The 71,647-nt window shown below is 46.7% G+C and overlaps 2 protein-coding genes across 3 annotated transcripts; one reads left to right on the top strand and one right to left on the bottom strand.

The window, feature by feature from the left end:
- Positions 1–20,605: 20,605 nt before the first annotated feature.
- On the top strand, positions 20,606–27,479 carry Mettl5 (Methyltransferase like 5). The gene is made up of 5 exons (XM_075680037.1): positions 20,606–20,914; positions 21,130–21,241; positions 21,859–22,040; positions 24,783–24,865; positions 26,329–27,479. Exons 1-5 carry the CDS (start codon positions 20,815–20,817, stop codon positions 26,488–26,490), a joined length of 639 nt encoding a protein of 212 aa, XP_075536152.1. The 5' UTR covers positions 20,606–20,814; the 3' UTR covers positions 26,491–27,479.
- LOC142571567 (bone morphogenetic protein 4-like) lies at positions 26,554–68,173 on the bottom strand. Of its 2 annotated transcripts, none has more exons than XM_075680036.1 (8): positions 67,497–68,173; positions 44,484–44,701; positions 41,636–41,899; positions 37,739–37,939; positions 36,891–37,086; positions 36,261–36,370; positions 35,176–35,300; positions 26,554–29,712 (listed from the first exon to the last, which is right to left on the bottom strand). In XM_075680036.1, the coding sequence occupies exons 1-8, from the start codon at positions 67,784–67,786 to the stop codon at positions 29,587–29,589; spliced, it is 1,530 nt and encodes a 509-aa protein (XP_075536151.1). In that variant the 5' UTR covers positions 67,787–68,173; the 3' UTR covers positions 26,554–29,586. The 2 variants fall into 2 exon arrangements, with proteins under 2 accessions (XP_075536151.1, XP_075536150.1); XM_075680035.1 differs by having other exon boundaries at positions 44,484–44,704; positions 67,497–68,172.
- Positions 68,174–71,647: the final 3,474 nt, after the last annotated feature.

The raw sequence follows: 71,647 nt of genomic DNA, 5'->3' as shown, positions 1-71,647 counted from the left end.
ATAACGCTTCCTTCATCGTGTTTACTTTTACGCCGCCAATCGCTGCACTGTACCACAGATCCACTCATATTTCCCCAAACGTCATTGGAATTCGAGGCTTTGGTAAAGCTGACAACATCCACATGATAGGCTTCTGGACGGATGCTGCCACGTCCCAGGAAAATATGCACAACTGTTCCCGGACGATTTCCACAAACATTGTCCGGATCACCGTGATCGGCAGATTTTCTTCTAGAGGCCCGCATTCGCGCACAGCCTTACTTTTTCGAAGGGCATATTTCTTTTCGGATTTAATTTTCTTGCTTTATCTTAGATTTGAGTAGTAGGCTTTCTCTTCACCGCGCCATGCCCACTATACCCGGTTATAATATTTAAGTTCTACATATTTTTTTCAAAATAACCTGCGGCAGATAAAATAATTCCATTCCTTGAGCTGTAATATACAGAGAGGCGGACATTAGTCACATAATAAATCAACACTTGTATTCAGCTAAATGATGGAAATTCACTAATTAACTTACAAGTAATTACTTTATGGAACATATTGCAATTTACGAATTGTAGCCGGTGAGCTTACAAGACGCATCCACTTGAAATGAATTTGCAGAATGACACCAGTTCTAAGATATTTCCCAAAGTGTGGGACGAATTACATGGCCGTTCCAGATACTTTCGTGCTTCAATGCATAAGTTACTTCTGTGCTTCAAAAGCGTTTTGTTAAAAAAAAACCAGTCGAATAACAGTGCATTTTTACTGCGAGTGTGATGGCACACAGCTCGAAACCCGTGCCATCCTCAATTACTTCCTAATGGATATGCCTTGCACACTAACCGGCTACAATTCGTAAATTTCCACGTGTGCCATACAGTAATTAATTAAGGAATTAATTAGTGAATTTCCATCAATTCGTTGATCACGCGTTTTGATTTCTTTAGTGCTAGCAATGTCCTCATCTTTGAATATTCCAGCTCAAGGACTGGAATTATGCTATCTGCCACAAGTGATTTTCAAAAATTCTGTAAAGTTTAAAAATTATCTCACCATATACTCTTGCAGGCGCCCGAAGGCGCACCTGCAACCTCGGGCGCCTCAATGCGCTCCCCCTAGTGGTGGAGCGGGAATGCACTTAGTCATCCTACTGATGGTGATGATGATTATTGTGATGATGATGATTTAATGGCAACCCTTTTGGAACGGGGCGGTGACAAATAGTCACCCCAGCCTGGCTGATCTAATCAGTTATTCTATACGTTTCCCCCCCCCCTCTAGCATTCGTGTATACATCTCCTTAATCTTTTTTCCCCTTCAAATTATACCTTGTGCCGGCACCTTGTGCCGCTACCTGTAAGAGATCCGGTCGTATCAATCTATTCCCTGCTTTTTTTTCCACCAATACTCTAAACGTGTCCTGCTTATCGCGACTGCTGACCGGTCGATGATTCCGTCCACTTTAAACCCAAGCGCTTCTGGAAGGTGTACGCTACCTACTGTTTTCTCTGGGTGAATCCCTTCGCATGTGCTGAGTGGTCTCCGGTTTTTTGCTGCAGCGCACACATGCCTCACCTAGTTCCGAATATTTGCTCCGGTATGTTTTTGTCCTTAGGCAACCGGCTCGAGCCTCAAATGGCAATGCCTTTGTGTTATCGCACAGATTCTCCCTTCTAATTTCTTTCTTCTCATTCTTGTAAACCTCCATGGTCCCTTCTGTTTCTATTTTTTGCACCCAATTCACTGCCTCGGTTTCTCGCTTTCTTTCTGATGACTCCTGCGTGTCTATCTACAGTTTCAATTATCATGTACTTGGTTGCCAACTTCTTGACCTCTTCGTCTTTTCTGTGTCCACGCATTTCAGGTACAGGTACATTTCAGGTTATCTTAAAACAGTTGCACCCTTTCGGGTGTATATTTGTCCTACAACAATAATCATCGTTTGTCTTGCTTCCCTTTCCTTTCTTGAAGACTCAGTGCTCGCTACTTCCCTGTTCAGAATGCTGTGTCTCGCTGATAAAGCCGTTCGTGACCCTGAGGCACCGGGCTCGCAGCGTTAAAGAAAGGAAATACAGATGGTGATTATTGTTGTGGGACGAGATAAGCCCCAAAGGGTGTAAATTTGTTAAAGAGTGTAGCCATCCATTTATTTTGATGTATGTTCCCGAGTCTTTCTTCAAAACTAATTTTCCTCTGTGCTTCTCTAAGTTCAAAAAAGAAAAAAGCGCAACCCATGTCTCCCTGCACTGCCTCAGTTGTAGTTTTACCGTGGGCTCCCAAAGCTAACCGTCCAGCGATAGTTGGTTAATTTACAACCCCGACAAGATATCCGATTTTAAGCGTAGGGTTGCATTTGCGAACGTTAGGGCTGGAACCATTACTGCTGTCCAGATTCCATGCACCACGTCATATTTATTGTGGCTCCACAGTGCTATGTGTTTAATTATTGCTGCATGCCGCTTCCCCTTCATTTTCAGATTATCTTGGTGGGTGCTCGAGTAAGTCTTTCCTTCGTGTATGTGTACGCCGAGATATTTATATTGCTTAACTATAGATATGACTTGCTATTAAAGTGACGCCACGTAATTACTCGCCTCTACGGCAACCCGCGCCGCAGCGTCCCCTTCCTTCGCGAACCTGTTGCTTGGGGCACCACCTTTGACATCTGCGAAATACCTCTGAGGGCACAGTAAGAACGACCTCGTTGACGCGTACTGGCAAGCATTTCCTCTTGATCCTCGTCGATGGTTCGCGGTCCGGGGCACCGGAAGGAGAATCTCTGTGGAGGCAGCGCTTCGTCGAACAACAGCGTGTAGTTGAGGTCCCCGGGAGCGTTCATCTCCCCGCCGCTGGCCTCTTCGATGCCGTCAAAAAGCACCACCACGTCTGCGCCCAGAGTACCGGACTCAGCATTCTCCAAGACGTGACGCCTATTCTCGAAGCCCTCCAACTCTGTGAGCAAGAAAGCAACAATGCCGCGCTGATTATTAGTGCTGCTGTTGGTTTCACATTGCTCAAGCAGTTCTACTCTCAAGCTTTGGGTCATTCATTCATTACTTTAACATTACTGCCCCCTGGAAGACCAAGTAGATGGGTTGAGTGCGGGATACGGCAAAGGGGGGGTCATGTGCTTATGATTTATGCAAGCTACCAGTGCTACAAAAAGACAATACGTTAAAGAAAATAAAATTGGCTCGTCATCTCGGCCTTGCGAAAGTTTTCAATAGGTGAAGCGCCAATAGTGACGGCACACAAGAAGAAATACAGACAGGACAAGGCGCCTTGTCCTGTCTGTATTTCTTCTTGTGTGCCGTCACTATTGGCGCTTCACCTATTGAAAGCTATGCACCACCTAGCCCCACAACGTGTTTTACTTGCGAAAGTGGATGTCCAGCGCACCCTGTTGCAAAACCACCGCTACAACTGCAGAGTGGGGTATGCAATGCTTTATTGAGGGTTCAGATGCTTGTTTAGAGCTTGTTCTTTATTGAAACGTATGCTGTTCTGTGTTTTGTATGGGTGATTTCAATTAAAGTATGCGCTGTTCGCTTCACTTTGCTGTGCGTTCTGTCTTACGGGGGTATGAGCCGTTGAATTTATGCTTGCTCACGCGGGTATGATCCATTGCTGATGATGATAGATGCTTGCTTTGAGCTTGTTCTTTATTAAAACGTACGCTGTTGTGTACGCTGTATGTGTAAGTTGTATGCGTGATTCCAATTAATGTATTCACTGTTCGTCTCACTTTGCCGAGTACTTGTAGCCTCTGCATTAATAGCAGAATGAGTCATTGCATTTTTCTTGTTTAGGGGGGTATGAGCCATTGCTCATGATGATTCTTGTTCAAAGACGGACACAAAAAATGCCGACCAAAGAGAGGCTACCAGCTTCGCTGTAAAAGATACTTTAATGCGAGATTAGTCTGAAAATTGCACAGTGCTGAAAGGCAAAATGCAAGATGCCAACTATCACAGCAAATGAGAAACATAGGTTTAACATATCTGAACTTCTCTCACTGCTAGTTAAAATACGCTTGCACAATCAAACTTCCGCTGGCAGGAGGGGAATTCATTAAATTCCTGGGTCGTGCAGAATGAGGCAGAAAATTATGATCACGACAATAATGACACACCAATGGCAGCGAAGAAAAGGGTAATGTATGCACGCACATAAAGCTTTACAGACTTTGTGCAAGGTAAATACTGTAACTATATCTTCTTAAACTCCAAGCGGGTACGTGTTGATGAATGCATTCTTTCTTCTCATCTTTCTCACACAGATTTCACACAGTTCACTCGAGATTTCGTTTGAAAGCTTGAAGCTGTAGCTGTCCTTCATGACCACTTTGTGCTGTCTAAATGAAGGGCTCTTGGATTTTGTTGACATGTGGCGCCAGTGGCTTAGCCAGGAAATTTTTTCGTAGGAGACGGAGAGAGAGGGGGGGGGGGGGGTGCTCACATTTGACTGGGGTAGGGGTCAGGTGGGTGTTGTGTACGTCATTTTATTGTGAGGTAGCCTGGTACACAGAAATTTCGGGAGGGAGTGGTGGGGGTGAGAGGGGATAGCACGTTTACGGTCTCGTATAGTCTTTTTGCGTTTAGCAATCTATGCGTCGCCTTTCTGGGGCGGAAGTCATGGTTTGCATGCACCTTCGTGGGACGTGCGACTGGTAACGATAAGGTTCTATTGCGTCTCATTCTTGGCCGACTTCCTGTGCTCCCACCCCGAAGAATTGCGAAGAGGGCCGTTACTGAGCGTCTGCTCTGGCATGTGTTGCAGCGCCAAGACTTCCGTGGTTCACTCAAACGAGCACTGGTGTCCGGACCTTTGGCTTTTGGTTGCTATCAAGGTGCATGCAGTATCATATTATGAAAACCACTGACCGACCACCTTCACTAATCATATGTCCGACACAACGATTAGCTGATACCTGCCTTTACAAACAGCTCTATCGTATGAACATTTTTTTATGAATACGGGTCTTTGTTCTATGCGGAAATAAATGTTGTTGAAAAGAAGAACATTTATGGGGAATAATAGCGTGGCATAAACAAATTAATTGATACGAGCGAAGGAAGCTTGAAAGGGAGAAGCTATTTTGTCTTAATGTAGAAATGGCTTCGTGTACTGTCCACCTTTGCACAACAATTTTTAAATGCTTCCTCAAGGTGAGAACGACATCGTGTGTTCCTCGCGCGCGCACATTGTACTTGAAGGCAACTTTTTCTGCGATAGTTATTATTGGCTCATTCCCCCAGTCGTTTCGATGTCCACCGCTGGTGCCGGTGCGGCAACTTAGGGAACCCAGAGTGCCTCGCAAGCGTATAAAGAAATTAAGAAGAAAATGTGCCGTACAACGAGTGAACTGGAACCTTAGTTGGTCTCACAAAATAGCAGTCGGAGTTTTTACCGCTCCGCAATTCAGCTCTTCTTTCGCCGATGCCAGACAAGTGAAAAATACTGCGCCTGGAGAGTGCAGTCACTCTGCTAGCTGCTATACTGGGTTGACGCCGCACTCTTCAGTTCACCTGTATAAACCAGCACGGGGGTGAAAAATGAAGCTCGCGCAAAAAATGCGAAGGGTGTGATAGGAAAAGGAAGAAAAAAAAAACAGGACGTGTCCCTCCAGTTCAACACTAGGAAGCGCCGTCCCCAGAATGAATACGGAAGAGTTCTCTGCATGCACCTGCGAATGGGCACTTCAACCGATGCTGCACAAAACTGCAAGATTTTCTGCGCACAATACTGTGATTCTGCCAATTCTACCACACAAGATAATAACGCGCCTTGAGAGCAGGGACTGACTGACGCCATGCTTGCGGCAGATCTAGAAACAAGCACTGAGTTGAAAGAAATTAAACGAACGCAATGGCAAAAAAAAAAGCGATAAGAAGGATAGGAAAGAGAAGGAAGAAGATTAGTCTCTCCTCTCGATGATGATGATTTATTGACATCCCCTTTGAACATACATCCCCTTTTTGTGTACATCTCCTTGAATTCTTTTCTCTTCTTCAAAACTTCTCTATCTAAACCTTGTACCGCTATCTGTACTTGTAACGGATCCGGTCGTATCAATTTCTTCCCTGCTTTTCGCAGGGGAGTGCCACCTATAGGCGTGTACAAAGAAGAGGAGGGGGTGGGCACTTGCTTTTCTACTATCAGAAGTGTGTGTGCGGGGGGGGGGGGGGAGTGGACGTGCACGTGGGCCATTCATGTCAGCGGGGCAAGATAAGCATTCGTCAACAAAGAAGGGCTAAGAAAGCTTTTATTGCGCAGAAACGACCGAAATGCGGAATACAGTAAAATCCGTGACGTGAAATCGACGTCATTACCGGCACGGTTAGGGCACGCAACTCAATAATAAAATTTTGGCGCACTGTATTTCTTTTTTCTTTTTTACAGCAAACGTCATTTTTCAGCCACAGAAATGAGAGTAGAGTTTCGTTCGAATACGTTGTCAGTCTCGAATCACGTATATAGTATTTCTTTCCTGCTGTTCTGTCGACGAACGCAAAAGCGCCTTGCGCGCCCTCACCCTTGGTTGCCGCCAGCTCCGGGAACGCCCTGAGCAGCAGCTCCCGAGCGTAAGGACTGGTCTTCGGCGCGAAGGCGAGCCTGCGTCCCTTGTACGCCGTGTCGCACGGATCTCGGCGCGGCCCAGCTGCGCTGGCGTCCAGCCGCACCCGGCCGGTGTCCGGGTGCGCAGCCGACGTGCACCAGAACAGCGCCAGGAGAAGCACCGGCGCGCTCAGCTCCAGCAGACTGAGCAGCAGCCACCGGCGCACGCGGTAAACCACCAGATCCTTCCATACTACCAGGCTCACCTGTACAACCTGTGCAGGATGCATGCGTATCGGGAGCCACTGTAGAGTCTCTGTCTCCACATGTTTGCATTATAGTCACTGAGCCAGGTGACAAGTCAGGAGTGCAGGAGAAGTTTCTTACACCACCCCACTCCCCCTCCTAAAAAAGCACGATGCGCTCGCTCCTCAATCCCTCAGTGCTTCAAAAAATAGACTAGAAACCCTTTAATTTTGGCGCCCTAAATGTACGCATATTTCACGACTAGAAAACGTCGAGAAATTCTAGCCATGCAAAATTTTCTGAGACGAAATATTACCGTTGGCAGACGCGACCGTAAGCTGTTTGGTGTACCTCCGTCCATACGCGACTCGTGAATTCCCGGTAAGCGCTGAAAGTTTTTTCTTTTTCTCATTCTTTTTTTATTTTTTCCACACTATCTTCAAATGCTGTTCAAACTCGCCGAAAATCTATCGTGTGTCTAGCCGCGTTAATGCATGGCCGCACGCGTATACGGGAGGCTCCGAAACCGCGATGTTAAAACCATTCAGAAATACTAGGTTGTGTCACCTGCCGCGATCAGCAAAACCCGTATATCACGGATAATTCAAGTATGTTTTCAGGCATTTGAGATATGCGAAGTGGGCTTAGACTGACTCTACTGACATACCTTGCGCTGACTTTCTAGTGAGAACACGCCCCCTCCCCCCCTCCCCCACACACACACAGAAAGAAAAAAAAATATTGTCGCGCTAAAGGAAGGCAGAAAAATTATGAGACGGTTTGGAGTATCACGCAAACATTAAGGGAAAAAAAATAACGTAGCGACAGCAGTAATAAAGTTCACATACAGGTTTTCATCACGTCAAAAAAGGTCGTAGTTTGCGTCCATTTATGCTTTATACATTTGCACTTATATTCCTTTCCGCGTGTTTCTGTTTGTGCTCCCGTTGATCACGAGCGTGTATTCGCAAGTGCTAAACTGCAAGTATCGCAAGTGCGGCGGGAAAAGGGACGCCACTAGCATTCCCGCGCGAAATGCACAAACAATGTCTAACTGATCGCAGACGTATTCGCTGTAGCTTAAAGGAGGCATCGTATAAGCGCTTTCCAAGCATAGAACAAGGCCGCTTCCAAGGTCGCCTATATTACGCGCGGCTGACAACCATATTGTTCTGGCGGCCCGTCTCGCCGCTTAGGATTTGCCGTTTGAACAAAAGTCTCTGCCAATACATCCTCCACACACTCGACGTATCCGTGTCTCGCGGATAATCCAAGCATATTTTCAGGCACGTAGGATCCTCTAGGCTGGAATTCTCCGACATAAGGTGGCCTGACAGCCCGCAGGGTTATCTGACTGAGCTAGCTTGGATGCCCGGTTGTCATAGTCAGAAGTTCGAATCCTTGCGTTTTTCTGTTTTTGAAGGTGGGAAACTGGAATTCACCTCCCCCAGTACACTACATCTCCAGGCTTGGAGTGACGCCTGACACCGGCAAAAACGCGGAGGGCAAGTGGGGCTGTACTAATCCAGATACAACAAAATTAGGAAGACCCGCTAAACTTCAACAAGACACTCTCTCACCAGAACAGGAATTGACCTTCCTGGCGCAGTATTCGGCCACTCCCTCCCAAATGACTCACTCAAATTACCCAATGGCCCTCAGTCTCCGGCAGCTGCGGAGCACCTGACCAAGGCGGCGGTCAGACTTGTAACGCAGCAGAGGGTGCTAGGAATTTCTGGGACCGGACAGGCCGCCAAGGGAAACTGACCCTTGCAACGTTTAACACCCAAACCCTCTCGAGTGAGGCTACCTTAGCAGGACTCTTTGAGGAACTGTCAGGAATTGTTTGGGTATCATTGGCCTTAGGGAGGTTAGAAGAACTGGTGAGGCTTATACAGTGCTGATAAATGGCCACGTCCTCTGCTATAGAGGACTACCAGATAAGAAGCAGTTCGGAGTACGATTCCTAATTCATAAGGACATGGTGGCCAACAATGACAAATTGTACACCATTAATGAGAGGGTTGCAGTAGTCGTAATAAAGCTGAATAGGAGGTATAGAATAAAGGCAGTACAAACCTTCGCTCCAACCTCCAGTCACGATGATGAAGACACAGAACAGTTTTATGAAGATGTTGAATTAGCGATGCGAAAAGGCAAACTCAATATACTGTAGTCATGGGCGACTTCAATGCTAAAGTGGGGGAAAAGCAGGCTGTTGAACAAGCGACTGGCAACTACAGCGTGGATTCTAGGAACACTCGTGGAGAGATGTTAGTAGAATTTGCGGGAAAGAATAAGCTGCGAATAACGAACACCTTCTTCAGGAAGCGTTGGAACAAAAAGTGGACCTGGAAAAGCCCTAATGGTGAAACAAGAAATGAAATTGATTTCATACTTTCTGCCGATCCCAGCATAGTGTAGGATGTAGAAGTGTTAAGTAGGGTAAAGTGCAGTGATCATAGGTTAGTCAGGGCTAGCATTCACCTCAATTTGAAGAGAGAAAGAGTAAAACTGGTCAAGAAGAAGCAGGCCAACCTAGACTCAGTGAGGGCAAAAGGCCAATTCAGGTTGACACTCGCAAACAAATATGCAGCCTTAGAACGGAGAGATGAAGATGACATAGAAGTAATGAATGAAACCATAAGGAGGCTGGCTTCAGAAGCAGCAATTGGTAGGCGGTAAGGCACCAAGGCAACCAGTAGGTAAGCTCTCCCAAGTAACAGAGGACCTAATAAAGAAACGACAAAGAATGAAATGTCCAATTGAAGAGATCAGATAGAATTCGCGGAACTGTCAAAGCTAATCAACAAGGAGAAAATAAGGGATATTCGAAATTGTATTGTGAGAAAGACTGAGGAAAAAGTAAAAAAAGGACGCAGCCTGAAATCAGTGAGAAGAAAACTTGGCATCGGACAAACCAAGATGTATGTACTGAAAGATAAGCAGGGTAATATCATCAGCAAACTCGAAGCAGCGGAAGAATTCTATAGTGACCTGTACAGTACCAAAAGCAGCCACGATACCTCCATTCGAAGTAGTAATGAACAGGTTACAGAGGCTCCTTCTATAACTAGCGATGAAGTTAGAGGAGCCTTGCAAGACATGAAACGGAGAAAAGCGGCAGGAGAAGATGGACTACCGGTCGGTAGTCCAAGAAGGAGGAGACACAAGTCCAAGAAGGAGGAGACACAATGCTTGAAAAACTAGCGGCCTTTTATACCAACTGTCTATAGACTTCAAGGGTCGCGGAGAAAGGGAAGAATGCTAACATTATACTAATCCACAAAAAGGGAGACGTTAAAGAATTGAAAAATTATAGGCCCATTAGCTTACTCCCTGTGTTCTATAAAATATTTACCAAGATAATCTCCAATAGATTAAGGGCGACACTGGACTTTAGTCAACCGAGGGAACAGGCAGGTTTCAGGAAGGGATACTCTACAATGAATCACATCCATGTCATCAGTCAGGTAATCGAGAAATCTGCAGAGTACAACCAGCCTCTCTATTTGGGTTTCATGGATTACGAAAATGCATTTGATTCAGTAGAGCTACCAGCAGCCATAAAGGCATTACGTAATCAAGGAGTACAGAACGCTTACGTAAATACCTTGGAAAATATCTACAGAGGTTCTACAGCTACCTTAATTCTACACAAGAAAAGTAGAAAGATACATATAAAGAAAGGGGTCAGGCAGGGAGAGACAATCTCTCCAATGCTATTGACTATACACCTGTGAGAAGTTTTGAAGTTATTAAACTGGGAAAGCTTAAGAATGAGGATCAACGGCGACTATCTCAGCAACCTTCTGTTCGCAGATGACATTGTCCTGTTCAGCAACACTGGGGACGAGTAACAACAAATGATTGAGGACCTTAACAGACAGAGTGTAAGATTGGGGTTGAAGCTTAATATGCAAAAGACAAAGAGAATGTTCGATAGCCCGGCAAGGAAACAAGAGTTCAGGATCGCCAGTCAGCTTCTAGGAGTCTGTGAAGGAGTACGTTTACCTAGGTTACTTACTGACAGGGAACCTTGATCATGAGAAGTAAATTTACAGAATAATAAAAATGGGTTGGAGCGCATTCGGCAGGCATTGTCAGATCCCGACTGTAAGCTTACCATTATAATTAAAGAGAAATGTGTACAATCAATGCATTCTACCCGTGCTGACATATGGAGCAGAAACTTGGAGACTGACAAAAAAGCTCCAAGTTAAAGGCCGCGCAAATAGCGATGGAACGAAGAATGTTAGGCGTAACGTTAAGAGACAGGAAGAGAGCGGTGTGGATCAGAGAGCGAACAGGGATAGCCGATATTGTAATCGGCATTAAGAGAAAGAAATAGAGCTGGGCAGGTCATGTAATGCGTAAGTTAGATAACCGGTGGACCACTAGGGTTACAGAATTGGCACCAAAAGAAGGGAAGTGCAGTTGAGGACGGCATAAGACTAGGCGGGTGATGAAATTAAGATATTCGCAGGCGCTATCTGGAATGGTTGGCGCAGGACAGGGGTAATTGGAGATCGCAGGAAGAGGCCTTCGTCCTGCAGCGGACATAAAATAGGCTGATGATGATGATGAGAAGGAGGAGGAGGACAACAATTTCTTTTGCCGGTCAGTTCTGCTGGCTGTACTGACTATAAGACGTGTGACATTTAATTTACTTGGCTGCGCAAGCATGCGCTATGCCAGACCTCTCAAACGGGAAATATCCGGCCTCGAATAGAGGAAGGGCCGTACTTCGATGAGACAGATGGCGTGTAGACGGCTTCATGAGTGAGACCGTTAGAATACCGTCGTCTTATATTTGCCCTGCTTCAGTAGCGTCGCGAATGTCTCAGCGTACCAATTTACAGACATTGTAAGAAAATAAAGTGCGAGGAAGCAGGCTGAGAGACCGGGCTAGTTGATATTCCTTGTAACCAGCGCAAGTGGGGACACAAAACACAAGAAAGGCGACGAGGACAAGCGCTGACTTCCAACTGACGTTCATTACAAAAAGGCATGAATATATCAGCTCGCGCACTTGATCAAAACCAGATATAATTGTGCAAGTTAACATGAACACCCCTAATAAAGAGCGCGTCAAGGCCTAAGGCAGCCCCCGCGTACAGAACCATAGTAAGCAAATTCTTTATCAGTGAAAACACTGTGGACGGTTTAGTAACGCAGTTGCCTCCTGCAATAGCCGCTGCCTCAATGGTAAGTCTTGTGTTTTCATGCGCATTTCTTGCTGGTATTTCTGTTTTGTCAAAGAGTGGACGACACTGATATTAAGAACAATGTATTCCGAGGAAGCTATAGCTCTCTCTCCCTTTTTTCGCTTTCTGATTATGCTCCTGCAACCTCACATTTAGGCACTATCCCGTCTGTCCCACGTGACGCTGGCCGCAGGAAAGATGTGTGCTACACACTACTCCTCTTGAGCAGTCAACGAAACACTTTCTGCGCGCAATGTTACATGATATTTATTGTCCGCTGACAGGGCTGGTTCTAACGCGTAACTGAGATAATTTGGGGGGCGCAGAATAAACGATAGAAACTCCCGCCCTTTGGCTTATCTTCTTGAGTTTGTGCGAGATGGCGCGTATGTACGGGATGACCGCTGTATTCCTACACGCGCTACCGTTCGCTGTCAGGCTGTCAAGTAGTGGTGAGGGTGTTGCCTCTTGTGGGCCTGTCAACAGTCGGTGTCCACGCTGCGTTGATGTCTGGGTAGGCGCTGATGGATGCGTGGGGGTTTGCCTCGTGGCGAACGTCTAATTAACTGCGAATCCAAGGTCGCCGTCGTTGTTCGGTAGCATTTGATGTTACCCCCCCCTCCTCATTAGTTCCGGCTGTCATGTAGTGGTGGGGGTGTTGCCTCTTGTGCACCCGTCAACAGTCGGCGTCTACGCTGCGTTGACGTGTGGGTAGGCGCTGATCGAAGGGTGGGGGTTTGCCTCGCGGCGCACGTCTAATTAACTGCGAATCCAAGGTCGCCGTCAATGTTCGGTTGAGACGTAACAGAACATATTGTATAAAGCTCTTCGTCTCCTCTTCGTCTGCTCCAAGAGTCCGTCTCTCGTCCTCGACCCTGAATCGGTTTTCGCTTAGTCTCGGGCCGCTTCGACGACAGAGTATTACGGATAACCTTATGGAGCTCCCTGCTTCCATTGCGCTGCCTCTCGCATTTTCCGAACGCACACACAAAGCTTGGCGAACAGATAGAATCACTTAGGTGCATTGTGTACGCGAAATTCAAAGCATAGTGCAATAGTGTCCCGCACGTAAACTACGCTATCACGCTGTACTATAAGTCGCTTTCTGGAAAGTTCGTTTGCGGAATGATAACGGTATTTCCTTTAACCCTGTTATTACGCTAACGTTAAACTAAAACTGTTTAATAAAAAGTCAACAGGCTGCACGAGCGCCCTAGCAGAACAAGAACCTGCCCTACGGTATGCTGTAGTGAAACATATTTTAAAGGAAACGTACTAAAAAGAGGGCGATTTCTCTAACAGCCTAGAAACATGTCAATTTGTACCAATACTTCAAGCACATTGAGGAAGAAGAAAAGTGAACAGGAAAAGTGAGTTTCGATTCCATTTTGGAACTCCCATGTTAGCCCACGCGACACCATCCATTGTGGCAGAAATGAATTTGGAGTCCATTGTGGCATAAATTTGTTTGGAAGCGGGACGTTTAGAGGAGGACTTCAGGCTGAAAGGCAGTTCGACGCTAAAATATTTCTGCCTTCCGTACCCCGCACCTTTCATTTACAAGACATCATCATACAATCAACGTACATAACACAATTATTGTTTTTAAATTCCATACCTTTCATTTACCCCCTTCACAATCCTAGTGCCACAGCACCAGCGAACAGATTCTGGCTCGGTTTCTACCCTTTGAGGGGATGAGATGGTGATGTTGCTTTACCTTAGTAGTTATTGGAAAATTTATAGTAAATCGTTACAGCAGCGCAATAAACGCATAATTGAATGACTAGGACGGCGGTATGCGGACCACAGCGCAACATAGTGATGCCTGAATATAATATTGCCACTTACGAAAGGATGCGGCATTCTCCGGACGCTCCCCAGAGCTCCACCTCGTCTTTATTGCGCTTTACGCGCGTGTGCGCGATAAACGAAGCAGCACGGGAAAAGGAACGTAAAAAGATATAATAAAGATCAAATGAGGGCGTTTTGTTTATGCCATTGTTTACAGAACTAATTTTCGATAGACCTTGGCTTATGCTATATATACGATTAATTTTGTTTGGAATGCAGCTTGCCGCGTTTATCCTTCCGTTTAATTTGCTCAGGACGAGAGAAGCCTACAAGGATGTAAATGTAAATTCTTTAATTTCTCTTTAAGTGAACCATATTCTGTCCTTTCTTCTTTCCTTTACCTTTGCACGTAAAATGCTGCTGATTCTTTTTACAGCCAGAAACTTTCCTTTTCAAGTAATGTAGTACTTGCAGTAATAATTTATGGCGAATTCGGCAAATAAAGCCCCGGCGCGCACTGGTGCGATTTGCCGAATTCATTACTTTTCGCATGCAAAAGGTAGTGTCCAAATCCAACCCCTAGCCTCGAACCCCTCAGATACAAATGCAGATTTCGAAGGCCATGCTTTTGCGTACTGCACGCGGCGGAAGCGATTGCGAGAGCCAAAAATACGTAGTGGACATCAGGTTTTGGACAAATCGGCTGTGTCGAAAGCATGGCAGCCATAACGTGTTTCGGCTCCTGCAGTATCTTATCGCGCATGCAATCATCAAAAGAAGAGCATTAGAGATAATATTTTGCTGCTACGAAGAAACTGTTCAAAATGTGACGCTTATGACTTTTACAGCTTTTGCAATAGGTAGTGTCCAAAACCCGACGCCTATGAGTGTATCGTCTTCTAATATCGCTTCCGCCTTTTCCAACCAGAAAAAGCATAGCCTTTTAGATCCGCAATTAACCGCTAGAGGACGCCTTCCTATGAGCATGGATTTATATGATATGTATGGATTGCTATGAGCATTGAAAAAACGGAGACGTACAAAAGCACAGTTCGCAATATGTGATCGGAAAATATGGTTGTAAGAGTTCATAGTGTTTTTTTTTTTCGTTGTTGTTGTTGATTAACCTTAGGACATTAGGCAGTATATAGCAAGACCTTAGTGGCGCAAACCACCCTCCTGTTCTAAAGGAGACGCTCATAACATCCATCCATCCGGATTAGCCACCCTATCCGGATTTTGACACCACTATGGTAACGCCATTATGGTCAGCTGGGCAGAACGGCGCTTTCTCGCTGAGGCGCCACGTGTGGAAACACTTTGCGAGGGCGCTGCGAGCGAAGTGGACAGCGCTGGAGACGCGCTTCGCGACATATTCAACGTAATTTCGCTGCGGGCCCTGAGACCAATTGCGTGCGTGCACTCTTATAACAGTGCTTTATTTTCACTGCAAATTTTTTGTACCACCTTTTTGCTACGCATACATGTTTCAGGCATGCGTCATACAACACGACATGTTCATTTTGCTGTCGTTGTCAAGTGCGTCGTCTGCTAGCGAGCGCGCGTTCGTCACGCGGTCGCTGGCGGATGCCGAGTTTTTCTTGCAAAAAAATCTGTGCAGTAAAATTTTTGATGGTTTTACTTGCATTGGTGCGCCCTCGACTTTTATCGGCCGGTACCAATCGTAGCTTTAGCCTGGTGAACTGCTGTTTTTAACATTGTTTTCTAAATGTAACACGTAATTTTTGCCACAGAGGCAGTCTGACACATGAAGCTACGTAAGAAAACGTTATTGGTATCGTCATTTGACGCGGGTTTCTTGTTGGTGGAACGTTGATCAGGGACAACGATCGTAGAAAACAATATTATAGTGAAATAAACTAGGTTCGTTAACTGCGCGGCGCGAAGAGATGCAAATGGCCAATGTACTTCTAGGTAAATCTAAGGATACATAGACATATATCTCCACGACATGTATGCAGGAGAAAAATGATAAAATATTCTAAATACACTGATTGAAAAAGTGAGAACTCCCATCCGGAATAAGCATGTTCATTTTAAAAGCTGCACCAGCCCTAGGTGAATTAATTCACTTTCGGAGAAAAGGAATCAAGGCAATTATTGGACGGTAGTATTAACAACAGTGTTAGGGAAATATATTGCACATGTACCCAGACTGAACCGGGGAGACCGGGAAGTCTTTACCAAAGTAATCTCCGTGGCTTGTCTGGTGATCTCCTTCAAAGTTCCAGCAGGCGAAATGAAGTAGAAACATATAGTCTAATCGAATGGTATTTGCTATACAGATCGTATTCGACTTCAGAATGCACTATTAAAAAGTATTGAATAGCCGTTTACGTTTGAACGTAACGAATAACAGCACTTTTGAAGTCTCGAAGGTGAGGGGCCGATACAAGAGAGGAATCTTGTTCCGAATTATTGTGCTGCTGGAGAGTTGTGACTGTACAGAGGCACACTAGTTCCTGAGAGAATTAAAGCATGGGTGCTAATCGGTTCTGCTGAACAAGTTCCTAGCTGTCATTCAATATAAACGCCCCGTTTTGGGACAGCCTGTAAATCTGCTAACTTGATTCAGGCAAGGAAAACATTCTTCTTTTTTTTTGACAGTCATGTCTGCAACCCATTAAAATTGGGTGCCCAATGTGGTACCACACTTACGTTTTTCAACGAATACAGCAGATCTACAAATATATTTACGTGTATGTGAGCCATGCGTTTCCTTTGCTTGCTTTATTATTGTTCTTATGATAGCGCACCGGATAACTGATAGAAGCCGTTTATAATACAGAAGCTGCTTAGTTGAGCGGACCTAGAGTTGGGAATGACATTAAATTTACTAATGAAATATAATACAAGCGTAACATGTTTTTCTCAGAAATCAGACTCGAGAATAGTTTCATTCGTATACACCCTATAGAAGAAAGCCGAAGAACGCAGCTACTTTCCTTTTTTTTTTTAATTAAACAAATTCTAGCGTTTTACGTCTGGCGATACGGTTATGAGGCACCCTGTTCAGTTCTCACCTTCTCACCACTGGGGTTCTTTAACGTGCCCCTATACAGAAGTACACGAGTGTTTTTTTCCATTTCGTTCCCATCGAATTCCGAGATATGGTTTGAACCCGTGAGCTCGAGCTTAGCAGCGCAACGCCGTACCTTCTATGCAGCCACTAATTAGGCTACCAGGACCCTTCTTTGTTTTTGTTTTCATTGTTGTTGTTAAGCATGGACTGGAGAAAAAATTTCACATGGCTTACGGGCCAAAGATTATCATGCATGTATAATGGCTACCTACAACTGTTTTCGGCGCCTGAGGTACGGCTGCAATAAAAGGAACCGTGCCAATTACTCCGCATTGTATTACGCTAGGAACACGGAAACATGAATGGGATGTTGCACTGCCGTTTTCTTTTTTTGTTTTTCTATAAGAATACTGCCCGTAAATCTGAGTGCAGGGCGCCGGATAGGGCAAACATCTTTTGTTTGAAGCGGCGAGTAGGAAGCAGATATGTTTTTCCGTCTGCGTTTCGCGAGACCTACTGATGAAAAACTATTGAGCAAAAATACACGTGAGAGATACATGCTGCTTGAAGAACAAGAAAAATATTTGTTCTCCAAAGGGAACCCTGAAATAACGTAGTAGAAGGAAAATCGGCACTGGAGCCGCCATGCACGCGCAATCACCGAGCGGCATTAAAAAATATACATAAAATGAAATAAAGAAGAGAAAGAAAGGAATCTATTGCTAGGGCATAAATACATGTTATATCCTAATATAAACGCCGTTTGAGTGGTCTGAACGCGTATACTTGCGCGTGAAGTAGTACGAATGACCCTTTTTAGAAGTATCGCTAGCAGTTTCGAATGGCGCTACCTCGCTGCGGCTATAGTGCCTAGAATATACTGGCTAGTGTACCGTCCGCGGCCTCCCGAGTGGCACCGGACATGGAGTTTCCTACAAAAATTTTTGTAGGAAACTCTATGGCACCGGATGCAATGAATGCCGGCGGCTGCCGCTAGGAGCGCTGCAGTACAGGTGGGTGCCGCGGCATGAGCGGTATCATCCGATCTTCTTAGCCCGCCGTGTTTCCACACCATCGGCAAGCGGACTGCTGCGCTTTCTGTTTTTATTAAGCCGTAGCACCAGCACAGTTCAAATGTGGGCAGCTGATTACTGATTAGGGTTTGTTTTGATTACAACAGGCTTCTTTAGCGCTTGTCGCTTGCGTGAAAAGCTTGTGCTAGCTCAGCTCGGCTTCGAGCGGGGAACCTCGTGTTTCTATGCTGGCGAAGAGAAAACGTAATTTTTAAGGCAAAAGCTTTAGATCTCTATGTTTCAAAGTCGTGTTGTGAGGTACAGAACATATCACACGATCCAAGGAAGGCCAGAAGCGAACCAAAGCATGTCCAGCCGTGTATAAGAGATGATTAATGATTAGCAAATTTAATGATTGATTAGTGATTGGATTAAGGTGAATTAAGGTGGATTAGAGCGCATGAAGGAGAATTAGGGTGGATTACAGTAGGCTTTGCAAGGCGTTCGTCTTCGTGTCTTTTAGGCGATAGGTATAAGGACACGTTTTTTATTCTAGCGATGATGGCAGCGTAATTTTTTTAAGCGTAAGCTTTAGATTGCATTTTTTATTCTAATAAAGTAAAATAATTTTAAGGTTGCGTTACTGTTCTATTAATGTTATATTAATGCATAACCATTCAAGGTCGTTGTAACCGATCATCTTTTGAAATGGCTCGAATTTCGCTGTTCTTTCTTTTTATTTTATTTGCTGCTGTTTCTGCCTATTTATCTTACTGTTGTCCTCATAGGTTTTAATGTTTTTGATTGTTTGTAAATCATGTACCCATCCCCTCATAATGCCCATTGGGCCCCGAGGGTATGATAATGAGTAAATAAATTAGCCTGTAAAATGAACTGTGGTGTTCTGGTTACTATCCATTTTTTATACTAGGTAAATACGTGCAGATTTCTTTTTAGTTCTGATATACGTGAGCAAAAATAATAAACAGATCTTTTATTTGAGCGTAACAAATATTTTATTCAAGCGTAACAACAGTCAAACGCAGGCACAAGGCAGCACTAGATATGAGATAATGTACACATACATGAAGAAGATAGATCTAGTGGCAGTGACGCAGTTTAAGGAGCTTCTGCCGTTGACTTTGCGCTTCCCGATCTTTGTTGATGCCTTTTACAAAAACCGAAACCTCAAGAAAACATAGAACTTCACAACTGCTGTCAAAGCTGGTTTTTCATGCTCTGGGCACCCTAGTTGTGGAAAGGCCAATGTTTGGAGTTTGGAGATGACCTGAAAAATCAGCTAGACTCGCTACATCTAACTTGTTTTTGCTAAACAACACAGCGAAAGCATCTTCCATGGCCTTCACAGCGGTTGACAAGGTCTAAGATAGACAAGGCCTCCATTGTCAAAATGGGTAGTGCAATATGAAGCAGCGTCGGCACTAGTTTCAGCTTTACTTACGCAGAGGAATTAAGCCTGCACACTGTGGTCAAGAACTTTTGGCAGTGATCTTTCGTGCAACATAACCTGCAGTATAGTAGTTCAAAGCACTACTGCTCCTTCTTTCTTGTTTTTTTCTTTTTCCTGGCACTCACAAGGCGCATGCTTAGGATACTCAGGAAATATTGTTGGTATGGCGTAGGGTTTCAGGCGTGTTTTATCCCGAGAAATCTCGTGGGCAACGCCGTTCACGGTGATAGAGAACGCACGCTAGACTAAACTGTTTTCTAAATGTTTTTCACAAACCACAGTAGTTGGTGCCAGCCTTCTGTCCGTTCTCCTGGTAATTCTTGCCCATTCTGCTACCGCTTCGTGTCAGATGGTGGAGTGAACAAGGATACACGCCTTTTGTTCGAGCGGTAACCGCTTCTACACAACGGCACAAAGCAGGTCCTCCCCTTGCACTCTAGCTTCGGCATTTTTTCACTGCCGCCGCATAGTTCTCGTAATGACAAGCACACGAACATAGCAGCGACGCACTCATTCTTGGCCAACACCAAGAACAAACACGCAACGCTGTAATCAGACAGAAAACGCAAACACAGAAACCGACGAAACCGCTGCGAAACTGATGTGCGAAGCAGACGACACGCGCGGTCTGCACCCACCCGTATGGCAGCGACCTCTGCCGGCCACCGTGGGCATTCATTGCAGGCGGCGCCACGCTTCTACATTGAAAAGAGCGGGTGCACGGCGCACTAGAGTACATTCTAGGCACTATAATGCGGCTCAATGGATGGATAGATGGATGAATGTTATGAGCGTCCCCTTGGAATCGGGGCAATGGGTTGCGCCATTAATCTAGTTCGATCGCAGCGCCGCCACAGTCTTTTTCGTCGCCGCGCGCCTCACTGCAAAGCATGCGCCGCCCCAGCTGATTGGCCCACTGAACTGTATTCTAGTACACTTTACTCGAAACCGTTTTTGCTGATGTCGGCGACGATACGTTCTAGACCAATGTTGTTCTAGACCACTTTTCACCCAAAACTTCGCCACCCATTTGGATCCAACGTTTATAGATACCTTAAAAGTATCTATAAACGTTGTTTGGATCGACCTCACCTGCGACTTCAATTTGGACACTTTGTAAATTTTGTGAATGTTTTTGCTTTATGTTGTTTTAAATACTTTATGAGAAAAAAGAACATTTACACCACGACCTACTGTATGGTCGTGATTTGCACAGCGCCGTGGGAAGTGCTATATGATGTAGGCTATTTAGCGCTTGATGCAACGTCTCTTGGCAACTATGTAATAAACATGGCGGCCTCCAGTGAAAGCGTTGTGCGTGCTCGCCGTTTAGAAAGCTGTTGTGGTGGTGCGTGCTGTCGGCGATGTCGTTAACTTGCTCGTCCTCTTTTATACACAGAGTGATATTCATGAGCACAGACAAGTAGTTCATGTGCGTATAACGATCGAAAATCACGGTCACCGCCTGGAATTTTCACCCTGTCTTTGCTGTAATGAAGCTAAAACATCTGAAGAGCATCCTGGATGATGTTGATACTTTCAATTCTCCGAACGTTCATTTGGAGCAGTACCCGACGCCACCGGACATTGCAGGTGCGCTCACGATTTCTCTTTTGACATAAATGTTTAAACTTTGCTAACTCTTGCGCGTGCAATTTTTATTTACACTGCTCACGACCGCGTCATTTTAAAGACGCTTTTTTGATGCTTCAAAGAAATTGAGCACAACAGAGCAGAACGCTGCCTTTCAATATAAATTTTCGATTACGAACATGTTTTTTTTTCTTGCGTCTCTTGTTTCTACGCAGCACACGTGATGCATCATGTGTTCAGCCAAGGGGAAATCGAAAGCAAATTGGTGGCCGATCTTGGTTGCGGTGCAGGGATACTGAGCATAGGTGCTGCTGTTCTGAACGCGGGGTGAGTTTTCGTATTGGTCATAAGTCGCTAAAAAACATAAGCAGAAGGCTGCTGCAGTGTACCAGATAGCGAAATTGGGCGAGTTGGTTGAGCAACATTTCGAGAAGAAAAAAAAAAACGCAGCAACAGCACCAATTGTTGCGCGGTACATTACAGTGTACACCCTTGTGCAGTGCTTCTTCTACACCGTGCACTTTCACACTACCTGTTTTTATCATTCTATAACAGCGCCTGTGTTGTTCAGTCGTTTATTGCTCCTGTTCCTGCACTGTTTTTCTAGAAGTGCTTCTGCGTTGCTCTCGTGCGAAAGGGGATGCTGCGATTGTCACATCAGTTTGGATGCCAGCACTAGCTTTGCAGCTACGTGTAATCTAAAGTCGGTGGCGCCTAATGAAGCAAGTAAGATTGTATATATATTTTCATATCTTCAAAAAGAAAAGTTGACAGTACTTACAGCTTCATTGCTGGCTGCTGTTATATATAACAGGGCATTCGTCTGTCTATTCTAACATCTTCACCAAAAAGCCTTGTACAACGATAAAACGATTGAAATAGTCGAGGGAGCTTTTGTTGAGCTGAATGTAAGCGGATCATTTTGGTTTTGTGCTTGCTACCAGACATATAGTTGGATTCGACATCGATGCTGCCGCCTTGCAAATCTGTTTGCAAAACTGCGCGGAAATGGATATAAGTACAGTGGACATGATACAGTGGGACCTTGCACTGACGCCAGACATGCGATGGAAAGACGCATTTGACACCGTAGTTATGAACCCTCCATTCGGCACTAGGACGAAGGGTAAGTGAAAAAATAAAGACTTGCATACCCTGGTTTGAGCCGAAAATAAATTTTCGATGTGGTAGAAGAGGCAGCAGCTGTCTGATAGTTTTTGTTTTTGTTCTAAAAGTAGCAAACAATATGGTTCTTAGTCTCAATTGCAGTATCTAGTCTTGATTATCGGAATTCTTGATGCCAACTGCACTTTTTTTTGTGTGTGTGTGGAAACAAGATTAGACGCCAAATTACGTTTGGTGCACTACACACAGGATGCCAGTTTGAAATATTTAAAACAATTTATTGAAAAGAATTGAGATCAATATGAATAAATGTCCTCTAACTGCATGTCATGCCGACTGCGTTTTTGAAAATGTTCATAGTACTGCCTGAACAACAAGGTTAAGGCGGTGATTCGGGCTAGTTTATCTATTGTACTGGGATCCTAAGTAGCGCTAGAAGGACAAGGACTGAAATAAGAATGAGCACCACGTGTTGTGTTGTAACCCGCCGTGGTTGCTCAGTGGCTTTGGTGTTGGGCTGCCGAGCATGAGGTCGCGAGATCGAATCCCGGCCACGGCGGCCACATTTCGATGAGGGTGAAATGCGTAAACAGGCATGTACTTAGATTTCGGTGCATGTTAAAGAAGCGCAGGTGGTCGAAAGTTCCAGAGTTCCCCACTACGGCATGCCTCATAATCAGAAAGTGGTTTTGGCACGTAAAACCCCATAATTTAATTAACCATGTGTTGTCACTCTTATGGATCTTCTTAGGATCCTAGGAGAGACTTAGCTACTTAGGATCCTAACATGGCTAGGCACTGGGCAAGTTGCTACATGGTCTAAAGTTTGACGAAAACTCGTCAGGTAAGGGTGATGCATTGTCAAATAAACTAGCACTCGCATAAGGTTCAAGATGAATAAAACATAAAAGGACATTTCGAGAACGCTATGGGTCCCTTGTTCACAATGAAGATGAGTGCAGGAGGAGGCGATTATTTATGTGTTAGGTGTCACGAGTCATGAGAAGAGCATGCATACACAAGATACAAGGCTGTACAAATGGCAGGATGAATGCTCGACAAAAGCAAACCGTATTGTGCGCTGTGAAGTTCTCATATCTTGTGTATGTGTCTTTTCCCCTGATTTTTATCCCAATCGAACACTTCCTAAGGCACATTAGCTAACTACTGCACTTTTGTGGCATTGTATAACTAGGCATATCATTTCACAGTTATTCACTGTTTCCATGCCTTATACTGTCATTGCTTACACTTCTTTTCTGAAAGGAATGTAACAGCGAGATTCTGGCAGTGCAAGCTTTTCACCAGTGTCATAAACTTGGCATTTAAAATTTTTATTTTGAAAGGAAGAAGAAGCTTTAATAGCAAGTGACAGAAAGAATTGCACTTTGCTGCTTGAAAAAGCTCTGGCCCCCTTTTTGCTAGTTGTGAGAATATTGGGGTCATGCCAGTTCACTTCCTCCTTTCATGCTTTGCTGGCTTTTTTGGTCTGCTGTGCTACATTTAAAAAAATATATAATTTGCACCATGGGGAACATTCATTCAAGTTGTACATTTGTCTGTTTCAATTTATCAGTGTACCTGGGTTCAGAGGTCCTGAAATTAGCATTTTATCAGTTTGGGCTAGAAAGCTGCATTGCAAACATGTGCAGTCAGTCATCTGTAAAGTGGCTCGCATGTTTCAGTTGTCCAAACAAGTCTGAGGAATGTAGACATCATAAAAAAAACAACCATTGGTGTTGCAGTTTGACTGTTCTTAATTAACATGGTCTGAAGTTTTAGGATCGGGACAAAATTAATATGCTGATAAAGTGAGCACTGTACCATGATTTTTTGGAAAACACACACGCACACACACACACACAGACACACACATTTCATCCTCAATATAACCCGTGAAACAATCTGAGCATATGGAAAAATAGTAGTTTGTCCTCGTATGAGTCATGAGACACTGCATGTAAATATAGTTTTCTGGCTCTCCATGCTAAGTTCTAGCTGTTTACTTCGTTGCCATCATGCCTGTTAGATCATCACATTCCAAGGGGGCAGTTTTTCATACCTTCTGTCACGCACTAAATACTTAGGAATTGAGATTCCTAATAGCATGAGGTTCAAATACATTCACTGGATGAAAGGTAAAATTATAATTGTACACACACGTACGCACACAGACACGCACGCACACACATATATATATATATGTTCAGCGGCGTCTACTTATTTCATTTGTATTCACCATGAGAACTACACAAGCTACCCAAGTATTTTTCATCTGGACACCAGTAGCTCTGCATGTATATGGGTATGCGTGTTCAGCACAATGCGTTGGCGGGCTAGTTGGTACAGATCCATAAATACTTTGTTTAGCGCAATACAACGGACACAAGGCGACAGGACAAGGCGCTTGTCCTGTCGCCTTTCTTGTGTCAGTTGTATTGCGGGTATGTGGGTACATGTGTGTATATATAGGTATAATGCATATGTGTGCGCATGTATGAATTGTTGTTGCCGAATATTCTGAAGGGGGCTGCGGGCTTCGTCAAGCTGCCTCTACTGGAGCAACTTTTACTTGCAGCCTCCTCCATCAAGTAGATGGAAATAATAATAATAATAATAATTATTATTATTATTATTATTATTATTATTATTATAACATGCAGACTTTAGTATTCTCATTGGTAGATTTATGTGCCCTAACAGCTCTCTGCTACATACTCAATGTAAGAAGCCATTTCTGCAGGCCTTGACATGGTTTTTCTGAAGGCAGCACTCTTCATGTCATCAGGATCTGTTTACAGTTTGCATAAAACTTCAACAAGAGAGGTGAGTCGATGTCTATGTTACATTGGAGTAGACAACGATTTCTCTTATGTCAGTGTGTTTCAGGTGGGAACATTCTGGCTTAAATTGCACTGTAAATGCCCATATGATTATGATATTTAGCCATCATTGCTAATGCTTTTATACACTTCTGTGTAATTTCAGTTCTCGTAGATCTGACAAAGTTTCTTTTGAATTGTATTACTTCACCACTCAGCCAATCAATGCGTGACAGTTCATAAGGTTAGCACATATAAGCACATAATAAACTGAAAGTTTGGAGTGCTCTGCATGATGAAATTGTTTATGAAAACCATATAAATTGATATGTGGAGAAAGGACAGGAATTCCGTGCAGTAGTATTTCTGCTCTTATTTCTACATATATATGTGTTCTCCATCTCATCTTGTCACTGTCATGCCTTGAAGAAAAAAGCTATGGAGCAAAATTGTACTGAATTAATGTTAAAAAATCTTAAATCCCTAAAAAAAGCATTTTGTAACATTGTTATGAAACTGCTAGTTGATACTGTATGTGTTGCTGTGCAGGCTTCACGAAGGTAATTTCCGTGTTGATTGCACCTGCAAAAACCAAGTCTGCACATGTCTGGTTTGCAATAATGCTCTATTTACAGTTATTTTCTGCAAAGATTTGACATCCTTCTTAGGAAATTCACTTCTTCTGATACACTATTGTGAACCACTTCTTATTAGTGTTATTTCTGTCAAGCTAAATATGCCTACCAGAAAGGCAAAACAAGTAGAAGCCATGTGTTGTTCTGTACACTGATGGTATTTGCACTATCTTGCTCTTTGGAAGAAGAATAGGCTGTTTCCGTACATGCTTCTTCTGCAAGGTATGAGGGGATGGAATCCTGTTATATCCATGTTATGAAGAGGCTTTTCAAAATTATGAAACCATTGAACTCAAATGAGTTTCTTTTTGGCGGCTCGATGGTGAAGCTGATGACGAATTGATGCTTCAGTTTAACACCAGGCCTTCAAAATGCTTTCCTTTCTTACTCGAGCGTTAAGCTTCCCACAGCACATTGCTGAACACTTTTTGAGTTGAGTGACTGAGAACTTTCTTGATATGACACCTTGGGTTGCCTGGCCTTCTCATGAGGCCACATGGGTGTTGCCACTTCCTAAATTTTTTCGTGAGGCTGTCAAATTTGAACGAAGTTTAGTAGCTGGGAGTGCAAAAGTATGTCTCTAATGCATAGAATTTTCTCTTTCCCTTGAAGAAAGGCCACCTCTAGGTCTGGTTCACTAATGAGCCAAATGTTAGTATGCTCCCTTGTATTCTTGTACGTTCCTGGTCTTCTAGGTATATCCATTTCGTCTTTTGATTTTAGTTTTGAAGCTCCTCCCTTGATGCTGTTATTGATATAGTGTTGTCTATTGATTTAATTCAACTGTTAGTCATGTTGTTAATTGGATGCCTTTTCTTTGTTTATTTTGCAGCACATTAAGAAGAAATCTGAGGAATGGGGTGTCAACTGCAGGGTGGTGGCAGAGCTTCGCTATAACATTGATCGACTGTACACATTTCACAAACGTGACTCAGCAGACGTTGCTGTTGACTTCGTTCATTTCTCAAAACGCAGAGTCCCAGGGAGCTTGTAGATCATTAGACATCCTGTTATGCCTTACGTGGTTGTTGTTGCACATCAAAACAACTTTCAGGGCTGAGGCTGTGAAAAACACTTTATTTTTAAACGGTTACAAATATGGGGTCATGATTCTAAGTTGCATATATACAATAGCAAGCCATGCATTATAACAACTGGGGGCACAAGGCATATCTATGGCAACTAGTTTTGCTACTTATAGAAAACAACTCACAACACATTTAACGAGAGGGCTCTGTAAATATGCATTATCACTTTTCAGTTTGCAAAGCTTAGTATGTGTAGTGTTATTACTTTCAGATTGACATCTAAGAAAGCCTAGAAAGAAACTAAGTGCTGTTTCAATGTTTTTGAGCCCTGATATGTGTTCAGAACAACTGGAGAGGAAATAAGTTTTTTGCTGGTGGCCAGTAAAAATGGCTAGTCAAAGCTGTCATGCAGAGCTGACGACATATATTAGCTTTCATAGTGGGAAAACTCATTTCACAGTAATAAATGAAAAGCAAATATTTACATATCAGACCGTGTTCTCAACACTTTGCTAATGACTTCATGAAGAACAAGTTGAGTAATCGAAGCAGTAAAGCGGTTCAAGAGCTTTTGGATACGTGACTGCAATAATATTTGTACTTCGTTCTTATGATTTCATGAAACTCCTGTAACTGATAAAGTTGCAAGTTTAGTTGAAGGACCAAGCAATTGCAAATATAAGTTGTAAAGAGCACCCTATCTGCACGTTTGGTTAACGGCATTTTGTATACTATCACAAACTTTATTTGTTCACTTCAGCAGTTTGGTGTTTTTCATTGTGCAGAAAATTGCGAATTTGAAATGTGAATTGAGGTACACTTTACAACATACCACTGTCTGTTTACAGCATACCGCTGTTTTTGATGGTTTGTACTTTTCCTATGGTTATTGCCAAGTGGTAACAGCTGATTGTGCATGTATACTGTTTATCAAATAAATGTAAGGCTTCATGGATTTTAAATGTGTGGTTTCAAGAATGTAAGAGCTTAACATGTGGTGCCTATTTATTAAAGAGAGAAGACGCTGAACAGATGCAGTATGCATATGTTATTGAATGGAGCAGATATTGACATTGGCCTAGTGTCAGTCATTACTACTTGTTATCAATATGTACAATATTCTGTTAATAAAAAAAGTAGTTTTGTGAAATCTTGCACACGGTAGCCCTATTAATGGTTTCCAACTTTGAATTTTTGTTCTTTACCACTAAAAAAAATATAACGTGGAACTATAACATGTTGCTAAGTTGCGTTCGCTCATTGTGTTCACTCAATGCAATATTATGACTGTAGTTTGCGTTCAAATGAAAATTCACATAGCTTGAAGATAAGCTTAAAGACACAGGTGGCTATTTACATGGGCATGTATACACACTACACAACAAAACATGCAAAGGATCTAGTGTTTACAGGGACAATAATGGCAGAAACACAATTTCCAATATTGTGTGGTGGTTGCTGGCATTTAATCATGTCAGAAATATGAAATGAACTGCAAGAGTATCATGCCACTAAGAAGAAAGACCATCTAACAAGCCAGCGAGAACTTCTCGCGAAGCAGCAAAAGGTTACCCGTCTCCTTGTGTTCATTAGCGCACTGAGTGAGTCGGTGCGCAGAACTTGCTCAGTCTCTGCTTCCTTCCTATCACAGTAGTGATTGAAAGGGAACACATGTTTCTCATACCTCATCAATGGTGTACAGGCCATGATATTCTATGTGTGTTCAGTCTGCCACTGCAATAGTTGCCTATATCAGGCATTGCAACTGTGTGTTATGCCATGCAGGGGGCAGGGCACACCAAATGAAATGTCTGGCTGCATTTTCCATTTTCACTAGTATTCCTTTTCTGACATTGAATGCAACGTCAGCATCTGACAGCACAACCATAATGATGCTTAAAAAGGTTTTGTACAGTCTTGAGTTCAGTGAAATGATCCATGGCCTTAAAGATATTGTCACTGAGAGGATGCCACGTTGTCTGTACGTTTCTAAACAGCCAGGTGCGTTGTCATGTCTGAGCTAGCAATTATTGAACTGACAACTCACTTTATGCAATCAAACACTTCACATGGTAATTTTAAAGGTGCTAATTACATTACTTATTAAAGCAAGAGCATATGCTTATGGAATTGATAAAATCAATTTCAAATCTGACACCAATTATTCAAAGAGTCACAGTACAGGCCTCTTTGAAGTATTACTTTCGCGTTCCTGGATTTTACTAAAGCATGTAACATTCTGCAAGCATCAAGGTGGTATGCGTCTCCTGACACTTCTTTTGCACTTGGACAGCTGCAGTGGGTGAAGCTTCACGCTAGTGGTAATGCATCACCCAAACCAATATTTTAGCAAAAACAGTTTGTGGGCATTAGGGCTCGAAGGCTGAGGTAATTCCTAAGCATATCTTTTGAGAAAATCATCCTTTTAACCAGATCGTATTCAACCAGATATGAGCGGTTCCCTAAAGGACAAAGGGCAGCACTGATCTCTCGGGTCATATACGCTTATTGCACCGGACAGCAATTGCAAAATCGGCCGAAACCAGCGTCCGGCTGCGAAAGGTGTCTTTGTTCTAAGCTTCAAATGGACAGTTGCGGTCAAGGCTGGGCCACCGCTTGGTTGTTTTCTTGGGCTGCAACCCAAGCTCGGGGCGTACACGCGTAGTCGCGGTAGGGGGCCAAGGCTTTCGGCTTCAAGCTTCGGTTGTTGCCCAAAGAAAAGCGCGAAAGTCGGCATCCACGGAAAATATTTCCCGAGCATCACTAGGCCTGGTACACAAGAATATATATAGAGCGTCACACTAGGGTCACTGGAAAAGGTATTGAGTATGTCGATAAGCCGGCGAGGGCGCGCAGCCTAGTTTGGCTCGTATGCACATGAGCAAACGATGGCTTACTTCACAGGCCGCGCGCCGACGTGTTCGGTGGTTTAGAGGCCGATCGGGGGTGCCTTACTACCAGGCCTTTTTTCGGTGACCATAGTGCAACGTACGCGTCAGAACGCGTGTGCCGAGATCAGCCAGGAACCGCCCAAAGAATGCCGTCACAACACTGTGTGCCCATCACCGGCGGGTGGAGCACCGGCAGTCGCTGGCCACCAGATTTTCAATGGTGGCCGTCATGACACTGTCTTCGTCCAGATATGTCAAGTTCAGAGGAACGTATGTCGCCCAGTTGCAGCTGGATACCTGCGAAGTAACAATCGTGACAATTATGCAACTTGAAAAGCAATAGGCATCGTTTTATCTTCAGATGACATGAGTAGTAAAGATAGTGCACGATACGTCTAACCTTTTGTCAATATAATTTGACGGAAGCACTCGAAACATTGGTTCTTTGAACGCTGCTAGCATTGCGTGGAGTGCTTGTAGCACGTGGTGCCAATATGGCGTTTCTGTAGAAAGCTCTGCATGTGTGAGGACGAGAGTTCGCCTCCATCTATAGAACTCTCGAGCATTGTGCATGCAATGGGAAACCGACTAGATCTTCCAGAATTGGCGCTGAGGTCATGCACACACCTATAGTGTGTGCTGCTAACGAAACACACAAGCATGCACTCACTCGTATATCTTACGGGGCTTATATTTTCCCCAAATAATACAGGGTCCTGAATATTTTGCTGCGGGTGTTCGAGAAAAAAAAGGTTTTGCGCTGTTCTTGCTCAAAATTTGCAGGACGATCGAATTTTGGCGTCGACTTCGTTTAGTATAACACTGGTACCAGTTAATTGCCTGGTTTTTAAGAAAAAAAATGTGCCCAGCTTGCACTAGTGGTGCAAGGCTGGAGTCAACAGCAGAGCATGGGATCACCTAGCTTTTATGTGGCTTGCCTAAGTTGTTTGCAGGTTTTGCGAGGTTATGCTAGGTTCTGCTAAGTTGTTGGTAGGCTTGGCTAATTCGTTTCTAGGTTTTGCAAGGTTATGATAGGCTTGGTTAAGTTGTTTCTAAGTTTTGCGAGATTATGCTAGATTTTGCTAAGTTATTTCGGCGGGCTTGACGCTGGAAGTTTTCGAGCAGTCGCAGGCCAGGATCGCTTGCTCGGCGACATCGAGCGCTCACGCGCCAACTCGCGTTCCCTGGACTGAAACTCGGAATCCTCGACTCGGCGTCGCCTATTCTCAGCCGCAGCTCTGTGCGGTGTTCCGGATCATCTCGGCGGCGACGCATCGCTTCTCGCTTGGCAGTACGGCGCTCTTCCTGGTAAGCCGCTTCTTCGGGCGTCCCGACTTTATTCGGTCTTCCCAGGAGAGGCCCTGACGTCACTCTTTGTGAAGCGAAAGTGAAGCCGGAAGTTGACGTTGCTCATGGCGTTGCTCCGCCTATCGGGCCAGCTCTCCTCTCTTGTTTACATTTCTCGCGAAACCCCGCCGCACTGCGCGCAACTGTACTGCTCTGACTCGCGCGCTCCGCAGCAATACTAAACAATGGTTAGCACGTTAGCATGATTCCGCCAAAAAGGGCGGATATTCCTTCGTCCGTTGCCGTTGCCGTGGCGCGGTAGATAGCGTACAGCGTTCCATGCGCGTTCATTTCACAAACTTTAGTTCCTCCTGTCCCACCTGGCCACAGCAACATCCGGTAGAGCACGGTCCAGATAACGCAGCGCAACAAAACACGGAGACCAATGCAAACCTGCCCGCACGGCGCCTTTGCCACGGTACGAAACCCACGGAGTACAGTGAACTAGAAGTATATTTTCTAGTGCACTGTACTACGGAGCAACACGTGTGAGCGCACAGAACAATAACAAAGCCGCCATTGTGTCCCAAAAGGCGGGGCGACTACAGCAAAGAAATAAAAAAAACAGCAAAACAAAGGAGAACCTACTACGTCATTTCCTCCACACTTTCTTCTAGCGCGCGGAGGGGGTAGGGCCTCTCCCCAGTTTCCTTCCTACGTGCGCTGAACCTTGGGTGCAGGCATGGGTCTTCCCATGGCGGCAGTACGCACGCACGGAACAGAGGAGGCGTGAGGCGTGTCGCGGCGCCAGCTGTTCCGAGGTTTTACTCGCCTGTGACGTGAAGACTCCGCTCTACGCGCGTGGGGTACGAGGAGGTTAAGTGGTTCGGTGCTCTCGCAGGTGGTCGCGAGGCGGCGCACAGCTGGGCTGAGTTTTCTGGTAAAGCTGCACGGCGAAACTAAAGCTCAAACCGCTCCGCTGTTAACTTGAAAAAAGTGCAAATTTGCCTTCGCTGGGGATGGAAACGGTGCTTATGGGGATGCGAGCTGCTGCCGCGACCGTGCATAGATGGATGGATGGAAGGTGGGAGCGTCCCCTTTGAAACGGGGTGATGGCAGTTGCCACCATGCTCAGCTTTTTATTTTTGTTTACCTGTGTTGTGTGTTATTAAAATTCGCCATTTTCTTTAAGTAAGTCTTCCTACCCTTTTAACCTTACGTCACCTCTCTGCTTTTGAGCCACCAATCCTCCAATCGCCTTTTGCTAATTTCCACCGCATATTTATTTACATGACTATTGTTATCTCTGAACCCTAGGGCCTCAGGAAGCGTGACCGTGCCCGCATTGACATCGGGATGGATACCATCACATTTTAGTATGAGATGTTCTATCGTTTCTACATATTTACCGCTCACAGTACATGTGTCTTCTTCATCGTTAAATTTATTTTTATAGCTCCGCTTCTAAGACATCCTGACCGAGCTTCAAAGAGTAGCTAGGGCACTGCCTCTTGAGTTAGCATAAGACGCTTCCTTCCTAACCTGCTGTTTCCAGTATAGATATAGTTCCACACTATGCTTCTTTTCCATTGAATTTATCCAATTTTTACCTTCCGCGTTTTTAACCTGTCGTTTAATGTGCTCTGTCTTTCTCCGTCCTCGTGTCTGGCATACTTACTGGTTAGCTTCCTAGTTCTTTACCGCCATTGTGAGTGAACGCTCTTTCTGTATAGGTATTTAATACCTTAGCTGCCCACCTGTTATCGTCTAATTTCCTCAGGCGTTTTTCGTATACGATTTTACTCTGAGCTTCCCGTGCTTGGAACGATGCCCAACCCTTATCCCCTTGTACTGCTTCGTTTGTGGTTTTCCCGTGGGCACCTAGTGCTAATCTTCCCACAACTCTCTGATTTACTTCTAGTCTCGACTGAACCTTTGCCCTTAAACACAGGACCGCATTCCCGAAAGTAAGCCCCGGCACCATTACTCCCTTCCAAATACCTCCCAGTACCTTATACCTGTTGTACCCCCACAATGCCTTATGTTTAATTATCCCGGCATCTCTTAGCCCTTTTGCCATGAGAGTCTGTTCGTGCTTTTCCATGTACATCTGACCTTTGTTTATCCATACCCCGGGATATTTTTATTCGGCCACTCGGGGTATTTCATGGCCTTGTATTGTAAGCTCCTGATCAGTTGTATCGTTGAAAAACATCCCACTGAACTTAGCTGCACTAAAACTGAAACCTAAACTGTCTCCTTCGTCTCCACGGTAATTAACCAGAGTTTGCAAATCTTCCTGGCTATCTGCTAACAATATCGTCCGCATACATTAAACCCGGTAGTCGTTGCTCAACAACCCTTCCGCCTAATCTGTACGACAGATTATACCCTAGATTGCTTCCTTGTAACCTTTCCATACTTATCATATAAAGCATGAACAGCAGCGGTGATAGAGGACAACCTTGCCTTAATCCTTTGTGTACCTCGACAGTTGTCGTACTCTTAGTTCCCATGTTATTTCAACATTATTTTTTCAATATATTTCCTGTAGAAAACCAATTACCTCATGACCGATACCTTCATCTTTTCATGTGTTCCACAGGAGTTCCCTGTTCACGTTGTCGTATGCACCGCTTATGTCCAGGAAGGCTAAATACAGAGGTTTATTTTCCGCCTTAGCTATTTCTATGCACTGGGTAAGTACGAACAGGCTATCATCTAAGCGCCTACCCCTTCTGAACCCGTTCTGAAGTTTTCCGAGTATTCTATTACTTTCTACCCATGACTGCATTTTTAATTTCACCGCCTGCATCGCCAGCCTATATATAACTGATGTTATCGTAATTGGTCGGAAGGATTTTATGTTCTTATCACCTTTCCCTTTATAAATCAAATTCATTTTACGCTGTTTCCAGCTGTGCGGAATTTGCTTATTTGTTATGACTGCCTCCAATGCTTTTATCAGCGTTTCCTTGCTTCTAGGACCAAGCTCATTAATTAACTTGATTGGAATTTCGTCTATCCCTGCCTTCCTCCATGATCCCTGTAGACGTGCATTTTAGAACATTTACTTCCACCTTTTTCTAGTTAAGATTGGTCAGTTCTAAGCTGTTTTCTATTATGCTATCATGTGTTGCTCCCTCATTTGGGGCGATTACCCTATCGTCTTTCCTAAATGACTCTGCTATAACTGAACCGATATAGTTCACAGCGTCATCTCCCTCTAAACAATTTCCCTCGGCGTCGTGAATCTGTTCCTGTGTTCTGTGATTCGCTTTACCCAGCCAGCTTATATGGTTCCAGAATTTGCTTGACCCCCCTTTAGTTGCATCGCGAACTTCAGCCAGCCAGCGATCAGAGGACTGCTTTATTTTAGCCTGGACGAGGACCTGCACTTGTTGTTTCTTTTGTCGATAAGATTACCATTTTTGGCCTATTTCCTCTTCAGATAACTGTGCTCACTTTGCTTCTCTGTGTGCAAGCGTAAACTTGTATCGACCTGCCGTCACTTGCAGAAAGCAGTGTTTCAAGGAGTTTTCCGCGTGTTTTCCGGTCCTGGAATAGGCGACTTTCCTCCCTGAAATAATTTGCACTTTTTGTTTCTTAAAAACTAGAAACTTAACTGTGCCAAGTGTTATACTAAATTAAATCGATGTCAAAATGCGATCGTTCTGCGAAATTTGAGCAGGAATAGCACAGCGGTGAGCGCAAAACCTTTTTTCAAACACGCGCAGCGAAATATTCGGGACCCTGTGCTCATCTATCTTGCAGTGCTCCCAGTAATTTCGGGTCACCTATCAGCGTGACCTGCAACTATCGTGACAACGCATCTGTCAGCATTACACAACGTTTCTGAAAAAAAAAAAGTAAAGGATACAGAAGCAATGTAGACACCAATTATTCTTCGGGGTAAAGCCCCGAAGGGTGTAAAATGCTTTGTGTATGGGCAATCATTATGTGCACACAACGTTCTTCTCTCGTTTGTTCAGGCCGCTGCTGTACGGCTAGATTATTTATTGCTAGTGAATCGGTAGAGCGGTTCCTTGAGCTATATATACAGTGGCGCCTACTGCAGCGATTGTGGCATCTACACAGTACTGTTGACAGTAAACTAGTTGGAAGTGTGTAGGGTTGTCCAGATAACCTAAAATCCCAATTTTAGCAAGTGCGAAGGTTAGCCTCCGCACTCCTGTTTGCTGTACAGCCACACGGCTACAGAACGCGTGACAGCTGTCGATGCAGATTACTCGCGACTCTCGCATCCTGGACACTTTGAAGTTTCGGTCGTGTTTCCTCCGGCTGGTCACGGTTCCCGCAGGCCAACTCGTGTAACAGAGTAGTGTGCAGCGCGTTACGCGAGGGGAGGGCGCCGAAGCGTCGCAACAGCGCGGTGCATCGGCCTCGTTTACGCGTCGCAGCTGCGCTGCCGATGCGCTGCCGTCACGTGGCGCATCGCCGGCGATCGCTTACCGCTCTCACGCAGGGGCGCCTGCTTCCTTTTCCGCGGCGCTTGCTGCCGCCGTGACAATGACACGCGCCGTGGCAGTACGAGTACGTGAACCCCTCCGGGTACAGCACGTTGTCCAGGCCCAGATCTGCAGGCATCGAGAATAATTAATTGTTGGGCTAGTTGGTCTCGCATTGCTGATAGGGAAAATTGGTGCAACGAAGGGACGACGCACGCAAGCTTTGTCTTCTCTTGCTGCGTGCGTCGTGTTTTCGTTGCTCCAATTTTCCTGATCAGCTGCGCGCATCGCGCGCAATCAGTGACGGCACCAGACACTGTTGGCGAAGGCGAGAAAAAAAAAAACTATTATTGAGCGCGAAGAAAGGACAAGTACAAGACCAGAGGAGTCAAAGGCACTCGCTCACAACTGTGCATGCGCTCATTCTTATTGTCACAAATGGTAAAATAAAAATAAAAGAGCTAAATATGAAAACCGTCGGCCTATCTCGCATTCGGAAGTATATGTGAAGCTGAATGCTCCAATTTGGCGAAAGCGTATGCGTTTCTTTTTTCTTTTTTTAGCTCCATCCACCCCTCTCATATGTTTACATGGTGCCGCTTCGCACACCTCTATGCGCCTAGATGCACGTCGCCACGAAAGTGTCGATGTGGGTGCTTTGCGCGTCCTCCAGCGTGGTTATCGCTAGAAGCGGTCTTGCGATTTACTGCAAAGTCGCATTTTCCTCTTCCAGCCATTTGCTTTCGCCTCGGAGGACTACGTCGTCTGAGACTCAGAGGATGCGTCGAGCAAGCAAGCCTCAATCCACACATTGAGCAGTGAATACATTGAACATGTCCTTTGCAGCTCAATTAGCCTGTCGGCTTCATCTCGGCACTGCGACCACGATTCGACACCAACTGCTACTTTAGAGCATTGCTTTAATTTATTGTGTATTATGGCGACCATAATTACACTCCCATCGGCCGCTAATAAATTTCCATATTAGATTCTGAGGTTTAATTTGATTACATACTCTCTCTCTGAACTGTGCTTTAACAGTCTGGCGGCCGCATTAACAGGGTTGTGTTGTCGCAGCTTATGCCTCACCTGCGAAGGTAACGTCGATACGACGAGCTGCGCATGCGCTGTGCGACCTGTGGTCGTCGTCGTCAGCTATCGCCGCATCCTGAACCTTGCGCCGGCGTCGTCGGTGGGGCCTGCGCACAGCCAGGGAAATGCAAGGATAACTCGGGTATTAGACGCACTACACGTTCAGAGATTAGGCGTTTATGTTATTTGTGAGGGGTGGCTTAAAACAAATATTATAAATGTTAAATGAAAGGAAATGGGTTTACACTTCTGCACGATTGCTGTCAGCATCACACTGTTGTTGTTTTGCGTACGGATGTTTGTCGTATGTATACGAGCAGAGCCGGACGCGCAGTTGTAGGGGCACTCAAGCGTCTGCTTGCGCCCAAGCAAGGTAAATGTATTTTGCAGGCTAATACGACAACTCTCCTAACCGATGTATATGGGGCAGCCTCTTAGTCTCGTCAGAGGGCAGCCTCTTAGTCTCGTCAGAGGAGTTTCTATAACGATCCCTTTGCTCTTAGGGTGTTTGGGAGGAAAATTTTGCCTGCCTTCGGGCGCAAATGTTTTTCCTCGCATGGCGTGCCGTGTTTTAGGAAAGCCTTGCACTAGGCTAACAATCCAAATGCATTGTTCACTGCAACCGACCTGGCGGCGTGGTCCGCCCCTACGAACTGTGGCGAGTCGCTTCCAGGTCCAGCGGCTCCGGGGTCGTGGCGGAGCACCTCTACCACTTGCAGGTCGAGCGTGGGGTACGTCTCGTTGTCCAGCAGTGATGACTCGTTGTCCCGCAGTCCCGGATGCAGGCGCATGATGTTCGGGAACGGGGACTCCTGCTGGCCCGCTGCGAACGACAGCAAGCCAAATGTGTGGAATCGGCACTGCAGCTCGAGACGTCAGAAAAAGAAACGCCATCGTGCTGGTCTTGTCGATTGCATGAGGTCGACGGAAAGGACATAATTACAACCTTCAAATGGTCGCCCGACAGTACTCGTCCGAAGGGGTGCTGAACAGCGACGCTAAGTCCGCTTAGACATGTACTTTTTGAAAATTTGTGCAGTAGGAAAAGCTTGGTTACAAGTGGAGAGAAAGAAGACCCCTCCTTGAATTTCTCATTGAAAGCTGAGCGCCGGTACGTTAGTGTGGCGTCACTGTTTTCAAAGTGTCATTTATGAATATGAGCCGTTTTGGCGTAGGAACGGTTCTGTAAACCTGAGGGTTTTGTTCTTTTAGTGCGCAATGCACTTCTTCGTTATCCATAAGCAATAGAGCTGGCCATAGCAGACGCTTTCGAAGCCCATCATGACGTCATGGCGAGCTAGTATTGGAAATTCATGGCGGCGTCGCCACCGGTCTTTCGGCTTACCAAACTTCGGTTAACGGTAAGTGTGACCGTTTTGCTATTGCAGAGGCGTACTTTGCTAATGCAGCTGGACGTGCAGTTCCCCTTAATGCCCCTCTAAGCGGTTGCATTGACAGCTTAGGTGCAGGCGTACCTTCCGTCTGAACGCAGCTCATGTTGCGGAAGTAGCGCCCGGGCAACAGCTTCTTTCCGCGAGCGTCGACCACCTCGATGTCGAGGCCGTAATTCTTGTTCCGAAGCCGGTGCCATCGGCTCACTGCAGACTCCACGTTGAACTCCTCCCAGCCGCGCCGGCCAGAAGAGAGCGTCCGGCTGGCGATCAGCTCTTTCTTCTCTGCGGGGCCCCCAAAAGATAATCGCATAGGTTTAACAAAACAGTCTTTTCAAAACAATGTGCCGCTGGGCTAATTGGTGTTCTGCAGAACTGAACATCTACGCAGAAGGGACGCCACAAAGAAAACAATAAATTAACAAAAACGTTGTGCAGGCGAGGAATGCCTCCTTGCCTGCGCGATGACGTCGGTGCGTTTACGTTTCAGAGAAGTGCTACATTTGGAGACCACATATAGGCACTGATAGCTATCGCAAGGAATTTTTCTAATGGATAAATGCGGAAATGCTGCAATGCTTCCTGGTCCAAGTATGCCGCGCCGCATTCAAGTGAAAAGCGAACGATTCCCTTTCGGGTTGCATCTTTAATCCGCAATGTCCTTGAATTTTCTACCACTTGTCGCATCAAAAAAAGAACAAAGAAACACGGCCGGTAAGGGTATTTTCCACTGACCCTGACTACATTGAGGGAAAGTTTTGCACACACTGGACAAAGACAACAAGAAAAAGACACAAAGCGCCGGTCCTGTCGTTTGTGTCCTTCTTCAGTCCTGGTCTTTTGCGCCTTGCCTTTACTCATTCACACAAATACTAGCGCAGAACCCTGAATACTTCGTTACAAAAGGTCGAGGGATGCAAATGCAGTTAGAATAAAAATATATAAATTTCGGTAGCATGTTGCACTCCTGTAACACGTGAAGGCGAAAGCCTGCTGCACACTCGTTCATGCGCAGTCTCGCATCGTCGCGTTGCTGCTTTCGCAGTTCGACTTCTTCGGCTGGTTTTCGACGCTTAGCTGCGGCTTCGCGCGCTCGTATAGTGGGCTCAGACTCTCCCCAACGACGTTTCTCTTCAAATTTAGGTTGCATCCTTTCAGCCGGGGATTGAAACGTATTCTGTTCTGTGTGTTGTATGGGTGATTTCAATGAATGTATACACTGTTCGCTTCACTTTGCTGAGTGCTTATAGCCTTAGCCATTGCATTTTTTTTGCTTGCTTGCTTACGGGGGTATGAGCCATCGAGAAGGTTACGTGTCTTATTTTTATACCACTCGACTAGACGTCACGTTTATGTACGTTGTATACATGACCCTAATGAATGTATGTACTGTACGCTTCACTTTGCTGAGTGCTTGTAGCCTCTGCATTACGAGAGGGATGAGCTATTGCATTTTTTGCCTGCTTAGGGAGTATGAGACATTGCTGATGACGATAGTTTTTGTACCATTGGACAGGATGACGAGCTTTTTTTTTTTTTTCAGGGCCATCGGGTGTATGAGCCACTTAAGGCTATCGCCTTAAATTGCTTCAGTCACGCTCGCCGAGATTTCTATAGGGCCTACTATTTCAAAATAATGGCGGCCTTAGTCATGCTAGGCGTGTTGCTTAAAGTGGTTACTGAGGGGAGGCAGCAGTGTACAAAGGAGCGTCGAACGTTCCACCGATCACATAAACCAATATTCGAACAGTAGCAGCGCTGTCCTTAAGAGACAGGCCCAATCACTGGAACGTCTGCCAGGTTGTTTTGGCTGTTTTCACTTGCTTCATTCTCTCCTATGCCCCGCGTCGCATGTTCGGCCGCCGAGTCCAGTTATCTCTGCCGCACAACGCGCGCGTGATGCGGGAAGCGGTTTCATAGGAGACACGTTCTTTACGTTGAGCTGGCAGACTGTCACACGAGCCGCCGCGCTCAATTATTTCGTTCATACCCAAATGCGCACATCCACGCTGTAAGAAAAAGCTCTTCTTTTTTTTTCCTGACTCGTATGAAAATCTGCGGACCGGAGAGGTGTTGACCAGACATAAGGAACATGGGGAAACTTCAATCTGTAGGGCAGAAAGTCTTTTTTTTATATATATTTTCACGTTTGGGGGGGGGGGGGGGCTATCGCTTAGCTGTCCTACTTGAATAGACTCTTTCTGATGCGAGACTGTGCTTAGTACAAACAGTCCTGAACCTGTTTTTAATGCCGGTATTTGAAAAGCAATAACGATGAAGCGACACGACGAATCGAGTGATCGAGCAGTGCATCCTTTCTCCTACTGCTTCGTCGGGTCCTGTCTGTGAGTTTCTCTGAAGATAATGGACGCATAATGACTGTTTTATTGGCTGGCCAACGTTACGTTCACGGCAAATGGAAAGTTCAAGGACTGATTACAGGGTGTGCGTCAGCGCACCGTCTGTTATTTTTTTTTCCGAGATTCGACGGGCTTCGTCGCCAGTGTGTTTTGCGTGTAACGGTCGCATAGATGCATAGCAGCACACTACTTGATGGAATGTCCCTCGCTGAGCGACAAAAGACAATCTATGCTGCGTAACTGACGCCTACGCACTGCACTTGCGCACCGCGTCAAGTGTGTACTGTTCTCTCGTGGTTCGCGGACAGTGAGAAGCACGGTGCCCCAGTCAGTGTTCAAGTTTTGCCACAGGCATTCTGGGCCAGCGGGGAGAAAGTTACAATGCTGGGTAAATCTGGTTGTGCAAAATTAACCCCGTCAGGCGAGAGTTAATTATCTTGATTTCAAATTTAGTTTCGCCACACTTCTTGCATCCTCAGAATCATAAAAAATCGCACAGCTGCAGAACGTATCTAGACTTCTCACTTCTTGATTTAGGTTTGTCAAGTTAGAATGCGAACTTCATGCACGAACTATCTACAGCACCTTCAAATATGAGAATGTGTAGCGGCCACCGACGCCGCTACGCGGGAAGCCTGTAAGGTCGGCGCTAGCAGCCGGCGCCTCGGTGCCGGCTGCGAAAGACGAGGGAAATAAAGGTGGGCGGGGGTGGCGTGCTCTATGCGCAAGCACGGCACGAGCAGTTCGGTTCTAGGGAGAAAGGGAAAGGCTTAATGAGACGAAATGCAGAGATGTCGGTCTGAGGTACATTCTTCTAGCCATGCTACTCTACGTTGGGGGAAAGGGAAGAACGAGGGAAGAAAAAGGCGCACGATGGGTGACGATGATGAGGAAAGACGTAAATCATATAGTATGCGATTTGGACTACTTGAAGCTTACAGTCCAGGCCCCCTGCTTTAAAAAGAAAAATCAAGTAAGGCATGGATGGCCTTCAAACTTGATTTAACGTCTGGCCAAGCGCCTAAAATAACGGTTCTAGACGCCTGCTACGTAGTTCTCTTCTTCTGCCGCTACACTGCGACCCCTCGGTCCCCGACAAGAACATCGACATTTTACTGCCTAGCACGCCTGGAAACACATAATTAGCCGCTTAAAAATGAAGATGACGTAAGGCATTGTCCAAAAAACAATGAAATAAATACATCCACTACGTGTCGGCATACTAGCACCGTGAACAAATGTTAGGCGTAACGGTAAGAGGCAGGGAGAGAGCGGTGTGTATCAGAGAGCAAATGAGGATAGCCGACTTTCTAGCTGACATTAAGAGGAAAAAAAATGCGCAGGGCAGATAGCCGGTGCAGAGTTCCAGAATGAGTGCCAATGGAAGGGAAGCGTAGTTGAGGACTGCGTAAGATTAGGTGAGGTGATGAAATTGGGAAGTTTGCAGGTTCAGGTTGGAATCGGCTCTAGCGCGAGACAAGGGTAATTGGAGATCGTCATGCAGTGAACGTAAAAAAATAGGCCGATGATGCTATATATGTTTGCATGCATGCCAGGGGGTTAATGCCGGCGGAGCATTTTTCGTGCCAAAGCAGCGCAAGTCGCGGGCCGCTCTGCTCACCGGTCCTGCCCGCCTTGAGCGGCCTGAGGAACTGGAACACGGACACCGTGACCGGGGCCGCCGGGGCGTCGAGCAGGTTGTGCGCGGCGACCGTGCCGCTCGTTCCGGCCGCGGTGCCGGCGCCCGTGCGGTAGAGGCGCAGCTTGGCCGACACCAGCGAGATCTCGGTGCCCGGAGAGGAGCGGGGGAAGCTCACGTCGTAGTGCAGCCGCAGGTGGCCCGGCCTATTCCAGGCCGACGGGTCCGTCTGATTGGGAGTCAAACCTGCGCCGTGCGAACCACGTACGCCAATCACGATGACGGCGACACGTAACGTGCAGGTCCGACACAAGTGCACTGGCGGAATTCGCGCGGCTTTTATAGTTCGTAAGAGCTGTTTGCCATATTGACAGGCCGTCTTCGGTAATGCGTCCGACATGGCGATTGGCTGGCACTTGCTCTCACGATCAGTTCTAGCCCAATGGCTTTTTTTTCCTTCTGAATGCGTGCTCGTAAGTACTCAGTTCAGCAACTTATTCGTATGCGTGCAGCACTGACAGCTTTCTGAAAAAATAGTGCGCAGCCCTCTTCGACAAAACTCGTCGCAGTGAAGCATGTCATGATTCACCCGCGCAAGTCGCTCAATCGCGACGGCAACATTTTTCGCCTGTATACACGCCGAAAATGACATCTGCGCTTCCGCAGTGGAACGGCCGTTATTGCGTGTCATTTGAAAGATATCTCGTAAGGCCACACCTTCCATGAGTCTCGACATCTTGGTTGCGCGACTATGTGCGATCATGTGCGACCACAACGTGTTCATCTAGTAGCGTTTACCCATTTTATTGAGCGACTGTATGAGCTTTAATATGGTTACATCGTCGAGCAAAAATGAAGAACCCTCAGCAAAAATGAGTGTTCCCGGCTAATGAGTGAATCGTCATGAGAAAATGGTTGGCTTTACGCCTCTTTAATTTCAATTGCTTGCGTGGCACATGAGGTTATGTACGTGAGCGCCTGCTTCTCGCATATTCGTTGGGGAGCTCTTGAAGAGATATTTTTACGACTTCTTGATTGGATCGAAGTACGCCGTTGACGCTTATCTAAAACCGCGTGCTCTTCGGAAAACGGAGCAAGAATAAAGAAAACTGCGCAACTTGATGTTTAGTTAATTAGGGTGGCAAGACAGGAATAACAAGAGAGAAATTACTGAATTACAGAATAACAGAAAAACATAACCAATAACAGATATTACCGAATAACATTAGAGAAACTATTGAAAAGGACAGCATAACGCGATTTTTTAACTTCGTTTTCGTATAGGCTACAACGAATGGGCATAAAAGTAGAGTGAAAATTATTTATTGCCTGTCTGGAGGAAACCATCGGGGGCGGGTACGTTACCTCGTTTTTGGAGCCTGGGGCCTTGCTATCGCCTCCACTTTAACACCTTTCTCAGTCATTTTTTTTATTTTGGTCAGGAGCGTACAAAGTACTTAAGCTTCATTAAGCTTCCGGTTTACAAAGAGCACCGTAGTTTATCTCTGTGCACCATAAACGAGGACAGTGGGAGAGTCAAGAACACACGCGCCACAAACTCGCCCAAACCGCCGCCTCCCCAGTTGTGTAACGCGGTTGTACAGCGTGTTTCACGTAACTTGAACGAAGGATTGAAAGAAAATGGTTAACTGCAAATGAACCAACGATATATGGTTTGCGGTCACGTGGCGTTAATTAGTTAATTAACTAAGATCAATTCTGCGTAATCTTTAATATTCCGTTTAGGGCCGAGTGCGTTTCGTTACGTTCTCGAGGGCATTTCAATACGACCGATCCAGTTTTCTGCGGCAACGTACATTCTGCGTGGGGATTTCTTCCGGCGCTTAAAGAAAGCCCGCGAAATATGAAATAAAACCACCTGACTGCGCTCGTGCGCTATCGTATTGCAGCGAACTCAACCGTGCGTCGAGCTTATCGCTTATCAAGGGCGACGGCGCTTCCTTTCCGTGTGCCACCGAAGATGCTGACGTACTGTGGTGGTGGTGAAAAACTTTTATTGATGAGAAGGCCAAAAGTAAAAACAAAAAGCAGCGTTGTGGGCGGCCTTCAGGCAGCCGGTTGTGGCGTCCAGGCCATGCCTAGTCGCGACGTCCTCCGCCCAGTTCACCAGCCGGAGTTTGATATCCGGCTTGGTGCTGGACAAAGCAGCCTCCCACTGTTGCGGATTGCTTAGCTTATGCCTAAAGCCGCGGCCGTTCACTTCGCACGGTTCCTTTTCACGAAGCGCGGTTTCAAGCGCTGCAATACTGGTAGCGCACGAGCGCAGTCACGTGGTTTTATTTCATATTTCGCGGGGTTTCTTTAAACGCGGGAAAAAATCGTCACACGGCATGTACGTTGCCACAAAAAAAAAAAATGAATCGGTCGTTTTCGAATGCCCTCTACAACTTAACGAAACGCACTTGTCCCTAAAGCGAATATCAAAAACAATTACGGAATCGATCTTAGTTAAGTAACTAATTAACGCAATATAAAGAAATACCCTATGGAGCGCCACATGACTGCAAACCATATGTCGTTGGTTTCATTCAGTTGCGGCTAACCACTTTTTTTTAATCATTGGTTCAAGTTACGTGAAACACGCTGTTCAACCCCTTACGTAGTACCCTCTAGAGGGGTCTAAGATATAATAAAGAGAAGACGTGACTGTTCGGTTCTTCATCCAGGATTTCTCTACTTATCACTTTCTTCCCTTTGCCCCCTAAACCTGAGCGTAGCACGCCATAGAGCACGGCAGTTCTAGCCGACCTCTTGCCCATCTCTCTTTGTGTACACGGAACAGCAAGCGCACGACAGAGAATGCTCTCACAGGACGGGTAGAAGCTCTGTATGCGCTCCGAGTAGATGGTGCGCGCCGTGGTGATGTCCTGCACGCTGGGCGGCGGACTGCGCACGATCTCCTCGACCAGGCGCAGCGTGCTGTTGTTGAGCGGCGCGGCGCCGAGCGACCCGTTGGCCGGCGGGTTGCGGATGCCCAGCCGGTGCAGGATCTGGGCCCGGATCAGCATCAGCTGCTGCTGCTTCTTCCTGCTTGGGGAGGGCGGAACGGCCACCCACAGTGGCTCGCGTTAACATTGCCTCCGGAGTTGCGGAGGAGCAGAGGCGAGAAAAGCCGTGCACACAACTAAAGGACAACAACGGTGACTCACTCTGAAGACCGGCAAAATGTCAAATTTGAATGCTTTCAAATTTCTACATCCCTTCATTAGACCGGAAGAGTTTGATTAACGCTGAAGAAAACGGGGGCCTAAGTTTCTAAATTATTTTTCTTCTTCCTTTTTTCATTTATATAGACACCTCGGTGCCGGTACGTCAGTGTGACGTCACGGATTTCAGCTCTCATATTTGAGCCGTTTTAGCACAGGGAAAGCTCTCGAAACTTACTACAGGTTAAGTCTGGTTAGAATGTACAGCCACTCGATGAACAATACGCGAACACTAGTAGTAGCTGTCGAAATCTATGACGTCACGGTAAGCTGTTGGGGATATTCCGGGTGTCTACCAACCGGGAATTGTCAGGGATTTTGAATAGTCTGGAAATACTCGGGGAGAACTCGGAGATTTGTGCTTCTATCAGAGAAAATGAGCAGTAATTTTGTTGAAAGGGAACAAAAATCGCGGTAATCATGGCTCGAGTAACAGAGAGGAATCGTAACGAATCCTCTTTGACGCCGCGTAGTCCGCTGTAGTAGTTGCCAGTGTACAGTCAACGACCGACTTTCCGGATGCCCGATAATAAGGACGGCTTCGCGGCACCGCCACCGCGTACACCACAGAGTCAATGTATAAGAACGTCTGAAATTTTGGACGCGCGAACCCTTCGCCGTCCGATTTTCCAGACTTTTTGCCGTGACTGCAGGTTTGAAACGGCATTAAAGCCACCACCACCACCGCCCCCCATTTGATTACCTTGCCGCCTCGAACCAACGCTCTCGCACGGAGATCCTGAAGGTCAGCTTTGCCTCAGTACAGTAATGTTACGTGGTAAAACATACGCGAAAGTATTGCGGTGAAGCATTACAAGCGTGCGGAAGGGCAATTGTCACGGGACACAGTATGTATTCCTTAATTATACACGCATGCACCTGCCATCTCCTGTCACAGTACGAGCAACGATATGCCAAATAAGTGTACTGACAGGCCTCCAGAGCTTTTTCGGATGTGCCTGTGGTGATTTGAGCCCTTAACGGCTGTAAAAGACATGCATTAATTTTTTCGAACTGCCTGATTTTTCGGACGTTTTCGCAGCCCTTAGGGAGTCCGGAAATCGGACGCTGACTGTACAACTGACTAAGAGGATGCTTCAAATGGTCCGTGGGGCGAACGTGTGGCGGATGGAGGACGAGAACACAAAGGACCTACGCATTGAGGAATGAACCGGAAAGGAAGCATGCCGCTGGTTCTTTGAAGGAGCTTGAGCTCAAAAAAACAAAGTGTTGACTGACGCCGAGGTGCAGGTGTCCCTCATTCAAACCAAAATAAACTCTTTAAAGGAGTGAAACGCAACACTGATGCGTTGTGCGTGGGCTAAGAGTATGTCAGGACAGTTGAGGTTGACTTTCCAGCTGCTGAGAGAGCATCTCGCTTGTGACAACGATCGGGCCTCACAACAATGAGTTTGCTGTCAGTTGATAGAAATAGCTCATATTCGAAAATACTTGCTTCCGTATGCATCTCCTTTTTTATTCGTATATAGAGAATGTTCGACTCGATTTGCAAGGGTTTTACCATTTTTCTTTTTTTGAAGAGATTTGCTGTGCATTTCACTAACTTCGCCCTTCTGTTTTCTTTTTTAATAATATAAACACTGCAACTTACTATTCAAACTGTATTAAGTCGTTCTTTATTTTTTAACAAGCTTACCCCGGAATGACAGCAGCGGGCAACATAGTGTCAAACCGTCATGACATAAAACGAAGTTCTGTGTCCCTCAAGGAATTTTGCAAAGGCATTCAGGGAAAACCTGGAAAACTCAGGGAATTTGGAAATGTCAACTTGGTAGACACCCTGGATATGGAAGAAAACAATTATCAATACCTGCGAAAGCGTTTGAAAGGTTAGCTATCGAAAGCCGAGTATTCAGCGGAATATTATGCCAACGAGAGATCTCGAACACAACAACATCTACGTACGCTTTCTAAGAGAAAGTGACTGCAAAGTTGGCCTCATCTAGACAGTTTACTTTGCCATAACTAACACAGACTTTCCTGTTCCCTTGAAATCATCGGCGGAAGGCAGCCCTATCGCGCACGCTTGGCAACACGTGTTACGCGGAACTCGTGCTTGCTGGAAGTTGGCTCCCAACTCGTGGAAAAGTTTGCAATTCCTGCAACTTGTTTCAGCCGTACATTACAAAGCCAATGCAGCGTTTTAAGCCGGGAGGTCAACCATGTGAAAGTTAATTGCACGAACGTCTGTATAGTGATGTGAGTAGGGTGCTCCGAGTCCCATCTTAGAGTTACTTGAATGTATCGGGGTGCGGGAATAGCCACTTCTCACATGATGCCTCCTTGAAGGACTGCCCTCAAGGCCATGGTGCCTCCAAGAATGGCTGTGGAAAAAAAGAAGAACCCGTGAGTTCTACTTTCAAAGGAGCACTGTTCATCGACGTCGATGAAGATTCTTGAGGAAAGCTGCGGCTGCAGTACGCGACCGCTTTTCTTCCTCGAGGGGGATGTATCTATTAGAGAAGATGGTCATCGAAACGCTGGACACGTCACAGTTGAAAGACCAGCCTGTCCCGGTGAGCGGCCCGTGCTTCTGAGCACCACCGAAGGTGCCCTGCAACCGCCGTGGGCGGCGCCACTTTCGATGACTTCGGAGGCCGCAGGCGCAGAACCGACTGCGTATCGCTAGGTCATTACTACAATTCGTTACATAATGGTTGCCGTCCGCGTGGTGCTCAACGATATGAACAATCCGCTGCGCAAAGTGCGCTACAAGGCACACGTGGCGTCCGTGGCGTCCTATGGGCATGCACATAGTCCGTGTGTGCGTCTTTTGACAGCGCAGTGTGGTTCCTTCCGCGCGCTCAATTTCTGACAAGACTCTTTTTTTTTCGCTCGCATCTTTTCTCACTATTTCCCTCAGCGTATAGTGTAGCAAAGCGACTGTTTTAGGGAGCCATTGAAATTGCGTCCCCAAGCGGCTTTGCCTAGCCGAAAAAAAAAATCTAAATTTCTTTCTACGCCTTTCGCTTTCTTTTGTACTCTCTTTGCGCTCTTTAGTATACGCCTGGACGATAGCGTTCCCTAACTTTGTATGCTCTATTCCTTTAAAAAACTTCTTGTTTTGGTTCACTCCTCCTCCTACCCTCGACATCATCAACATCCCCGTCTCTCGCTCATACACACGCACGCACACAGATAATAAACAGCAAGCACCGTACGTAACCACTAGGTTCACACGAGCACCTACATGTAAATGAAACGCAGACAGCGCTCTTTCATCAAAGGCAACATGTCGAGCACTATACTCATCTTTATTGAGCGCGCTGTGAGTAGTAAATGTCCGTATACGCCTTTCATCAAACATACCGGGGCGTACCTAGTAGAAAAGCGTTACATTTAGGGACATGTTCGCACATTCTGAGGAGATATTGATGGATCTGCTGTTCGGTCATTGTTGTTGTGGACTTGTAGACACACGGGTGAACACCGAGAGACAACCCGCTCGTGTTTGTTTCTTTTAGTGTTCGCGCACATGCGTCGACGAGTTCTCTGCCAATGTCCCTACAGTTATTAGCACTGATATTCATACGCGTAATTGCCCGCGTGAGTGCGTCATGGTGAGCAAAAGGCGCTGGACGTTCTGCGTAACGACGGTGCAATATCCGTGAAATGCGGAGCGTAAAACTCTTCCAGATAAATTAGCTGCACTACGGCCTGTTTCATGCATGTTACATTGCACAACGTTCGTTGTGTGGCCCAAGTTCGTTTAGCCACATTTTTTTTTCTGATGAGTCAAGCATTCAAACGCATTGCGCTAGCGTCCAAATTTAGAACTTTCGGTTTATGTTCAAGGCGGACTGGTCACGCCCCTGCATACGCGTTAGCTTTAAGAGCCGAGATGCGACGGCGCGCTTCTATGACGGCCCGTTCTCTCCAACTGCGCCTTGCCCTCGCAGCATCCCTGACGTTACGACGCACACTCATCGCGGTGGTATGTACTATGTAAACGCAAGAATGGATAAATAGGCAAAAGGGTTGTTTATCCGGAGGTTCCGGGGACCCCCCGGATCAGATCCACGGGTGGTCTTTCAATTAATTTACGGTGCCGTCACTGCGCCCCGCGTCTTTCCGTGCCGTCTTCATTTCTCTTCCCCAAGCAGTCCCTCCGCGGTCGTCGTCGAATGAATGAGCGCCGATTCACGAACTGAGCGGAAACCGAAGTGCCGAAACCACCGCGCCGCTCTCCAGTTTCGCGCCAGGCTCGCGCGGGCGGCCGGCGGTGCGAAATCTGAAACACGCGTTGTCTTCTCCTCTGCGACCGGTCGGTCTGATGACGTCAATGAGACGTCACCGCCAGACCACGAGGAAAGAAAGACGCCGACATCCCGACGCTTTTCCTTTGCGACGCGCATGCTGCCGCCGTCCTCGCAACGCCTTTGACACGGGATATTCTGCACACTTCCTCCGCGGATTGGTGGTCCTCCTTCTGTCGCTTTCCCAAGTTGAACTTGCTAGTTCGCCGGCGGCATGTTTTTCTCCCGGCTTTGACGGCATCTGGGAGTCATTTTGCGTGGTCGCCTTAGCGGGCCCGGCGCTTGCGGGACCTCATCTGCTCCGCAGCCGAGACCATGTTGCGGATGGGCTTACGCGGATTTTCGAGACGTGGGCTGAGGGCGGAATTAAAGCTACGGACTAAGGGGGCTGCAGCCAGTGCTACCAGACTGAGCAACTTAGATTCTTCTTTGGCTGTGTTTTAGACGAGTTGGCCATGTGACTATTAGGGCTACATTTTTGTGTGGACCAAGCATGGTAAAAAAGCATGTTTCAAGGTTCGCGGTACGTTCGACCAGCTTTAGGTGCATCCTTTTTCTGTTTGTTTCACATCTGCGTCCATCGCATGACACGATGTACAGGGTTCAATTTCTGCGTCCACCTGTTGCAAAGGGAAGAGCACCAAACCTTCAAAGTCTGATATGAGGGACACCGTATTGTACAGCTTCAGATAATTTTATAACTTTAAAACTGTATTTGATATTTTTTATTCGTGCGTTTTACCTTTTGTAGTCAACCCCTTTACTTGGGCGTGTGATTGGTGCTTGCATATGTGATATATTTTTTTTTACTTTCCCTGATATTTTTATTTTACGTAACGGTGGTCTACCCCACCAGGACATCGTCTACCGTCAGACCAAAACGAAATGATAAAAAAGAAGATATTACAACATTCTAGAACATTACAAGAAAAACAGGAGAGAATATCCGCCACCACACGTCAAGCTTAACAAAGTAGAAGCCGTCAGACTGCGCCGACTACAGATGGGCAATTACCTCCACGGCACTCTACTACATGCGACGTACCCCTCAACATTTGCAAGAGACCGCCAATTCCGCAATACACTAAACACCCTTTACCACATGGTCTGGGAATGCAAAAGGAACCCGCGAAAACACCTATCCAAGCACCAACAGGAGACCAGTGGGAGGCCCAGCTCACAAGCCCGAGACCTGAGGACCAGCTACGGCTGGTGAACAGGGCCATAATAAATAAACTTTATTCACTCATTCCCTGCTGTGCGCTAGTCTAGTCAAACACGTGGTTTAACCGCGTATCTGATAGTTAGCACTTTTACTTGCAAATAAAAAAAAGCATTACTAGTTTGTTTCCATGACTCTTTCTTTTTTTCCATTTTACGCTATAGTAGAAATGATGGCTACATTTTGGCTACAAGCTAGTGAGGCCCGACTGCACGGTTGGATACTTTTGGGGCCATAGTATCCGTCTGTTTTGGTTATGTCACTCTGCGCCATCTTGCAGCACTGGCTGCAGCCCCAGGCCTTCGACTGCCAGGGGGCGCCATGAAGAATGTTTCCTCGATGGGCCTTTCAACAATTTTCAAGGGTCCCTTACCAGGGCCCCGTCGGAAACTGTGATTGTACGATAGAAGTTGTGAAGCGTAGCGCGGTGTTCTTCCACAAGTATTCTTTAAAATGGTTCAGTAGTCGTTGAAGTAGGATCAAAGAAAGCGTGGTGCGAACACGGGAACGGCCCTTCGTGCACAGAGACTGTTGCACGACCAGCGCTCGCAAGTGGCCTTCCTCTCTTGCCTTTTCCCATGTGAGAGATGAGGTTTCACCTCCTCCCTACATGTGCTTTCTGGTATTCGCCTAGATGTTATGCCACGTATTCAGAGAAATTTAAAGTGTCTACGTTAACTAAAACATTTGCTGCTTTACTGCACATGGTTCTTTTTTTCCCGAGGGATGGAAATGGATCAGTTGGCGGATTTGTGACTTCACGGTTGGCGATGTGGCCGTCAGACAACAAGCATTGGATAACTTTAACAGAAGAAAATAAACACGTTACCCGAAAGTAGAAATATTGCAAACGTTACGTCAAGGTGCAAGATGCCCTCGTATGCATTGACAAGCAGACAGCGCTAACCAGATGAGGACGAAGAAAAGAGGATGACAACTTATTGTTGTGGCCCTCTTTTTGCTTCACTCTCGTCTTTTTTTTTTAACACTGCTGATTTTCCAGTATGAACTTCCACCAACTCGGCCAAGTTTCCCTGATACTCCTCGTAAGTATGTTCATATGCGTGTTACCTTTTATCGGAGAATAAAGTTGAAAACGAAAGGCGGAACTCGTTATAACAAAGCACCGTGATCGCCTTCGTCATTATCATCACTGGGCCCTCGAGGCAAATTTATGCCCGCGCCCCACAATTTTCCTATTCGGCACTGCGTCGGTCACGTGATAGCGAAGACTACTTGCTGTTTGGCTCCACATTCCCGAATTCGGTGGCAAATATTTTTACCAGATCAGCACCGCAAGAATGAACCGCACAGGTTCCGCAAGTTGTACGAGCGATTCGGCGTGCTCCTTGAAGAACAAGTCGCGTGATCCTTGAACTATAGTCGTTATCAGTGCTTAAGGCGACGACGTTTGTTTGTGCATGGTCGAAGTTATGTACGGCACACGAAAACAGCTTGCAAACTCCGTGTACCGAATTGCAAAACGTTTCGCTCGTAAGAAATGTTTCGTCTTGCACACCCGTCTTCGCTACAATAACATACGTTCGCTGTCACTTCTTGTTGGTACTTACGAACGGACCTAACGTAAGAACTGCTTCGTGAACACGGGCCCCGAAACGCTGTTCTTGTATTGCATTGCGCCACCCTTTTACTACAGCTTGTTGCCAACTCACCGACATTTAAGTTGTCCAAAGGCACATGGCGTGTTCATGTTGCACGTCACCATTCGTCGTGTTTTGGCTCAACAGCACTGACGCTTTGCCGTCAGTAGGTCGTACACTCGATATCCACGAACAACGGCGGCCGCAGGCAATTCGTTGGAGACATGTAGAAATGCCCACTTGGTTAAAGAATCTTGGCCGTGGAACTTTCCGGTCAATTGTTGTTTTCACTGAAAGTGTGGGCGAAAACTAATGAAGAGGTGGAATCGTTAGTCGCGGAGCCTAGGGGCCATGTTTCTCCGTACAACTGAGTGCCTTTAACAGCCGGCTGTGCTGAAATCCTGGTATCAAAGGCAGGACAAATGGCGCGATCGAGATAGGGTGATTGATTTTGCTATCTAATATGAACACCGTTCTACCGCACACTTCACTAAACAAAGAACACTGAACAAAAAGAAAGGGGGGGGGGGGTAAGTCGGGACGACGGCGCTTCAACCGTACATTTTTTTCCAAATGAAGATGCTTATCGCGATCACGCTTAGAGGCACCTTGTCGTGAACCTCCTTTGACACTTGACTTCTTCATAAAGTGTGTAATGTTGATAGGAGGAGATCGTGTTTAGCTACAACACGTTTCGTTGGCCCCTCGTCTACTATATTAGAAAGAAAAACTGGAAGTGTGATTTTGTCAGAACCTCGAGGTATGCAAACTGTTAATCGAGTCACGTGAACGCATCGTGCAGTAAGCGCAGCCAAGTAGACTGAGAATACAGAATAAAATGCACAGGTGCGCAGCGCTGACTGGACATTGCCTGTGGCATAAGTACCCGCCCTGTCAAATTATGAATAATCAAGTTAGTTTAATTAACCACCTACTTGTCAAATCTATGCGCCTCAGTTGTCGCTTGGCCGACAGTCGACCTTATGGTTATCGTGCACTTAAGATCGTATATCTCTTGATTTCAGAAAGTTGGCCACTTATGTTGAAGCGGAGTTAAGCATGTGTGCGTATATGTGTGCTCGGTCAACCACGTTTCATGTCGGAATCCCAACCTATTTCACTTCTGCATTTCATACATAAAGGGCATGCAATGAGCCGAAGCGAAAATCATTTTCGAAGGACACTTCGTGTTGTGCCCCTATACCGTATCTTCCAATGCCGCTTGACAATGGTCTAACCCCGGAATGAAGAAAGCCTTTTAAAAGACACTTTAATTTCTATGGCAGGTGAAGCGGGTGGCTTCTGAAAGACCTCACTCAAGCGCAGCTTAAGGAACAGGCGCGATTGGCCCCAGTATCCTAGCGCTTCAGCGAATAGACTCGTGTTCGCCATGGCAACCTGATGTGATACTATTTTGTAGCTTTGTATGATGTGCTTTGGCATTCCATGTGAAACTGGACTAAGTATGATACGGTACCTTGTACATGCACGCCACTGCAGTCTCAGACGATGCAACACCAACAGCTCCCCCACCCGCCCATAGAAGAGCGTCATGTGTTTGATGAATCAACAGGGATCAGGGCTTTGTCAAGTTGCTCACGCAACACTTTGCTTGATCTCCTTTTCATATGTATGTTTATGGAAAAGCAACCAGCCAAACAGAGTGAATGATCGAATTTCAGCAGGACCGTTCTCGTTGAGTCCATCGACGATGCAATCGCTCATTCGCACACAGGACTATAGTCTTTCGAACACGCTACAGCGTTTCGGTATAGAACCGTTGCGTGTGTGACGCGCGCGCGCGCACCTCCTCTTGTTTGCACCGCGTAGCGGGAAACCGATGGCGGCAGAATCGTTTTCGCAAGAAGCGCTCGCAGTACGCACTTGGCCCTGGCTTCAGTACTGCTCCTGTAGGTGAGGCGACAAATATAGACCTCCCCGGTCAGGCGTGGCGTTGTGCTCCTTCCTTCGAAGACTTGGCAGCCGTACGAGTATAGTGCGCGGGGGGCGGGGGGGGGGTGCGTCTGCTTCCGTCTCATTTTGCGAGTGCGCTTTTCTTCCACTGTGTCTGTGTGCGCCTCTGCTGGAGTTGAGACTTCTCTCGAAAAAGCCCATTTTAGCGACACGCGTGTCCTCGGCGACAACCGCCGCCGCGGACACGCGGCAGTGAAGAGCCGGATCACTCGGCGGTTCGCGGGTGACGCGCTCAGCGGGGGCCATGGCTGGGGTGCGAAGAGTCTGCACCCTATGCACGCGTGAGCCACGATGGTCGTGCCGTATGTTGTAGGTTCTGCTCGGTGAGCGTGGGTCTCCCAGAGGGGACTGCTTTCGGATTGCTTGGAGTCGCAATAAGTGACCTTCGAGTCTCGAGCGCGGTGTCAGTGAAGTAAATGAAGGAGATGCCACATTTGCCAACCCTGCGTGTTGTTTTAAAAAGCCTTGGAATATTGTGGCGCATGTCAGCCCTTGGATGATTAGCCAAGAAACGGGAATGCATATGGGATCCGTCGTATGAACGAAGTAGACGCTGAGAAAATAAAAAAAGAAAGAAAAAATAAATTATGGGGTTTTACGTGCCAAAACCACTCTCTGATTATGAGGCACGCCGTAGTGGAGGACTCCAGAAACTTCGACCACCTGGGGTTCATTAACGTGCACCTAAAAAGTACACGGGTGTTTTCGCATTTCGTCCCCATCGAAATGCGGCCGCCGTGGCCGGGATTCGATCCCGCGACCTCCTGCGTGCTCAGCAGCCTAACACCATAGCCACTGAGCAACCACGGCGGGTAAAAGAAAGAAAAGAAAAGCAAGGTGAGATAGTACGTGGTTATCGTCCCGTTAGCAACGCTGTCCTTCTTTAGCATGACACAAACCAGCTATCACTTTGTTTTTGTTTCCTCAAAACTAAGACATGTGGGTACCGACGAGAGGGTACCACGCCCTGGCTTCTGCTTTTATCTATGCTCTTTCCATGAACGATGGCGAAGAATATAAGGCGGCGTACTGCCATCATTCCACTCAACGCTTTCTCTGTGAACGATTGGGGTTGCTTTGAGAACCTGAGGCACAAAGAGTAAGTTAAGATTGTTGATGTTGCAGCTGGAGGACAGAATTAGGCACCGTAGTTATATTCCCCAAGCATGTATCATTACTCTACGCTCTCCGCGAAGGTCTCGCTTTGCCTGACCTTCCGGTAAGGGTCTTTATTCTAGTGGCTCACAGACTACAGCAGGGAGGCTGCTCGTACAACCGTAGAGCATGACCTTTATCTGTTTCCAAGGGGTTGTCAGCACCCGTAGGTGGCGTCATCCATACACCTCCTGGCCTCGCGTGTGTTGACACCGCTGCGGTCGCGTATACGCAACAAGCAGGAGAGGAAGAGGACGCACACGACAGCACTTCCGTCTCCCTCCGCGTCTGCCCGTTCTGTCCCAACTCCACAGCGCATGACCGAGGCCGGTGTTGTAAACAGTAAACAGGTCTACGGGGCAGGTCCAGTCTGGCGTGGCAGCTTCGGCGAGGCGTCGCTGATGGATGCAACCGCAGGGGCAAACGACTGCAACAGCAGCAGGTGAGCCACGCGCGCCCATCCAGAGGCGCCCTTCTAGCAGTTCTTGGCCCCGAGCCAGCCGGAGCCGGTCGTGTTGTAACGGAACCAGCCTCTCCGGGGCATCTCGTTTGACGCTTTCCCAGTTGCCGTCTAGACAGCACGACGCCCTCCCGGCGACCGCGTGCGGCAGTTGTCGGCCGCTTTCGGAAAGGGGGGGGGGGGGGGGGGTGTTGTGCCTTTTATTTTCAGAGCTGTCACGCTCCCATCTGTCTGCGGAAGTTTTCGCGGCTCTTCATTGGCCCGGCGCGTGACGTAACGCGCCCGTGTGACGTGTCCCGTTCCTCTAGTCGGCGGCGTCTGGGTCCGAAGGCTGTCCCTTGTCGAGCTGCCGCATGCGCGCATCAGACGCCGTTGCTCAACGCCTCGTTAGTGGGCGGTTTGTTTTGCGCCCCTTTGTGGCACGCGTGCGTTTCCCACCGCTCTCTCTTTAACGGGGTAGGCGGCGGGTCGCGTCGCCAGATCAGGGAGCGCGCCTGTTAGCGCGCACTGCAGACGCCCAGGGAAGAGCGCTTGCCACGCCTTCGAGCCGTGCTTGAAGGCGCAGCCCTGGAGCAGCGCTGAGTGCGTGCGTTTAATGAAATCGGAGTGGCTGCGAGTGTGGAAGAAAACGACACGGAAGGGAATACTGCTCTAGAAACGAAAAGCTGTCACACTTTGAGCATCGGAGAGGCGAGGGTACGAACTACCATCTCATCGACATTCTACCACTGGCAAATTTTTGTTCTAAAGCAAGATGTAAGGCTCTCGTTGTGCTCAAATGGGAATGATGGATGAGCGAAATACGTGATTTTCTTTTTCTTCGTACATTGATTACTCGCAGAGTTACCTTTATGTCAGAGCTTTCTCGAACAAAGTGATTGCGCAGCCACTGCGGGCGCAAAAATACTAAATTCCGTGTTGCAAGTGTCACAGCGCCGGAAAAGAGGGGGAGACGAAAAATATCCGATTTCGACCCGTCTCAACGTCGGGCTCACACGTCTAGTGCTGTCACGTGATTTCCGGTATAGAATGAAAACTGGCGGCAATAAGGCATCGGCCTCCTATCTAGAATCTCATAAAGCCGAGCGGGGGAAAATGAAACCACAAAAGAACGGTCCAGACGTTGCAAATATTTGGTGGTTAATTCGTTTGTTTTTCAGGCACCCATTTAAACACGGTGACATTCTAACTCTTCGAATCGTGTGGATGATATTCTCCTTATGACCACGGGACGCGCGACATACGCAGGCATAGTACAGACTTAAGAACGTTTTTTTTTTTTTTTTTAACAAAATCAGCAGACGTCGGTTACTCGGCGTCCCTGGAAATCCTGTTCTGTGAGAGCAGCGGGTTCTAACAGCGGACACGGCGAGCTTCTGAAGAACAACTTTTCGATGCGCACGTCATATTTTTTCGCTACAGTATGGCCTGCTGTGGCCCCCGAAATACATGCACAGACGCCACCAGTCTCAGAGTCTGCGTGACGCTCTAAACTCCTCATGAAGTGGCCAGTTCGAGTGTTACGCGGTTGATCACAGAATATCACAGCTAGTTGGCACCAGCTTTCGCGCAGAATACGAACTTAGATCAGAGTATTCTTGAAGAGTTCCCCGAAGTACGGTATATATATCCAAAATAAAACGGCACCTATGCAGCATATAAAATAAGTGGTTTTGGGTACATCGCACAGTTGAAGCTAAATAAGCTGGAGACGATGAGGTGGCCACTAATAAGCCGGAGACGATCAGGTGGTCTGACGACGACAACACGTGAAAGTTATTGCGAAACGAAAAGACCCGGCGCAGCAAATTCAGCTTGAAGCGTTTAATTGCTGTCACACTAAAAAGAGGCATTGCAGCGCCGTTAGGATTCGAACTATGTCGAACTTGGGAATTTGCACATTTACACCTTCCGCTGTCGGGAGAAACGAGGGGTTGAGGATTGGTGAGAACATGTTTGAGGGAAGCATAAAGCTGGATGAATAATCCTGCAGCACTACTAATAGCGACGGGTCACATCACCTGTTGCGCAGAAATGCCGAAACATCCCTCAGTCAGTGCCAGCGCTGCGCAAGTTGGCTGAGATCACTGTCACAAGGGAAACATGTGTCGGCAGGGTCGTTGTGTGAGAACGGCGCTTTCATAATTCGAAGGCGTGACGTGCGAGCAACGGTCGCTACGTCGTATTTCCTGTGCTGTCAACGCATGTTAAGTCATATGCATACTAGGACCGTCCGACTGCCTGCTAGCGTAACGCGTTATCAGGTCGTGCAAGAAAGCAACAGCGCAGATAAGCAGACGGCTCGCCTCCGGATCTATGGCGCCCACTTGTAAAACCATACAGTGAGGACGCGGCTGGTCTTCGGCGTAACAGGCACTCGGGGAAGGAATCTGAAGCGCTGCTAGTTTACTTCTGCGACCGAGACGAAAGTGAAACCGGATGGAAACGACTCAATCGGTTCCCGCCACCACCCACGAGAGCCACCGAGCGAGCGCCCCGGCCGTCTCGTGCACCCCGCGGATCAGGGGCTTCGCCGGTGCCGTCTGAAGGCTGCTGGGGTCGCCTTTCGACCCCACCACCGTCGTTCGGCCAACGATCCGCCGCAGCTCGCGCGCCGAGATTGCAGTTTTGCGTGGCGGGCCGGGGTTTAGGCGGCGGCGCGCGCGCTAGCAGACGACATGTCTGGCGTGCCGACGACGGGTCTCCCACGACCCCCACCGCCGACAACAGCAGCAGCAGCAGCGGCGGCGGCGGCGAAAAGCGATCGCCTCTCCCTTCAGCCCCCCATTACCTCCCACTTTGTCCACAAACGTACATACCCCCTTATTTTTGCTGCTTCTCGGCTGCGAGCGCGCCACCACCGTCTGGTTACGTCACGTCACGTCTCGTCTACCGTCTACTCGCACCTGTCTGCCCCCCTCGGCGCGCCGAAACGCGAGCTGCCGCTTCCGACCCGAGAGCGACTCGTCGCCCTTGGCATAGCAGTGCCGCCGCCGCCGCACCACGCCTTTCGGGCCTGTTTGTTTCTCTTTCTGGCGAAAAGCGAAAAAGAAAAAAAGAAAAGCGCGCAGCCAGGTGTGTTGTCTTCGCGCTATTGCTCTGTTTTGGATCGGGAGGTCGCACGCCCTTGGCTGGCCCACTTCATCAACAAGAGGCCGCTGCCGCCGTCTGGGATCTCTATCCCCCCCCCCCACCCCCCTCCTTCCTTTCGCCGGTTTGTGTGCGCGACTGCACAGTGCTGCTCTCTCGATCTTCTGTCCGCGCTCCTGAAGGCGCAAAACGTCCCGCACCTACAGCCAGTGCATGTTTCACATATTGGTACCGATAGCTTGTGCCCTAGACCGTGCTTTTGTGAGGCACTCGAGTCTTTCTACCGTATCCAAAGGCGCCGTTGTAGCAAATAAGGGGGGAGGGGGGGGGGAGAAGGCGCCTGTGTGTATTTGCGAGACATCAAAACGTTAAACACTATGCTAGGAAAAGAAAGAAAAAGAGCAGATGAAGCTAGAACGCCCGTCTGACTATTCTGCAAAGTAATAAAATTTCCGAATAGTATTTGTTCTATGCTGAAGCCACTGGGCAGCGGGCATAGTGCTGGTGAAAGAGAAGACGACGAGAATTGCTGGCTTCCCCGTTTCGATATAGCACCGACATGTTTAAGCGTACCGCTACAACCTAGAACTAGTGCTGCTAGGCGAGCACCCCCGTTGTATTTGGTGGAGGTGCCATAACTCAGTGGCTCGATGGACGTTGCTGCTATACGCGCGAAATTGTATATTTCGCCCTTTTCAAGCATCTTTATCCCTGAGCTTCATGCGAGGTCTCGGGGATGCTGTGTGTTAAATTCCTTTAGGACGTACCTAAGGACAGCCCGAAAGTGAAACCATGGTTGTATGTCCAATAAACGCTGTTCTGTATTAAATATGGTGCAGGCAATAAATTGGCTTCGGTTGCCTCATGCAGCTAAGAAGAAATCTTTCCACTTAAAAAATGAAAAAAGAAAAACTAAAGGTCGCTTTTGCTGCATAGAGTGGGAGCCATGTGGCGAAGCTCACTCACGGCACATGTTCGTTTCGTAGTTTAGGCTAGCACATGGATCCCTGCGCAGGTTAAGATTAGCTGTCGCCTTTGCAACGACGAAATGTACACCGCATGCGACGTGTGGGCTCGCCAAACTATAATTTGTGCGAAACTGCGAATCGCCTAAAACAGCGGATGACGTACTTGTTCTTTGGCATGTGCGTGGGCAGCCGCTATCGGATACCTCATGATGCAATATGCCGTTTAGCGACATTCCAGGACCTTAGCTGGATTCTACATGAATTAGCTCAGCCGCCCGTGTCTTGGCGGGCTTTTGAGTAACACAGGAATTGATTTGCCTTTAGACACAAACTCCTACACGTTGACGCTTCCCTGTATGTTCTAATCGTCACCCTCGTGACCCTCTTCTCTCTCCCAATCCAATATGGAAAGCTAAGCACGTGTAACTCATGTTGACCTTCCTGCATTTTGCGAAATAAGCTTCCTCTATGTTGGATTTGATTGGTTACACTGATTTAGGGAGCGACGGACTTGTATACCGTTCAGGTTACATCTACAAAATCTTCTTTAAAGAAATCAGCCGCGTCATCGTTTGGACAATAGCGTTAGGAGGTGTTTGCAGTGAAAGGGTTGTTTTGGGTGCCCTCAGGGCTGAAATCATTTAAAGCTTACAGACGACGTCACTGCAGTCGCCATTTTCATGCTCACCTTGGACGGATGCAGGACCAACCGCAGAAATTTACATTAGCGTGTTAACGGCACTCGTGGCTTAGCGCATCGCGTCATGGCTAATGACAGTCCTGAGACAGGAGTGACTGCAGCACACACGGCAAGGTGTATACGAACAAACAGTTGAGACTGATAAAATACAAATAGCGTTTCCTATTTTTCTCAACGCGCTTTATGAGTATTACCTATTTTTTGCCTGCTTGGGAAGCACGTGGTTGGTTGCCGTGAGACGACAGCGTGTCTATTATTCGCTGGAGTCGAAATGAAACGCAACGTGAGCACAGGGTAGGTATGTGGTAAAGCCGGCTTCAACCTGAAAAAAACGGTTTTGTGTCACAACCTCAACATTCTAAACTCAGTATGACTACGTCACCGACGTTACGCGGAGTCAGATGTTGAATACAGATAGTTTCAAAAAATAGATTACGTTGCATCCGAAGCTTTCTCTGCTAAAAATTAAGCCAAACAAATGGCTAATGCAGCTTAACACTACTAAACGCAAAAGTATGCGCGTATCCTCTAGCTCCGCCTCTTGCGATATATTTCCATATTCTATCAATGGTACTGCCCTGTCGGTTGTTAACTCCTATAAGTATCTTGGCCTGTACATTACTAGCAACCTTTCATGGAATATGCGTGTTGAATATGTCACTAACAATGCTAACCGAACGTTAGGCTATTTGAGACGAAACATTGCATCAGCGCCCACCTCACTAAAGCTTACTCTATACAAAACGCTCGTCCGTCCAAAATTAGAATGTGCTTGTGCCACATGGGACCCTGCTCATGCCAATCTTGCCATTTCCCTTCAAAACTTTCAGAACCGCGCCGCCCGTTTTATCCTCTCAAATTATTCACGTCATTCTAGCGTCACGTCCCCGAAAAGAACACTAGTTCTACCTGACCTCTCGTTACGTCGCAAGTAGTCTCGTCTCTGTCTTTTTCATAGAATGTATTACTTTAACCCTTTTCTTAAAGAAAATCTTTTCACCGCACCAAGTTACATCTCGTCTCGCATCGACCATCAACACAAAATTCAAGTGCCATCTTGTCGAACTAGTTTGTACCATTCTTCCTTTTTGCCAAGAACCGGCAATGAATGAAACCGCCTTCCCGCCTCCACAGTCTCAATTTGTGGCGCCACTAATTGCAAGATCGCCGTTCAAAATGCCTTAGAGTGTGATTTTCTATTTTTGTCCTGTACTGCAAATATTGTATATTTTCACCACTCCTTTCTGTTGTGCCAACTAGGCCATGAAAGTATGTGTAATATAAAAAAAATAAATAAGCTGCACTGAGAGATGTGGAATATTGGTCGTCGTACAATGACATCGCTGCTGCGGCGGTGTTGGTGCGAGATTGAATAAGAAAGACAAGAGAGTACTTACACACCAGGTCGCGAGTCCGATTTCGTCTGAAGTGGCAGCGCTTTGATTGCTGCGGAATGTTAAGATGCCTGTGCGCTTCGGTTAAAGTGGACATTAGAGAGCTGCACGTGACCAGAAATCCGGAACCGTCTACATCGGCATCCCTCCTCGTTTTCTGTTCTGTGTTTGGACGTCACTGTCTTATGTTCCCCCCCTCTAATATCCGTCATTTGAAACCAGGCCTACACGACTGATTTACTAAAAATTATTTCTTTTTTGCCTTCTTCGTACGATTTGCCCTATATGGTGATTAATCTGTCAACGTTGACGTGAAGAGGAGCCCTACCAACACGTGCTTCAATTACTTCGACCCAAAATCAAGCGCCAGTTGGAACCACTTCCCAGCCTCCGTAACCAGTGCCAACGCCTCAAAGAACGCTGCCACTGATAATTTTGTATGGCGATTATGCTTTGATTGTATCGTTGTTGTACTAGAAAACACTGCTTCTTTGTTCATGTATTCTTATGACACTCGTGTCTGTGACGATATAGTAGGTTTGGCTATACTAAAAATCCTGCTATCCCGAAATTCTAGCTAAATACAAAGCTCTTAACAAGAGATAAATATATACGGAAGAAAAAGAAAGCTCACATTGGCAAAACGAAGAAAGGAAAAAAGAAAGAAAGGGAAGAGAAGTTATCGCTAGGAATACTTTGCTCTGTAATGCGTGGGTTAGTAGATCATAAGAAGTTACTTAGCGCAAGCAAGGAAGGACGGAAGGGGACAAGGCGAGCGCCACACGAGGGGAGGCCCTGGGAAGTGAATGGAAAAATCAGTAGAGTGGTTATGTATCCCGCATCAAACCTCTAACCTTTCATCCAAACTTATTGCGCGTTATCACGATCCCTACTGAATCACAGACCGCGCCAACCCTGTCAGATATGTAGCTGAACTTTTGATCCTGCCGCACAACCAGAGGCATCGCGGACCGCGATACTGTGCATGTGAGTCGACGTAAACGGTGTTATGACTCCCCATTCCGCCTATGCCGCGATTCGTCAGGTTGGATCAACGTCTCACCCGGAGCCATTGTGACGAGGATGTGCCTCTGCGGCCGTATATCACGAGGCTTTTTTTTCTCTTGTAAGTGCTGTTTACCACTGGTCAACCGCTTTCGCCAATACTCTGTCCGGTAGTACGATCGGCTAGCGTCCGTTCCTGCGAACAGTTGTGTAAGAACGTTATTGCGAATACTGACCGCGAGATCGCACCTCATGTTTATCCATGACCACCCAAGCTTTCTCGGCGCTTTGTTAGCTTACAAAACAAACGCATAAATGAACCACAATCACTCAGACGGCGAGCGCGGGGATTACACGTCGTTATGTCGCCCCCTCGCCCACTTCCGCCAATTCTTTCACCCCATCGTCGTTCGACAGCGCCAACACGCGTCGGCGGCATATCGCGCCACGTATGGAGCGCGCATACCTCACCGTCGCCTCGCGCGTGCTTTCCCATGCCGCACGTGAAGAGGGCAGACACCGAAGAAAGCGTGCGCCCACAATCGGCTGCTTCCGGCACCGCGTTTCCTGCCGTCTCGAGCAGCCGTGCTTGCAGATCGATCGCACGCCCGCACGTGTTCCCTTCGGCATACGCGCCGGCCAAGGGAATGCTGCGCCGGCTTTCCCGCGATCAAGAGCAAGTAGGAACACGAAGGCGACTTCACGAGGCTTTCCGTTTGCAAGAACTGTTCGTCAATGGCCCACCGTGTTCGCTAATGATGTGCCAGCTATCTTGATCGACCGGCGTAGTGCGTTCTTAGATGTTACGAACCGACGTCTCTGACAAATGTTTTGTAAATGCGGGCTCTGGACCCGAATTTACAAAAAAAGAATTCCTGCGATATAAATGTTCGTAAGAGCAGATGCCAAATCAAATCGGGGTGCTGGATAGTTACGTACTATCTAGCATCACGATTGTAATAAGTAATAATTCGCAAAAAAAGAAACTTCCAACATATTACAAGGGATCTGGGAATGTATATACTAATGGGACATAGCAGGCGGTCATAGAAGGCGGTCGCCGATGGGCAAACAACGCTAACGAAATAAGCGCTTTATGAATGCGGCCCCTGATAAGTGTAAGCAGTTATTGGGCAAAAAAAAAAGAATAAAGTACTTTTTTATAATTTGAGTGTGTAGTCAGAAAAGTTTGCCAGACGTAAGGGCTGTCCGGGATTAGTAGTCGCCGAGGCGATCGTCTGATCATCACGCCGGTAGCTATCCTGAGTGAAAAGCACTCAAATGCCGGTCAGCTCGGAAACAAATACGACTTCCCTATTAATGTACTCGTGAAATGTATAAATACCATCATTATATAACTGTTGAATCGATTTGAATGAAATGTGTCGCATTTAAGAGAGAGAGGTGAAGGCTGCCAACTGTAGGAAGCAGAATTTTGGTTTTGGGCTTCAATCTTTTTGAACAAGAATTGCCGAAAATTGGTAAGGCTAAAAAAAACAAAAAAAAATTCAAGCACAAGTTTAGGAATGCGTAACTCTGCACTAGAACTCGCAATTCTGTCAACTGCATCTGTTAGAGCATCTGGGCCAGTATTCGCAACAGGTTCTTATATACAATAAAATTGTTCGTAAGAGAAAATTTCAACTACTCCTGTTGCTGGACGTATTATTAGCGAATCCGGACGGCCGATGGTAAAGGGTACTTACAAACGAGAAGGTTTGTGAATTCAGCCCCTGAAGTAGGGACAACTGTGATGTATGTATTGTGGGACCGCAAAGCGGAGCCACAGTTCTCCGAAGTTTTCCGTAACAACTTACGCAAAATAGTTAAAATATTTACGAGAGTTGTGCATAAGTACTGTTCTCAAGTTAGCGGTATATTTCAGAGCAGTATATAATACGTCAATTTTGTCCGCTTTATATGTCTCAAATGGTGCTGTCTACAGAATTGTGATATATATATTTTTTACGATCATTGCCGAGTTACTTCACGCTTCAGTTTTCCTTACTTTTATGATTCTCAACGATCTGTCTTAAAAAATTCATGGCCTAAATAAAAGTTCGGGGCCGCACAAACATGTTCGTTTTTATAAGTGCTCTCTGTAATTAACTGGCCGCCTTCGCTGACCATATGTTCATCATCAAGATTGGCTGGAATTTGCTCTTACGGACAATTCTAACTTGGGAGCTTTATGTAGGTACGATGCCTGGGGCCGAGTTCACGAAGCTTATCGTTCGTAAGTGCTTTCTTTTTTTCATTGGCCGGCTGCCTTCGCTAATAATATGTACACCATCAGGTTTGGCTGCAAAATGCTCTTACGAACAGTTTTAGCGTTAGAGCTTTTAGTGACTGCGGGAGGTCTCCTTGGCGACACACGAATGCCCTTAGAGAATGTGATGGTGTGCTTCTAGGCATCGAGATCAGCTGTTGCATAAGAACTCCAGGACAGTGTGTCTATGTATGATGGCACAGCGGAATGACAGCCGAGATGAAATAAGGTCCTATTCAAAACTCCGGAACCAGAATGAGTCGTTCCCCTCCTTCTCTTATATTTTCTGCTAATCTTCAGAGTACAATTTCTTCTCCGTTGTTTATACCGACGTATCTTCAGCTGTATCGCCACTGCCGCCGCAGCCCTTCTTAGCGCAGCGACAACAGATGCTATCGGTGGTAGCCGACGCTTACTTTGCCTTCAAAAGCACAGCAACAACTTATTATTTTCTTACCTTACTTTACCGGGCTCACAATAAGGGCTTGTCTGAGTTCGACATCAAATTTTCGGTGATCCCCTCTCGTGGATAGTTCTCATTGCTTTGAGGAAGCAAAATAAAACAATTAAAACCGTGCGGTATCCACGTTTTGGCACCATAATCGGCCCGCCGTACTGATACCCAAGGCTGCACCAAAGTATTAAAAGACTCCGGCTGAACGTAGCTTGGTCGAACGTCTTTGCATCTTGTTGTCGTTATCTGACGTTCGGCAAAAGCACGAAGAGCACCCTGTTCGGACCCAAGATGTGAATGTCTTGCGTGAGATTAACACAGCAGATGTCCGAGCATATGACTGTCTTAAGAAATCTTGTTGTTGGAAACCGTGCCAAGCACATTGGGATTAAAGGTGGAATACAAGTACTAATCTTATGCAACGTAAAAGAAAACACTGCCGTGTGGCCATAAATACATCCATCCGAACTTCCACAGGATCAGTGCGACAATCGACGAAGTAGTATGTCGTGAAGCTGTAATTTAAACTCGGAAGACATGAGCGGGAAGGAGGTTGTCTAGCTCTTAATGTGTTAAGCGCGTCCGGCGTTCGAGGACTTAAAATGATTAACGATGGATGTGCGAGAGAAGAAGGGGAACAGAGGGGCTCGATTTTTTTCATCATGACTCAATAAAGCCAACCATGGCTCTGAATGGCGCTGGCTAACACTGCAGGGGCTGGATCCAGTAAAACATAGACACTGAAGTTGTGGGTTCGGCCCCCACCGGCGTTATCTTTTCGTCCACTTTCACTTCCCTTTCTTTATTATTTTCTATATTTCACTTTCAATCACTTTATCCGATGCTTTCCTTGGCTTCATTGTCTTTACATGGTCATGATTAACAAAATCGAGCCCCTCTGTTTCTCTTCTTCTCTCGTTTATTCACAGAGAGGGTCTCGAATCTGGCAGCCTTGATGTCATTAGGTAGCATACGAGGGTTTATTAGCCACGGGGCCGCTCTCCTAAGATCGCGTGTCACGTGACGCCATGGGCAAAAAAGGATGTTCCCCATTCGCCCTCTGCAGCTCAGAGTGGCGCTGGCTAACACTCCTGGGGCTAGATATAGTAAAACATAAATACCCAAGTTAGTGGATGGTTTGATAGCCGTCGCCGTAGCACAATTGGTAGTGCAACGGACGCGCAATGCGGAGGTTGTGGGTTCGGCTCCCACCGGCGTCACGTTATCTTTTCGTCCACATTCACTTCCCCTTCCCCCTTTATTATTTTCTACATTTCAATTTCCACCACAGCTAATTTCCCCGATGCTTTCCTTGCTTTATTGTCTGTTGGCTTTATATGGTCATAATGACGGATGTGGCATCCTAGGAAAAGGACGGAAAAAATGTAGCTTAACAGATTATACATTTGCATACTTTTGCAGAGAACGGATGCTTTCAAATACACACGGGAAGACGACCTGAGATTCAGAAATAGCTATGAGGGTACGCCACTTTCAAATTTTCGAAACAGCTCACCGACATGTCACAAATTTTGGAAACCTGAATATTGAACCGTTTTACTAATTTGAAAGTGAACGAGAACTATACCTGTCAACTTTCGCAGACTATTTCTGCTCTAGAGGCTCTGTACTGTGGCATAGAAAAGAAATGAAAGTAAAGATGTCCAATTTAAAATTTTCAGATCTGAGTTTTTTTTTTTTTAATTCTGCCGGGGACAACCGCGAGAGGTCGAAAGGACTACTAAACCAGTCCTGTCTGACTAAGCGGTTCGCTTTAGTGCCCCTTGAAGAACGATATCGAAGGGCAGTGCCTAATTGATTAAATGTGCATTATCTTTCTATATTATCCTACTGGCTGCGTTTAAAGGAGTCAGAATTGTAGAAGCTACAAGTCAAAGTAGAGGTTAGCTCGAGCTCAGCCAAACTGAACAGACCGGTGACTTCCGTGCAGGTTCGTCAAAAGCTAGCTCATGCATGTGTTTCCCTGCACACGTCATCCGCGTTTGTCGCTAGCGGCGGCTGGAGCGGAGAGTCATGGTCCGCTCACCTGTGCCGTATCTCGTAGACAGTCACGTTGCTCCGGGACTCGGCGAAGCTGGTGTTGGACACGGCGTTGGACAGCTCGTCCGCCCTGCGTTGCAGCACCTCGGCCGCCGACGCGTTGGGCCTCAGCAGCGGAGTGGGCGAGAGCAGCTGCAGCGCCGGCGCGGACGTCGACTCGTTGCCGCAGCCCGTGGTGGCTGCGTCGCCGTTGGCCGAGCCCGCCCACGCCACCACCAGGAGCAACGCCGCCGACAGACGACCGCCAGCGCGAGGCGACCTTCGCGACGTCCTCATCTTCTCTTTCGCCCTCTCCTCGTGGACCTCGCAGTAAGGGGCAGGTCTCCTCCTCTGGAAGCCGCGCGCCTTAAGCCGGGGGCCGGAGTCGAGCAGCTGGACCGGCGCTGGAGAAGGTTGACCCTGCCTGCTGGAGCGACAAGACGCTAACCTCTGACCTGTGGCGAGAGCCGGGGACGACGAACGTGCTCGACACAATGGGCTGAGACTCTGCTGAACTATTAGACCTGACCAGGCTATCCGGGCAGGTAGACAGCGTGCCACGATCAGTCTCTGCAAGGGGCCGGGCGCCGCTTCTTATAGGGGCGCGGGCCCCCCCTCGCCCGCCTTCTTTGTCGCCCCCTCCCCCGCCTGTTTCCCTCCCCGGACCCAGCGCAGCAGCAGAAGCAGCCGGGGCGCGGAGGAGGCATGTTTGTGTACGAGACGCCGGCGGCGGCGGCGGCTGCCGCTGCAGCGCGTCTCACTTTCGAACCGCACGTGTCTCCTCCACTTGGAGGCGTTCGCACGCGCGCCTCGCTTCGCCCTCGCCCAGCCGCGGTGCTGGGGTCCTGGGCGCGCGCCACGGAGCGAAGCCGGCGCAGAAGTTTTGCTTCCGTGGGGAAGTCTTGAGGAAAGTTGGGGGCTAGAGGAGGAGGGGAGACGCGGAGCTCGCTTTGGCCTACGTCGGGCAGCGCTGCGCGTTATTACGGGGCATGACGAGACACAAAAGTGTACGAGGAAGCCTCGGTGTACTTTTGCATCTTAGTTCGATGCAGAGGGTGCCGATCGTGTGTCCTATGCGCGAGAATTAAAGTTCCGGCGACGCGTCGACTCGAGGCATAACGATCCCATTGAATACTGTCACGTAGGACACAAAAATAATAAAGCTGGCGGTAGTATACAGTGCAAATGTACGATCGTGTCACTGGGCGGTGCTTCAGTAGCGCTACGGAGACAAAGTAAGAAGTCTTACGCTTTTATTTCATTTTTTTTACTTTGTGCGGCTTCGCGAGGCAGACTGTCTCCGCCGGCACGCGCATTCTCGTTTGGTTTTCGGAACGGTTTCTTCTCCAAAGGAAAGCAAATATTTCTCTACTCCGCAAGCGCGCCAGCGTGCTCCCACACGCACGAACACGCACGCTCTCTCTCTCTCTTTCATGCTGTCTCGCCATTCAGACTTGCGCTTCTTCTCCGGTTCTCTCTCGCCGCGAAGACTTTTCTCGCCGATTAGCGGCGGCTTCGAGACCAGCACGCGACGATGCACCGTTCCAGACAGCCGCCGGAGCAACAAGAGAAGGCCGATGCCAGCGTTCTCGTCTTGCTCCTGTTCGTCTCAGAGGCCGGCGGCGTGTCTGGGTCGCGGTGCTTCGATCGGTGGCCTCGCGAGGGCGGTCGCCCTACATGCGAGCCCGTCACGCTCTCGCCTCCCAGCGCGGTGGGATCCGAGTTGGGAGAAAAGTTTTGCGCCGGGTTCGCTTCCGGAAAAAAAAAAAAAAAGAAAAGTCGGCAGACCTGCTCACCCCCTCGTTGTGTGTCCACTCGGCGATAACATTTTGCGGGCTTTTCATCATGGTTCGTCGGGGAAACTCTGCGCGAACCATTGGGGAATTAGTGGCATAGTTCGCGCGCAACTTCAACCTGTCGACGCGCACCTCCGGATGAAGCGACGCCTCTCAGATTTCCCTCTCCTTTCTTTCCTTTCTTCCCTTAACCGCCTTCCACCTGTGTAGGGCTGCAAACTGGACGCTCGCCTGATTGACCTCCCTGCCTTTCTTTTCTCGATCCTCTCTAATTTTCTCGCTCTATCTCTCTCTTTCTCGAACTGTGAGCAAACCTTAGCAAACATCTGGGAAAAGTTTCGGAATTGAACGTTTATTTGGAATGTGTTTGCGCGTGGTCTAACTCGCCTAATTACGCCGCGCACTTTTCATGTCATTTCATTTATTTACATATGAACGGACCGAAGACACTGCATACGGGAAGGAAGAAGGGGAGGAGGGGGGAGGAGGCTTGTTCAGGGGTCAACATCATCTGTTTCAGTAAAATGCACAGAAAAGAAAAGAAATTAACAAGAAAGATTATTCAGGAAAACATGGAAAAATAAAGTGTATATGAAAATATAGAAAATATAAAGTGTAAGTTGAGTACAAGTATAATTATACAGTAAGTAAACATAATAAGGATAAACACAGTAAACAGATAGAGTGCGCAATTTGCGATTTATGTTTAATGCGCGATGCATCAAGTTTAGTATGTGTTATGCTTAGGAGGGTTGCAATGTGGGCTTGTTGGTAATGAACCTTCAAGGGGTGTACGGTAGCGGAACTAAAATACGGGACAAAAGAAGACGCACAGGGACACACACAGCGCTGTGTGTGTCCCTGTGTGTCTTCTTTTGTCCCTTCTTTTAATCGCGCTACCGTACACCCCTTGAGTATGTTTAGGTATGCAAAAAAACATTTTGCGGTAAGTGCATCAGACAAATTAAATAACAGTTAAATACTAATGTGCTCGAGATGGCGACACTATGACTTAGACGCAATGACCTTCCGATGTGGCGTTCTTTTGGCGACGCGCGTGTTGATTAAAGGGTGGTTATAGAAGCAATGTTGAGCAGTTATTTTTTTCCTCGCATGACCCTTCACGTGCCCCGCGTCCACTCAGACTTATTTTTCGTTGACGGTACACTATAAAGCGGCCACTTTGCAGCTTCGTTGTAGAATGTATACCACTTCGAATTGCTGCAGAGAGTACAGTTTTTCGCGAGCTCTCCTGAGTAAGTTATAGCAGCCACCAAAGCGCGACCGAGCTAAGATAATCCATGTCGCTGCAGCAACATTGAACTCTGGTTGCTTCATTTCACTAGCGTCACCTATCGAAGCTTGCAGTAGTATTGCGCTTCAGAGTGTAATGAGACGCACCAAATGTGCAACGATGTGTATGCGCTAGAAGCAGCCCTTGAGTCATACTTCTCTTTAATCTTGGATTACACGTAATAATAACACCTTCGAACAGTACACTATACAATCTCTTACGCCTTGCAAAAGAAACTTTTCTTCGCATAGCCTTGTTTTGCATATATATATATATATATATATATATATATATATATATATATATATATATATATATATATATATATATATATATATATATATATATATATATAGGGGTTTTCTTCAAAGTTCAGCACGCAGGACCCGACGTAAAATACGCAGGAAAGAGACGACGAACTTTTTGGGAGACTTCTTTTACTTAACGTTTTCGGCTGGTGGACCAGCCTTCGTCAGAGTACTCGTCTCTTTCCTGCGTATATATATATATATATATATATATATATATATATATATATATATATATATATATATATATATATATATATATATATATATATATATACACACACACTCTGCGCTCAATCCTCCTCTGCACAGTTTAGTTTTCAGCGATAAATTGGGCCGCAACTTATGCATCATAGCCGGAACGCTCGCTGCAAAAACTGTGGGGTAGGTTTAATTAGGGCCGAGATAGAAAGATTGGAAGTGCAGCATGTCGTTACTTTTGTGTATAAAAGAGGATATGATGTCGAAAAAGTAATTCTGTGGACCACTGCCTATCTTTGCTACCTTGAATGTCATTTCCGAGGAACCACGTTCCGGCTGATAAATGAGTGCGTCGCGAATAAGTACCGTTCTCTTCCAAGCACGTACTAATGTTCGTGAATACTTATAAATAAAGGGTCCATTTTGTATTGATATTCTTTTATATTTTAAGGCAAATATATATCTTCGAGATACATTAAATGGAGTGTTTGGAAGCCTCCTGCGTCCAACCTCTCCCACTGAAACCACTGTTAACTTTACCTACCCTCATCCATCATCG

The sequence above is a fragment of the Dermacentor variabilis genome, chromosome 2 (assembly GCF_050947875.1).
Source record: "Dermacentor variabilis isolate Ectoservices chromosome 2, ASM5094787v1, whole genome shotgun sequence".
In the NCBI taxonomy this organism is placed as follows: Eukaryota; Metazoa; Arthropoda; class Arachnida; order Ixodida; family Ixodidae; genus Dermacentor; species Dermacentor variabilis.
The sequence above is the reverse complement of the archived record's forward strand: the minus strand, read 5'-3'. Positions and strand labels throughout refer to the sequence as shown.

Excerpts from the sequence above, each read along its gene's own strand:
- LOC142571567 (XM_075680035.1), bottom strand. The coding sequence starts at position 67,786 with ATGAGGACGTCGCGAAGGTCGCCTCGCGCTGGCGGTCGTCTGTCGGCG. Across the intron at positions 37,087-37,738 it reads GAGCTGCGTTCAGACGGAAG|CGGGCCAGCAGGAGTCCCCG; the intron begins GTACGCCTGCAC and ends TGTCGTTCGCAG. Across the intron at positions 36,371-36,890 it reads GGGGCGGACCACGCCGCCAG|GCCCCACCGACGACGCCGGC; the intron begins GTCGGTTGCAGT and ends GGCTGTGCGCAG.
- Mettl5 (XM_075680037.1), top strand. The coding sequence starts at position 20,815 with ATGAAGCTAAAACATCTGAAGAGCATCCTGGATGATGTTGATACTTTC. Across the intron at positions 22,041-24,782 it reads ATTCGGCACTAGGACGAAGG|GCCTTGACATGGTTTTTCTG; the intron begins GTAAGTGAAAAA and ends CCATTTCTGCAG. Across the intron at positions 24,866-26,328 it reads ATAAAACTTCAACAAGAGAG|CACATTAAGAAGAAATCTGA; the intron begins GTGAGTCGATGT and ends TTTATTTTGCAG.